General features: G+C 39.8%; 1 protein-coding gene across 2 annotated transcripts; it reads right to left on the minus strand.

The window, feature by feature from the left end:
- Positions 1–8,068: 8,068 nt before the first annotated feature.
- On the minus strand, positions 8,069–42,092 carry LOC149142920 (V-type proton ATPase subunit c''2-like). 2 transcript variants are annotated; one of them, XM_089446810.1, is made up of 5 exons: positions 41,914–42,092; positions 41,661–41,815; positions 41,489–41,566; positions 8,827–8,997; positions 8,069–8,548 (listed from the first exon to the last, which is right to left on the minus strand). In XM_089446810.1, exons 2-5 carry the CDS (start codon positions 41,768–41,770, stop codon positions 8,377–8,379), a joined length of 531 nt encoding a protein of 176 aa, XP_089302936.1. In that variant the 5' UTR covers positions 41,771–41,815; positions 41,914–42,092; the 3' UTR covers positions 8,069–8,376. The 2 variants fall into 2 exon arrangements, with proteins under 2 accessions (XP_089302936.1, XP_089302935.1); XM_089446809.1 differs by having other exon boundaries at positions 41,661–41,824.
- Between the last annotated feature and the right edge of the window lie 29,997 nt (positions 42,093–72,089).

The following is a 72,089-nucleotide window of genomic DNA, read 5'->3' on the forward strand; positions in this document are numbered from 1 at the left end:
GCATAGAAGTCTTGATTTTTAGATCCTTAGGCGTTAGGGGAAATTTTCAGTTGGACCGACCCACTCTCAATCTGTGTTTTCTGAAGAGCCCAAGTAAACTTAATCCCATGCTTTTCATAAGATTTTTATTAGTGATGCATGAAGGGTTTCAACTAAGCATCTCCTTTAAAATTTAAAAATTTGATTTTTATGTGCGAAATTAATAAATCTGGTTGTTGAGAGCCTTAGATTATCAAATCTGGGAGCGGAGTTGGACTCACACTCCTTAGATCTAATAGATCTGTCATTCCTATGAATAGATATGTAAAAAAATGGGTTTTCTGACTTGGGTTTCTGGGGTTTTATTTATTTTTGTATATCTGGGTTTTGGATGTTTTTGTTTTCAGGTACAAGTTGCAGATCTGAAGGCGAAGTTTAATTTGAAGCCAGATTTAGGCCCTAGAGGGTAAGATCTAGACTCAAAATCATTTTTGCAAGAATATTATCTAGCCTTTTGCATTCCAAAGGTTTGAATTTATTTTTTAATCTAGAAGATTTTTTTATCAGGGTTTCACTGATAAATCTGAAGTAGAATATATCAACTTAATCAAAGGTTTCTCGGAAAATCTTTAAGGTTTCGTTGAGCTACCATTTTCCTCTCTGTCTGCTACATTTGAAATTTCTTTCTCTAAAAAAAATTCAAAATTCATTTTTTAGTTCTACTACCTGGGGTTTCTCCTCATTCCTAAGTTTTTTTATTTATTTGTTGCCATCAAAACCCCTTTTTCCCTCCTACTACCCACAGTTTCCATTCCTTTAATTTGCAATTCCTTACCCCACCTCCCTCTTTCGAAACCCTGTGATTTCTTCATCCTCTTGCTGCTCCGTTTAGTCCGCATCTGCTCCCTCTGTTCTCGCTCACTCCTCCGTCGGCCTACTGCAAACCCGTCCTCCCTTTGCGGCTGCCTCATTTGGTCCTCTTGCATGAGTACATCAAGCTCCTTTGAGCTTGGCTCCTTAACTGCAGCCACGAAATCCATCTATCCAACCTGCAGCTCCTCGCCCCCCCCCCCCGTCGAGCTACAAACCCTCCATCGTTACACTGCCAAGTCCTCTGCCCACGCTCCTCGACCTGCAAGTATCCTTGCCATCGCTTGTCCAACCTACACACACACAAACAATGCAAACCCACACTTCGGTTACTTTTGTTTTTTATTTTCATTTGTTTTCTCTTTTAGGGTTAGTTTTTTCTCATATTCGATTTTTTCATTTTCATTTCATTTGTATTATTATGAGTTTAGGTTTGACTTTTATTTTTAAGGTTTGGTTAGCTTTCATTTCATTTTGGTTTTAATTTGATTTTTGTTTTTTATTTTTCATTTCATTTTGATCAATTTTTTATTTCATTTAAAAATATCTAAAACATTTAGAAAATATTTAAAAATCATTAAAAATTTAAAAAATTTAAAAATTTAAATTCTTATTTGGTGACTTTAGGATTGAAAATGAAATAAACTATCAAAGGAATTCGCGCTTTCACAATTAATATTTTAATGTAGCATATGGCCCATTAAAATTTTAATTTTTAACCCTTTGATTCATTTTAATTCCGTCGCATTAAAATATTTTGATTTCTTCATTTATCTCATTCAACTAATTGCCTAAAGAATAATTAAATTGTTAAACTAAAGTTCCTTGGTGTTTTTGGTGTTATGTGCAAAATCTTAAATTTCGTGATTTGTCTATTGTCAATATGCGATAAATGTTTAAAAAACCATATTGACAGTTATTTTGCTAGATTATCCTATATGCTAAAGTTTTGGGCATTTTACCATTAATTGTTCATGAAGGCCGCTTTGCCACATTATAAATTGCTCTGGGTGACTCTTGTGATCATGATCTATCTATCTCAATTGACCGAGACTCGCTTTAAATTCATCAAGTTGTTCATCCTTAAAATCTCCTAGAGCTTGTGTTCCACAGGTAATCTTCATCCATTCACCTTAGGGACTAGCCCCCTTGACTTGTCTAGGAGAGAGTCTAAACGAAGTGAGTAAAGATCAGAGTGACATCCCTTACTCTAAGCATTGTCGTGGTGCCTAGACACTTTGTGCAACAACAGGGTCTTTCCATGACTCCCAACCTCTCTGAAGGAAGATAAATTTTACCAAGAGGCTTTGAACCTATACATTCATTCTGAAGTGATGGAGCTACAATGATGGTAATCAGTATGTGCACAAATGGCTCACTGAAGAGCTTCTTCAATCGAGTGGCTTCATAATAAGCCATGCTTGTTTCTTTGAGCCTTAATGGTTCTCCCAAATTTCAGGTTTTGATTCATCCACGAAGGAGGTGGATTCCACACTGTTGGACCAACAAACTTCAGCAATGTACTTCAAACCATAAAGTCACTGAAATATCTCAAAAAGCAGCGATCCTCTATAGGGCTTATCCATAGATACATTCAAAATCTTTATAGTGAGGTATTTGATAGGTGTTTATCAAGAACACTGGGGATCAACAACTTCATTTCTTCAAATCTTCAAATCTAAGACCTCCATCTTAAACTTCCACTTTCTATTGCATTACTAAAGAAGAGGGCCATCATGTGTAGCCTCTAAGCCATCATAAGAGTCATCATGTTTAGTTGTCATGACTTGTCTTTATCATCAGGCAAGAAAAGTCATCAAGGATTTTATAGCTCCCTCTAAAACCTTGCATCAAGTGAGCATCTAGCCTTGAATCATGAGCTTCCCTTACAAGAGATGAGACTTTTCACATAGTAACGATAACAACAAACTTCTATGAAGCTTTAGCTCAATAAGGATGAATGACTACTACAACACATCAAATTACCCAAGTCATGATTTCGCATTCAGACATCTATAACTATAAGATCAGGACGTCAGGAACAAGGTCCAAGACATCTTTATTTTGCTCAGCAGGGCTGATACAAGGAATGGCACCAAAGTCCCATGCACTTCTTTTTCCAGCTGCCAAACTTCTAAGAGGTACCCAAAGGTGCCAATATGAGCTTCCATTGATTCAACTACTTAGATAAGGATATGAATGACTGCCCTCAGTCTATTCAACAAGATTTATTCACATCTATTCACAAAGTTTAAAGGACAACTTCACTAAAACACACAAGTCCTTTCTTTGTTGAGGCTTGACCTTTCTACAAAAGAGAGCATATTTTTCAAGATAACGGACCAGACCAAGGCACCAACTCCCTCTTGGCCAGTTGATCCTTCTCACTACATAAGAAGTGAAGCTGAACAGAGGATCACTGATCTGCACTTTTTGAAGATGGCAATTAACAAAAATTATATGGTCAGACCAACTCAGCTCTATGTACCATTTGTTGTAGGTTGTGCAAAAGACTTCACAGAAGGAATGCTCTCATTGTATGATTTCATACAAGGATGAATCCTTTATAACTAAGGATCTTTTGATGCAAACTCTCGGCCTTATTACCAATCAGCACATCCAGGACTTTTCCTTCAGATAACAGCAAGAATGTCGGCCCATTTGATCATCCTTGTCGGGTCAGCTTTCTTAGAAGATAGGGATGGAATATATATATATATATGAATGAATCCATATCCTAGCTCGTCGATTGTCAATAATTTGAATGCTTGCAGTGGTTACTTTAGTCATATGGATAAGCTTAGGATCACATGGAGACTCGGCTCCATGGCAAGATTTCCCAATCTACTTGGTTCCTTCCTGAAGAGCTTAATTGCACTGTAATCAGAACTTGGGTTCTTGGGCAAAACTTGACCACATTGATACGTAACCATAATGAGTTCATATCAAATGATTGGCAAATTATGTTGTAGAATGAGCGAGGTCCCTTCTGAAGTACACTATCAGATGAACATTGGTCACTCATACAGACTTGAAACACTCCTCATATCTAAACAACTATCTTTGATAGGATGCTCAAGATTGGTCTTCTAATACTGAGATCATGGGAATTTATTATACTATGATTTAGTCACTGATTTGAGACCTTAAAAAAAAAACCATTCTGACCCTTTTCATCTAACAACAAATGTGCATCCATAGTCTAGTTATTTTCAGACTGGCAAAGGGAGAAGATCATGGGGTCTCGACAATAAACTCTTACTTGTGAGTCGCCTTTACTCCAAAGGATTTCAGATCTCGCATTCTGTCATATAAGTTAATGCTAGATAATATCACAGACAATCACTTTCTTCAAATCAAAACATGTCAATATGTCACCTCAAGAGTTATGATTATCTGAAAAATTCCAGAGTCAGTAAAGCTATGCGAAGTGCCCCATATCAATGTAAGGATCTCGAATGAAAACATCTCTTGCGTTATCCTACAACGAAACTCCAACTACATGCTTGGAGATTCGTTGCTCCAAAATAAATATTGTACTCCTTCAAATGTGGCAACATAGTGGCTCGGTCACATGTTCTTCAAGACAAAATTTCATGAGTGACATGAATTATAAAGCAAATCATACAAGATTATACCAATAACTAACCCATGATAACAAAGCCAAGAAACCGTGTATACGAGTGTAGAGATTCGAGATCATTGTACATATATGATACTAAGGTCGCCCATACATTGTACCAAATTCAATGTATACAACAGTGCTGGAATTATGTTGTCACGATTATGAACAGAGGAGACTTGTATGAAGCAAAACCATATTACGCAAAGACTGTAATATACTGAGGCTATTCGGAGGTGTGATATCATTGTCATTATGATTAGATCATACCAGATAGAGAGTCCATCATGTAGAAGTTCATTATAGGAGATTGAGAGTAGTTCTAAAACATGTGTGAGAAACAGAGCGTGGTCTTGTAGAGTCAAGATAGAACAGACCTGAAGTGACAGTGAAGGTTACATCAATTAGCAGAATCTAGACCGTGCCATCATCCGAGGAGCTGGAGCGAGTTATGCCTCAGGGCCTCTTCAAGTCAATTTTTTTTTTCAATTTAGCTTAGAGAGGGTAACTTCAAAGTATATTTCAAACAGTAATTCACAGAGCTTCAGAATTTCAGACTTCTGAGGAAACTCACAGAATTAATTTCAGACATTATGTGTTGAGCTTAGGACTGCGATTTCCTGAACAACAAACTCGGCTTGGTGTGAGCTATTGAATCAGCCCCTCGGTCTTTCCAGATTAGGGTTTGTATGCCCCTCAAAGTCTTCGCTCTCCTTAGATAAGATTTCGGCCTAGACCCAGTGATTCTGCCCAGAATTTGACAAAGAGCTCGGTCCTAGAACTGTGGTGATCTTCTTTCCTTGTTAGGACCAACAAAGAATTTTACTCTTGCTTGGGCTTGACTCATTCTGAGCTCTGATACCATGTTAATTTTAGGTTAACATGTTCTTTGCTTAGGATAGTTGCTTCAATATTCCATATTAGTCCATTCTTCAGTCCATTAGCAAACATATTGACAATAACTAAAGAAAGAACATATACAACAGACACAGAAGACAAGCCAAGACAAGAGGACACTGTAATATGGCTCAAACCAGGGAAAAACCCCAAGATGGGGAAAACCCTTGATAAATTCTTCTTATTATCAATATCAAATCTTCAGTAGAAGCAAAGTACAATAATTTAAAGTCAAAATTACTTGCTTATTTGGAAATCCAAGGTCACTGCCCTAGACAAGTGGAGGGCCCAATCAAAGATTGTAATTCTGGCATTCTATCTCAGTGATCAGATGGTACCTTACTGAAGCGAGGTCTGGTTAGGGCATCTTGTAAATCACTGTTGTCCCAGACAACTGTTCCAAATACCCTTATTTTAGATGCCACCATCCTTGGCAAACATGATGGTGCCCTTTTGCTAGCTCTAGGGTTAGGACAAAAGCCTTGTTAGGTATTTCGGCCTCCTTACCTACGCTGGTGAATGCTTGTGGCCTTTTTGAGACATAAGATCCATAGTGCGGCTTTATTGAAAGGGAGATATTGCCTTGCATTGTCCATAAGCCAACCCACAACTTTGGCCTACCTTACTGCTCCTGCAATGACAAAATTTACTCATCCAAAGAGACCAGAATTCTCTCAAGACCAGCGATTGTCCTATTTGTTGCATCTCGTCCTTGATGTAGAAGAAGAAATCAAAAACAAAAACAATCATTCATTCTTCTAGAGCTCGACTACCTCAAACATGCATTGAAGCCTTTTGATGTGTCAAATGAGGTTGGAAGACACCTCTTTATATACAAATCGGCGAGGGTCAAGAGACATGGCATTTGGGCTTTATGAGTCTACATGGAGGTGAGGCTGACCTTGACAATTTGCATATGAGTGGACATAAATTCAAAAACACATTTCTCCTTATCCAAATTTGATGATTTTTAGGTCGATTTTGGTCCTCTCAAAAAGAGGAATTTAATGCATCAATTATCTTCACCAAATGAATTGTCCAAAGTGGAATTTGACCCTAGTTGTCAATTTTAACAACCCACTCACAAATGTCATAGAGAGAGATAAGTCTAATGCACTTAAGAAAGAGCGCAAACGCCAAGCACAAGCATTGAAAACAAAGATACACATGCCTAAGAGAAAGATGTCAATCACAAGAGAGAATCCCAAATTAAGTGGCCCTAGGTTTATACTAGTGATAGTACAAGATAAGATGATACAAATGAGATAAAGCCTAAGTTGTGTATTTATACACAACTCAATTGGGGCACCCCTTTGGTTATCCCACAAAACAATGACAGATACACCATAATAGATATTGAGCCTACCTATTAAGTGTAGCATAGAGGGCCTTCACCATATCTAGTAATATAATAAATGAAATAAAAGATGGCCTTATTTATAATTACAAGTGCATAATGATACACATAAATGGGTCATTACCACATATACAGATTATACTGATAATTCCCCTACGGTTTCTTTATTCATTAAGCCATAATTTGCTCCATTCCAAAATCCTGTTTGAGTCTTCTATCAAGCATAGTACATCAAAATGAAGTATCTTTTCTGAGTTGTACACTAATAAGGATATCAATTCTATGTTATTTATGTTCAACGTAGTAAACACTAAATCGAGTTAAAAGGCAGAGAAACTCACTTTTCTATTGAGTTTATTTTTTCCCAGCTAAAAGCACAGTTCCATCATGTTCCACTCATTTTTTGAAAATTCAATGTTCGAGATCTTGTAATGGGATAAAACCCCAAGAGTAAAGTTCCATGGTCAAAGTTCTCATCAATCAAGTAAAAATAAAACTTTTGGGGAAAAAAAATCTTATCCAATTCAAACAAGAATTTTAATGGAAAAATGATTAATTTTGTCCACCTAATAATTTAATACTAAAATACTTATGTGACATGCTCAATAAAACATTGATATGAAGATCTGCTATAACAAAGCTGATGATATGCAATCCAAATATTACATAATCCTACATACTAGCATAAAGTAGAAGCCAAATAAAACACATACCAGAAATGCCAATTGATCCTTCAATTATGGGCAAGAAACAATATTGTAAATAGATAATGTCTCCATATTCAATGAGTCCAATAAGGAATAGCATTTTTGGAATTGTCTGCTATGAATATTAGTTACAATTGGCCATTTTCTCATAATTTTTAATAGTCCACTTAACAATCATTACATTTGGTGATGTTCACAAAGGGTGAATAAATGAAATTGAAACTAGCGAAATGAATTGCATTGCATCAATAATCATCTCCAGGGTTTGCATCTGGTAACCAAGACTTCCCAAGAGGTCACCCCATCCCAAGACGCATCTCAGTTAAGTGGGCTTAATTATGGAATTTCCCCATCATTAAATCCACTTAACTTACTACCCGATTTACAAAACCTTGCTCCCTTCCAAGATGGACTTAAAGAGAATGAATCCATTATTTAGGTAAGTGTTTTGAGAACGAATCCATTATTTAGATAAGTGTTTTGAGAATGATGGACTTAAAGAGAACGAATCCATTATTTAGGTAAGTGTTTTGAGAACCAATCCATTATTTAGATAAGTGTTTTGAGAATGAATGCATTATGTAGGTGTGTGTTTTATGTGCATATCACTGAAATGGTAATGACTACTATCATATCTGACCAAAGAAATAATCGAATATATTGATCCAGCATTCTGACTTGGAATAGACGTTGCTAAATGGTTTACATTTCAGAAGCGAGTACTGAATAAATGAATTTTTTGTGTATGCTGGCCCACGAAATGAGGAATGGAAAACAGATAGAGGATAGCATAAATACAATCGTCACTGTAATGATGAAAGGGGACGAGAGGACAATCAATTCATGTCATCGTAAACCATTCTCTCTACTGTAACCAAAAACTGAAAATTAAAATGTAACCATAAAGAAGATTACACAGCCACACTTAAAATCCATCAGTGTCCTTACTGAGCGTTTGTTGGAAAGGCAGCTTGGGCTGACATTATAATGCCAACAATCACGCCAAACAGCCCTAGTGCACTCCCAAAAATTTCAATAACTAAAATTTTCACAAACAGTGAAGAGTTTTGGGCATCTGCAAGTGCACAGCTACTTCCGATTATGCCAACACAAACCCTGCACAAACATATCACACATTATCAGCTACAAAAAATACGTGTTCAGAATAACCGGGAAAGTAGACTATCTTTTTAGAGTGTTTCCACTACAAAGCAGAATGAATGGAAATATGTGAGCTTAATTCATCACAGTAAACAGGAAATAACCGTTATCACATATCAGTGATATCACATAGTTGCAGATTGTTACACATCTTATCTCAGAAGATCATCCGCACTGCACCTACAAGTTACGATAACCTTTATGGCAGAAATAATAGAAAGAATAGGAAATACCCGCAAACTAGATTGGCAAATCCCACGATGATTCCAGATGCAAATATGGCAAATCCTGCTCTCATTGCCTCTGGTGCAAACATGTTTGTAGATGGAACACTCTCTAGCTTTGTCTGTAGAATGATTGCCACAATAACACCATATATGGCCACAGCTTCACAGAAAATTACACTGCAAAATGTGTTCCAATTAACAGATTATTAAATCATTTCAAATTTCTCATCAGGTAGATGATGGCATCATTGCCTGTGTTCCTATTAACAGATTATTAGATCATTTCGAATTTCTCATCAGTTAGATGATGGCATCATCGCCCGTTGATTAATGGTCAGCGAAATTTAAGATACTTGCAAAAACAAGTGCCTTTTTATTGTTCAGAATAAGGAGAAAAGAACCCATTGACCATATTAACAATTCAATCAACAGAACAATTAAACACCCTTTATTACATCCGCAGAATACTATGATCGGGATACGCTAACTTCAAACGTACTGGGAGTAAAGCACTCCTAATAGTAAAATACAGGTCCAGTGCCTCCTATTCAGAAAGGGTGATAAAACTCCAATTTCTTAGTCGACATTGTGATAAAAATACTAGACAATCAAAACAAAATCTTTACAGCAAATACAGAAAAAATTGTTCTTCCTTCACCATGGATATGTTAGTTTAGGCTAACTTAGTTTTACACTAATTTAATTTGCGGTCTGGAGGCAAGATCAGTTTAGTAGTTGAAAACATTAAAATTTCCATCCCTTTACATACAGTTTAGAAAGCTTTCATTTTGGGACTTATGCTGCTTCGCATCATTTCCTCCTACCGACCCTACCAAAGCCATCTGGTACTCACTCAACCCCATTAGCAACCCTACCAACTAACAGGAAAAACGCGATTTCTCTCTGAGATATGGATGTGATTTCCGATAGAAATGGGCATTTGCATATTATATGTAATAACTTCATTCTATTGATTTCGTGAAAATATAAGTCCAGATTTGACTGTTCATATCAATCAAAGTTGCTTTCCTACACCCAGGGAAGCTTTCCTAAACTTTTGACCATACAAAGGAGCATTTGATTAGTCACATTTAGCGGAAAAAATCAATAATTGGATAAAAACACCACAGAACTGCAGAGAAATGTAGCAAGCACAGAACTAGATAAAGGAACTTGCATAGAAAATCGATCAAAAAGATTTCCAGGAAAAATAATAATGCCAGTTCCAAACGAGTTTTTTGCATTATCTATGCCTCCAGTATGCAGCTTGCTTTTTCAGAAATAAGTGGTTAAAGTCATCGTTTTCTTTTTTCTTGGAACAACAGTCAGGAAATAAATATCTTTTAAACCAGTAATGATGCATTGAGATGCACATTCTCAAAAGGTACTTGCATTAGCACACAATAACTAGTACCTACCATTTGTTTAAATGCCAATGAATACTAATAAGGTGCCATAAGAAATTTTATATTTAAGATAATAAAACAAGAAGGTAAAGCAGCTTGTGGAATGCCAGTGCTTAAATAAAAACATGAGCAGTGACTCCCTTTCAGATTTGTCATACCTGATCCTATTTGTGGACAAGACGAGCATTCAGGAAATATCAGACTGGTACTTGTATTCCACATTCTGCTGTCAAAGTTGTCGTCAACCATGACATGGCAAAAAAGATTCCATTCCTTCATTTAACACTAATGCACCCCTGGTTAACTGGTTAAAGCATTTGGGAAACAGAGAAATTCCTACCATGACTAAGTATTGAATATCTGCTAGCCTGCTGCTTGTCAACCCTCACCTCCACCCAATCTTCCATGCCAGACTGCAACTTTTGAACAAGGAAAAAGAAAAACTGCATCACACCAAGGTTTGGGAATGGGTGGGAAGAGAAGGTCCCAGTACAGCTGGGGGATCCCCAAAATTCTTATACAAAAAGGGGATGGAGAAGGTCAAAAAATTTCAAAGACAAGAAAAAAAGTTAAGATCTAAAAACATACAAACTCGGACCAAAAAATTGAGCTTAGAAGTTCCTGCAGTCACCTTTTGAACTGAAACTGAGAAGAGGAGTGGGACCACAAGAATGCCTTTTTAAAATGTAAACCACCCCCAAATTTGCAGTTTGATATCTCAAAGTGAAAACCCCTCTGCTTTTGTACTTCTCCCAAGCTGAAATTGATTGATAACTCCTCTCACAAGCCCTCCAGAACTGCTTCTTGTAAAAAGTCAGTCTGCTATTGAAATATCAGTCTTCCCAAGCAGCTGTTTCTGTTTACTTTTTAAACAGTTTGTGGATGAGGGTTTCTTTTATTCTGTTAGTGGAAAGGGTTAGAAGGCAGTTCTCTTGTGGATCATGAGGATTAATGAAATTAACATTATTAACTATGCCACTAGAAACAGTTGTTGGTATCAATTCCCCAAGAAACAGAAACAGTATGGAAATGCCATTTCTTGGGTGTTTCATCTGCTTCTGGTGGCATTTGGAAAAAAAAAAAAATCATGTAACACCCCTGATCTCAATCCCATGAATGGCATTATGCATGTGCATGTGACACTTCGGCTAGTCAGCTGGAATGTTGAATAGGTTGGTGAGCAGAATCCCATTGAGGCCTGCATGCTGCTGTATGCATGATGTATTAGGCCGGTGGGATAGCATACTTATGAGTGATGATCAAACCAGTGAGCCCAGCTGACTTGGCATTTAGGAGGACATATTATTTGCTGCGGACTGGAGGACGAAAAGAGTATGGGGGGCTGAGACTCCACTACAGGAAAATGCATCCTGATGAGAAAGTATATCGTAATATTATAATATATTATTATAATAAAAAAAAAGAGATAAAGGGGAAACTTGTCTATAAAAAGGTGTTTTGCCCCATTCAATGGATCATCAACAAGTGACAGGTGGACCTGAGTAAGAACCTGGAAGGTTACCTAGAAGACCCATGAGGGCAATGGAAGTCTTGGAGTCATAGGACTTTGGAACATCCCTGGCTGGCCAAGACAGGGGCTGATGGGGGATGTGAGCATGCTGGTGGAGGTTGCCGGGTTTCGTACCTTGGCTGTGTGAGGGCCTGGAAGGGTACCTGGAAGACCCATTAGGGCAGTCGAACTCCTAGAGCCACAAGACTATGAAACATCCCTAGCTGGCCGAGATAGCAGCTGATGGGGGATGTGAGCCTACTAGTTGGAGGCTATCAGGGTTGGTACGTTTGCCTTGTCATGTGTGGTACAAGGCATGTAGTTGGCTTGAGAAGCCAATGCCGAGTGGAGTCATGACTCTAGCTCAAGGGTGACCAACTGCTAAGAGAATTGGAGCAACGCTCTATGACTAGGAGGAACATCTAAGGCCCGCAGCCAGCCAACGAATTCATCAGATAAGTACTTGAAATTTGTTATGTACATTTTCATAGATTTTTATGGCATGTATTTCATAGTGTTGTTATATGTTTTTTGTTGATGTGACTTTACTGCACACATGGTTATATGTTTTGGCTAAATTGTGTATATGTTTTTGGTTGTGTCAGTATTTATGAGAGTGACACCACCTCAACAGGAAGGCTGGGGGTGTTCAGGTGGTATCAGAGCCCAGTTCGTACACTGAGTCTACATGGGCTACACACCGAGCACGAAAGTGAAATTCACAGATTATGCTTACAAATAGTTGACGAAATGTTGGATCGAAATGTATTCCTTGATAGAGGTGGATAGCTGGGTACACCCAGGTACCTATGATTTAATATTATAGTTGTGCACTGAACCAATAACTTTGGTAGAGCACAAGATGAGTTAGGAATGTAGTATGGGAGACAGGGCTGAGGAACTCGTTAATAAAGGGTATGACAGCAATGAACTTTGTGTGGAAGTTGTTCAACTCTATCACCAAATGTCAGAAAAAGGCATGCAGCTAGATAAATCCACCTTCCCCATTGTACTCAAAGTTTGTGCTGGACTTTCAGCTCTGTGAGAGGGCACTGGACCTGCATGGACCACGTCCAAAGAATATAGGTGAAATCATTAATAGGGTAACATACTATTTGACAGAATGTTTGAGAGAAACACTGTTACAGGGCTATTGTGATTGCAATATATGTTTGGATTTGGTGCTGTCAAAAGTACGTTACTAATCGATATACATAACCAATGTTCTGAACTTGTGTCAAAAGGTTGTAACATTTCCAGAGTATAGGCACAAGTGCTAGGCTAGTTTTGTTCAACTCTTCCACCATTGCCGTAGCTCCTGTTTTTTCTCTGAAAGAACAAAATGCGAGGACATTATGTAAAGGACAGAAATTACAAGGGGAAATTACATGTAGAAATTTAATGATCTGTACCCTTAACCCAGTTTACAATTTTGTATGTGTTTATAATTTATTTAGGCCCAACCCACATGTTTTGTCATGCTGATAAATTTCAAAATGCATTTATTTCAAACATAAAGAGTGCTTCTACTCTTTTTCACTTTCCTAACAGCTGATAATTAACACAAAATTTAATGCAAGCATTCACACATATGAGACACTTATTTTTGGTCACGCTGACCCCAGAAACAAAACCCCACAAGGAAAACCGGTCTTCAAAGGAAGATTTTATTGCTTGAGAAAATTAGTAATAAGTACTTAAAAACACTACTTATCTCTTTTTCTGCTGTAGCATTAAATGTACATAAACTGGAAATTTGTGCCCACTGAACAAATCAGATTTTCATAGATTTTTGTGCCCAAAATTTCTGTATTTTTCCTCTGCTCAGCTCCTTGATTTCAGTGCCCAGAATCTGCCTCGATTTTTGTGCTGAAATGCTGACTGTGTTGCCTCGAAATTCATGCCAGAATGCAGCAGAACAGCTCCACGAAAATTGTGTCTCCTGTAGCTGCTGTCCAGAAATTCATGCCTCGAATTTCGGGCCTGAACAGCACTGTTTCCTCCCTTGAATTTCATGCCTCCTGCCTCAAAATTTGTCTGAGTATTTGTTGTTGTTCCCTCAATTTTTGTGCTGTTGTTCCTTGAAATTTTGTGCCTCAGCTCCTCAATTTTCGTGCTGCCTCTTTCCCTAGAAAACCATGTCGCTATTTGTACAATCTCCTTGGAATTCGAGCCCCTTTCTCTCAGCTGCAAATTCTCCTCCTCCTTGAAGTTTTCTCCTTAGCCTCTCTTCTCCTCGTGATCTCTCTTCTCCTCATGGAATTTTTTTCAGTGTTCTTTAGTCAGCCTCGGATGTTAGGAGAGATGGGTCTGAGGACAGACCCATTAGCCCCTGGATCTTCTCCATCAGGGCATTCCATACATTGTACCTTTTATGTTCCTGTACTATACCTTTTATACTCATGCATTGTATTTTTTATAGGAGACCATTTGGTTCTCCCACATTTTATGGACATCATTGTACTCAACAGTCCCTTTGACCTACTTTGTGGTTATTAGTTGGACATAAATATAATTATCTTATCTTATCTCTCAAGTGTGAAGTGATGAATTGATTTTCCTTTTTCCTCTTTTGTCTCCTTGGAAAAGATTGAATAATTAAACCTAGGATCCAATGGTTGATATTTCATCCTCAAATCTCAAGATGTGTGGTTGAGATCATTTCTTCCAAATGACCCCCCTCATACATTGGCCCCATCACTTAAAATTCTCCTCGTACCTTTTTCAAGTTGTGTACCTTTCCTAATTTTTCTCATTAGGTGATTTTTCACCTCACATTAATATTAGAAAAAGTACATGGTACAACACTTCTAGGTACCTTTTCCCACCATGACATTAATATAACTCATAAATGTCAACAAGACAAAAGCCATTAATGTGTTCACTAGGCTAAAAGGGATAAAAGCCTAGTAACACCTCTCATTGGTACTATTTTCAACGCTCCCTCTTATTGAGGAAGCTGTTGCTCACCACTCCCATCCTGTCTCTAAAAAATACATGCTTGCCCCTTGGCAATGATTTGATGAGAATGTCTACTACATGTTCATCAGTGGATATATACTCAAGCTTCACTGCCCCTCGCTAAACCCAGTGTCTGATGAAGTGGTATTTGATCTCTATATGCTTTGATCGGTCATGAAATACTGGATTCTCAGAGAATTTAATACAACTCTGATTATCACAGTATATCGTAGTTGGTCTCAACATTTGACCAAATAAACCATAAAGTATCTTGCTAAGCCACAATGCCTCGCACCCTGCCTAACTAGTTGCCGTATACTCTGCCTCTGCAATGTTCAATGCCATTGATCTATGTTTCCTATTGAACCATGACAAAACTGCGAAGCCAAACGAGAAACAACATTCAAAAGTACTATTCTGGTCACTGACACTGCCATCCCAATCTGAGTTTGTGCAACCAATCGATCTGACTACACCACATCTGACATAGTCAAGACCGTCATCCATTGTACCCTGTAAGTACCTCAACACATGTTTTGCAACCACCCAGTGTACTCTCCTGGGCTCCATCATAAATTGACTCAATGTGTTGACTGCAAAACAAATATCTAGTCTAGTGTTGACCAGATACATCAACAAACCGATAAGTTGTCGATACAACGTGGGGTTCACCAACTCGAAATCTGAAGCATGCAGCATCTTCCAGTTGGTGATCATAGGAGTAGCCATAGGCTTGCAACCATCCATACGAAATCTCCTCAAGATATCAGTAGCATACCTCCTCAAGCTATCACCTACATACCTGCCTTGGCCCACGAAGATATGCCCATCCTCCTGCCAAGCCTCCAACCCCAAAATGTAATGCATCAACCCTATATCAGTGATATCAAATTCTGAAGCATGATTTCTCTTGTAATGTTGGTTGAGTTTGTCCTCCCTTGTAATAAACAAGTTGTCCGCATATAGAACCAGAATGAGTGGATCATCACTTACCAAGATAAAATATAGGTTCAAATCTGCATCACACTTCTGAAAACACATCTGTTGCAAGTAGGCATCTATCCTCTCGTACCATGCACTCGGTGCCTCCTTTAATCCATACAAGGCTTTCTTCAACCTACACACATGAGACTCCCTCCCATGCAACTCAAAGCCCTCAGTCTGCTCAATGTACACCTCCTCCTGTATAACACCATTGAGAAAGGCGGTCTTCACATCCATCTGGTGAATCCTCCATCCCATGTCAATTGTTATAGATATCACTATTCTAATGGAAGTATAACGTGCAACTGGTGCAATGGTTTCCTCATAGTCAACTCCCTCTACTTGTGAGAACCCCCATGCCACAAACCAAGCTTTGAACTTCTCCACATTGTCATCCATAGCATGTTTACCTTATAGAGCCACCTGGAAGTCACCACTAACTTCCCATCAAGACATGGCACTACCTCCCAAACACCATTCTTCATGATAGAGGCATACTCCTGCACCATGGCATCCCTCCAAATCTGCTGACTGGCGGCCTCCTCAAAACTATTTGGCTTTGTCTCCACAACATCTGCCACAAAGCCACCCAACCTCTTTGGTGGTTTGTTCTCCCTCACTAACCACTTGGATCTCCCCACTGCCTCCTGAGCCTCCTTCGAGGTCTCCCTGTCACCTCCAGAAATCCTCCTGACTCTAGCTAGAATCTGACACATCCAACCCCCTTCGTTGCATGCATGGCATTAGTCCCACTAAACACATTGCAATCTGAGCTTGTCTCTGAAATATTACGAAACATTGACCTCATCCTCATCATGTGACTGGATACTCTAATGTCCACTAGCCATCACCCACTATCCTCATACATAACAGTACTATTGTCAGAAACACAAGAAACTAGAGAAAATTCCTTCTCAAATTTCTCTATAAAGTCATCTATCTCAGTTGATGTTGATGCAGCCACCTAATCCTCCTCCTTGTACAAACACTAGCTCGCATGGTGACCAATCTTGTGCCACACAAAGCACTTCACTTCGCTCATGTCCTTCACGAAAGCAAATCCCTCGCTTCCCTTTACTTTACTTTTTCCCTTTACAGAAAGAGCAAAATTCTCCTCATTATCCTTACCATCATGTTGGCATGTAGTTTTGGAACGCCTCCTTATCTCTTCTTGTACGAAATCATCCCACAATCTATCCCAACTAGGCAGATTTCCTCATGCAATGATCCCATCAACAAAGACATCCCATTTTGGCGGAAAGTCACTCAAGGCTGGTCTAACCAACTCTTCACTATCAATAGTTTCCCCCATTGATACCAAGTCATCTCTAATCTGAGTGATCCTGGTTAGGTATGATGCAACTGTGTTAGTTTCAAACATCTTGGCGTTTCTCAATTCTCCCTTAATACAATCATTCTATTTTGGTTTGTACTTTGGTATAACTTGCTTAAAGATGCCCACATCTCAAGGGCATATTTCTTCCCTGTCCCATGAGGTATAATATGGTCCTTAATGGAGTCCAGGATTATTCTCTTGGCTTTCAATTTTTTCTTATTAAACTGAGCCAACTAGGTAGGATATGTGGGAATATGGACGGCCTTCTCCATGATGTCCTACAATTCCTGCTCCTCAAATAACAGAACGATCTGCTCCTTCCATGGGCTGAAATTTCCCTCGTAACGTAACCCAGTAGTCATCTCAAACCCCACTGACCAACAATAATTTTCATCATTTTTTTTTTGCTGGTAAAAAAAATCCACCTGTAAAAAGATTCTTCTTGGCCAGCCTTGAAAAAAAAAATTCGTTTGTATGATCCCAGCCAACCTGGCTCCAACGATCCGACACAAACCCGACACTTGTACTTTCGAGTTCGATTCAGAATTAGGGCTTTGATGCCATGTTAGAATTTCCTGAACCCAACACCCGATATTCGGTTCCCAACAATTATTAACTGAAGAAATACATGGCTAAGTTCCTAACCAAAATATTTAGTAGAGGCAAAATTACTTGATCTTAATCACATACACATAAACAGATTTTTGTTCAATTAACAGTTTTTCAATAATAAATTAATCACGTGAACCTGCTTGGGCTCTCGTTCTGGGATAATGGTCCAACTAAGAAAATACAAATTACAAAACTGATCACCAACCTCTCTACACTCTCTCAAACCCAGCACATACTCAGTGTTGAAATATGTAACTAGGTTCGGTCTTCATAATGAGATATGTAATCGCGATTTCATGTATTTAATGAAAAAAAGAAAAATAAATTTATTATTTTTGTTCTTGACGAATGTGTTTCATGCTCAAGGGAAATTTATTTTTAGGTCAAGCACCCATTGAGTGCGTCTAGGTTTGTGGTAAAGTCAATTGAGTCATTATCATGTATTACCCATTGGGGCATGTTACATATTGTAAAGAAAAAAATTATTGAGTCAAAAGACCCTCCAAGACGTCGTCATGGCACAAAGATCAAGTCGGCCTACATGAAGGCACAAGTCAGCCTCAAGATAGCAATTCGTACCCTCACAAACCTATAAATAAGAAGGAATTCGACCTCATTTATACACTCACTCAAGCAAGTTCGATCTCCTCAAGATAGAAGCTAGAAAAGGACGAAGAAGAAGAAGATCAAGATCAAAGCTTTTGGGCCTCTCTCTCTCTCGTTAGGGTTTCTAGAGTTTTTGGGCTAGATGAAATTCTAAAGCTACATCGAAGCTGTGAAGCTGCAAGGTCAAAGTTGTGAAGCTGCAAGGTCGAAACTGTGAAGCTCCAAGGTCAAAACTGTGAAGCAGCAAGATCGAAGTTGGGAAGTTGCCTCTAGATCAAAGTTGTGAAGTTGCTAAGTCAAAACTGCTAAAGTTGCATCAAAGACAACGTTGTGAAGCTGCTAGATCGAAGTTGCTGAAGTTGCTAGGCCGAAGTTGCAGAAATTGTTGTTGGGGTCAAAGTTGTTGGAGACGTTGCTGGAAGGTCGAAGTTTGTTGCTGGAAGTTGTGTAAGGAAAGCTCATCAACAAGGAAGAATGACTTGGTCTTGGAGGGTCTTGGTCAAGGGTCATAGGTTTTGGAATTTGTCAATTGAAGTTTTATAAGAAGAGAAGGATTCTGGTGGGTTTTCCTCTCAGTTGGAGAGGTTTTGGCCCTAGCTGATCACTTATATCTTGTGTCCTATTGTCTCATTGTTCTTTATGATTTGGTAGTTGTTTGATGATAGAGAATACTAATAATAAGAAAGGAAAGAAGAATTTAATCAAGTAAAGTAAAAATACATCACTAGTTATCAAGTTAAGAGAAATCACCTACACTTGTTGCCCCCTAGATTTCTCAACATGGTAACAGAGATAAGGTGACTACATCAAGAAAGGGCAACACGAAGAAGGATACTCTAGGGCCGAAGTATAAAGAGACAATCTTGGAAACATCAAAAGCATCAATCATCAAGAAGGACTACCCCTCTCATTATATTGAAAGGGAATAATTAAGAGCATCAAAGAATACCTCAAAACCCTATCTCATCCAAAGAAGGGTTCCACACTTGAAGCGCTCTTGGGAAACTCACACATTCTACAATCATTATCTTGAGGAAGGAAGAGCGAAGCACTTTTGAGTCTATTTTTTGGGCTATATTCTCCACACGTGCGAAGTATTAAGACATCCTTCTGTAGCAACAAGTATCGAATTGTAGCCACCATCAAGGATCAAGTTTTGTGCCAAGAAATGTCTCCTTTGCAAGACGAAATACCAAGAAGTAAAATTCAAGTCAAGCGAAGTAGAAAGGAGGCAAATTTGTCCATCTTCTAGCCACACATGTGAACTAGGGTTATTGCAAAAAAAGCTAAAATTGCAGAACTGCTACATCAAGCCAAAATTCTGAAGAAGGGCCGAAATTTGAGGTTGTGAAACAAGTTTAACTAGCGTTGTCTTGAAGGAAGAAAAGTAGGAAAAAGCGTTGTCATCATCATCAAGGAATCAATGTGATCTCCCTTTGAGCCAAGGATCACTTTTGAAGAAAGACATCTTCACCAAGAAGATATCTTCTATTATCTACATCATCATCAAAATCAAGAAGGCATCAAGTTGAAGATTTCATCATCTAGGAGTATCTTCACTTGACAAGTAAGTATTTTTATATCTATATTTGAATATGTCAAAATGACTTCATATGGCAAGGAGAGCAACAAATTGCTTGGTTCATCAAACATTCTTGCATGGAAAAAGAGGATAGATTTAATCCTCATAGAAAATGAAGTCGTTAAGTGTTTAACTGTCGAACCGCTGAAAGAAGAAGCTCAAGCTCTACAAGATGAAGATATCAAAAGAAGAAGGAATAACCTCATACTTTATGAGGCTATCAAAAATAAGAGACCAAGTTGGGAGAAATAATATCGGACAAGGAAATGACTACCATAGTGCTCAATGCACTACTAGAGGAATGGGGCAACTTCACATCAAGCATCTATGGAAAGAAACAAGCTACTCCATTCAATGAACTATGGTCATTGAGCAAAATCGAAGAAACCAGGCTGAAGGCAAAAATCGATGTCGGATCAAGAAAGCAAGCTCAAGCATTTGCTACCATAGCTAGAAGAAAAGGGGAGTTTGGAAAGCTTGGTCCTCCGAAAAAGAAGAAGAACATGTCGAAGGTTCAATGCTATGGTTGTCATGAATATGGGCACTACAAGAGAGATTGTCCAAAGCTCAAGAAGGACAACAACAAAAGAGGAAGGGAAGAAGCCCATATCATTGAAGAAGTGGAAGAAGCTGAAAAAGAAGAAATCCAAGAAGGAAGAAGTAAAAGATATCTCCTATGATAGTCTTCCTCACCTAGTTCTTTTCAAGTTTTTGTTTCAAGTTTTATGTTGTAAAGTATAACTATCATGGTAGGAATCATTAGAAGCATGATAGGATGCATCATGTTAGGAGATGGCATCATAGAAGCATATGATTGAAAGCAAGAGCTCGTGACATCATCATAAAGAAGCATGAAAGATAGCTGAAATAGAAGTCTATGGCTGTGACTTGTAGAAGGATGTAGCTCTTGGTAACCTCATTAGAAGCATAAGTAGTACTTATGGGAAAAAGAAAGTCATCTAATATAGAGCTCATCATACATCATTCAAAAAGGAGCATTTACAGGATGAGGATGGTCAAGAACGTTCGTTGGAATCTTCATTAGTAGGTGAAGCATCTCACCGAGAATTCCACCTTGTATGGGATTCACGAAATGATGGTATGATGTCAAAAGAAGTGAAGCAGGTCAAGGTGATTGAAGTTCTTTCAATCAAGGAAGCTGTTGAAAGAGTCTAGATGACCAAAAGGAAGAGATGAGGTATGTATGCTTGTATTTGAAGAAAATTGAGTCATGCCATATAGTTGCATATAGCATGGATAAATGCTCCACCTCATAAGCATGATCAAGAGAAAGGGATTTCCTCCTTTGGAAGGATGCATAAAGGCATGGTTCACATATTAACTAGATGAAATCAACATAATAAGTCCTCATATGGAATATGAGGTGGTTGATAAAAATGAAGGAACTATGAATGAAAGTTCCTGAGAAGCAATATGTGAAGAAAGTAAGGAGAGATTGTGAAAATTGCAACTACTGTCACATAAAAAAGTAAATCAACATTTGATAACTAGAAGAATTGACTGTGACATCTCCATGGAAAAGGTATGAAGACTCCGAAGAAGCCTGGAAAGGAAGATGACACTTAACATTTAATATCTTTTTGGAGATGTGTCAATATGAATGCAAAATGTTGATACAACAAGCGGACGTCATGATGTAAGACCATCACAAAGGTAATTTGATGTTTATTTTTTATTTTTGAACAATATCTAGATGGGCTAATGCAGGGATACCAAAGGAAGAGTTGTAGATGTCATCTACAACTAATACTCATGTGGTGGGATGATAAGATCCTAAAGAAAACATGATGTGGAGAAGGTAGCTATACGAAGGAAAGCTAGATATGGATTAGTGAATCACTTTCCGATGAAAGAAAGGATGACATGATTGATATGATTCATGAATGAAAGTGATGGATGGTCGATGCCCTACAAAGAAGTCCCAAAAGATGTAGGCTCCATAACAAAGAAGAAATTCATGACATCGAAAGAGAGAGTCCTACAAGCAGCTGGTTGTCCCGTGATCTCCACCTAGAGAGCTACTGGAAGCAATTCCCAAGTTGAGGGGAGGCTTGGTCAAGTCCATGGTTAAAAGGGAGCTTGAGTACATTCCTTTTATAGGAATGGGTGCATTCCTTCATTGGAATAGGTATATCCTCCTTAGTTGAGAAGGAGAGGTAGACACATCATTCTTGTCTTCACTTGGGAAGAAAGAATGGAGGATTGGGTAAGCATCTGTCATTTGATACTCTTTGAGGATGTGGTAGGGCATCCAAGATAAGAGTAGTCGTAGAGGACCAATATTCTTTGAGGACTGGGAATCTAAGATAAGAATAGTCCTAGTGGAACATACTCTGAGAGAATTCGGGTGGGGTATGTTCCGAAAGAGACAATAATGAGGGTTTCTATAAATCATTGGTCTCGCCAGCATTGTGCTCTAATCTTGTGGAGAGATAGAGTTGTTAGTCAAGGCCTTGCTATGTGACAATGCTGGATGATATGATGCTATACAGATGGGTTACCAATCCAACTATCCTTATGAGAATTATTCAGATTGAGAATGTCCAAGTACCTTGTATGGATTATGAATACCTCCCTAGTTAAGAGGTAGTGTTGGAATATGTAACTAGGTTCAGTCTTCATAATGACATATGTAATCGTGATTTTATGTATTTAATGAAACAAAGAAAAATAAATTTATTATTTGTGTTCTTGACGAATGTGTTTCATGCTCAAGGGAAATTTATTTTTAGGTCAAGCACCCATTGAGTGCGTCTAGGTTTGTTATGTATCATGTATTGAAGACCCATTTGGGCATGTTACATATTGTAAAGAAAAAAATTAGTGAGTCAAAATAGAGTCAAAAGACCCTTCAAGACTTCGTCATGGCACAAAGATCAAGTCGGCCTACATGAAGGGACAAGTCGGCCTCAAGATAGCAATTTGTACCCCTCACAAGCCTATAAATAAGAAGGAATTCGTCCTCATTTATACACTCACTCAAGCAAGTTCGATTGCCTCAAGATAGAAGTTGGAAAAGGACGAAGAAGAAGAAGAAGATCAAGATCAAAGTTTTTGGGCCTCTCTCTCTCCCCCTCTCGTTAGGGTTTCTACAGTTTCTGGGCGAGAAAAATTTTGAAGTTGCATCGAAGCTGTGAAGCTACAAGATCGGAGTTGTGAAGCGGCGAGGTAAAAACTGTGAAACTGCAAGATCGAAGCTGTGAAGTTGCCTCTTGATTGAAGTTGTGAAGTTGCCTCTTGATCGAAGTTGCTAAGTTAAAATTGTTGAAGTTGCATCAAATTCGAAGTTGTGAAGCTACTAGGTCGAAGTTGTGAAGCTGCTAAGTCGAAGTTGATGATGTGGCGAGGTCGAAGTTGATGAAGTTGCAAGGTCGAAGTTGCAGAAATTGTTGTTGGGGTCGAAGTTGCTGGAAGGTCAAAGTTTGTTGTTGGAAGTTGTGTAAGGAAAGCTCATCAAGGAAGGATGACTTGGTCTTGGAGGGTCTTGGTCAAGGATCATAGGTCTTGGAATTCGTCAATTGAGTTTCTATAAGAAGAGAAGGATTCTGGTGGGTTTTCCTCCCAGTGGGAGAGGTTTTGGCCCTGGCTGATCGCCTATATCTTGTGTCCTATTGTCTCATTGTTCTTTATGATTTGGTAGTTGTTTGATGATAGAGAACACTAATAATAATAAAGGAAAAAAGTTAATCAAGTAAAGTAAAAATACATCACAAGTAGTTATCAAAGTAGGAGAAATAAACTACACTTGTTGCCCCCATATTTCTCAACACTCGTTGAAAAGCCTCTCTCAATCTTGTGTTGTTGTTGTGTCTTAGCCTCAAAACATAGGCTCAATTTATAATTTTCCTAAGCTTAGATTGACAGCAAAAATTAGCTCGTCAAATTAACTGAAGATACGTGACTTTACTTTAGTTAACTATCCTATCTTTAGCTCTCTTTACTTTAACTCACGTACAAATCATAAATTTAGCTTGCTTTACATGCACATCCCATGCATGTCACATGCAACACATTTGCATGTGTGTAACTCACTTGCACACTTTGCATGTCGCATGCAAGCTCCTAAAGAGGCAAATCAAGGTCCTTCTCGTCAGGACACAAGACAAGAAGTACCTCCTGAGCTACAAAAGTCAACACAATCTTTGGCTTTTGGAGCCCTGCTATGTCCAAATGCCAAATCAACAAATGATGGAGCATCATACCCATACAGTGCCTTGAATGGGGTCATCCCAATGGATAGATGATAAGTGGTATCGTAGCAATGCTACTCAAAATGTAACCATTTGATCCATGCCTTTTGTTGTCCTGATACAATTACGGAGGTACCACTCAGTCCATTTATTCACAATCTTTGTTTAGCCATTTGTTTGAAGATGATAGCTGGTACTAGGGGTCAATTTTGTGCCCACCAATCTAAACTGCTCCTGCCAGAAAGCATTGCTAAGCCTGCCATCTCGATCACTAACTATATTTTTAGGCAGGGCATGGAGTCTAAACACCTCCTTGAAGAACAATTTCACCACTTGTGTTTCCTTAAAATTTGCTAAAATCGCAAAAAAATGTACAAACTTGGTTAACCTATCAACTATCATGGAGATGAAATCCTTGCCCTGTGCCTTGTGTAGACCTGTGATGGAGTCCATTGAGACGCTCTCCCACTTCTGCTTTGGAATTAGCAAGGACTATAGCAATCCATCTCAATGCTTTCATAGTGGAAAAAGTCGAGGAATCAACTCACAAGACCATTTTTACCAGTAAGACCTAGTTTGGCAAATTGGGGTCTGAAACCTTCCAAGAGCATTTTGAGCCATCAAATAGTGTTTTTTGGGGGTAAAACTTTACCGCTTTACACCACACCTATTTTTGTTGTTCTACACACAAAGGCCTTTCCAATAGCACAAGAATCGCCTCAATCAAAATCTATATGTAAAAGTTATTGCACTCAAAAGTTGAGCTTGTTTTGACAACCATAATTCTAGAGGATGGCATGTCAGCCCCCATTATTTATGGAAAAATGGTTAGCCAAATGATTATGATGAAGAAGACTCTAGAAGAGTCTGTATTGTAACTTTGGTTAAAAGTTGAGGGAGTCAAACCTAACCACTAGTAGGCTATCGAGTTGAGTATAACTGGGCCAATAGGAGGAAAAGGGGTTCCATTCCTTTTGAGTGCATTTTGTTCCATAGACAAGCAAAGTAGATGAGAGGGACAAGGAGAAAGCACACAAAGAGGATTTGTGCATTGTAGTAACCCATGGGCCACTTGCCTTATTTGTACTCGCAATCAATTTCTATTTTGAAAAAAAGCACATTGCAACATCACCTTCTAGCTGGGTTTTCTCTCGAAAGGGTTTCCCAAGATATATTATGTCAAATGTGGTTTGTAAGTTTTTATTTTGTTGTTCTCTATTTTCTATATAAATTTTAATTTGCATGCATATGCAATAAACAATAATTTACAGATCCGAAAATCTAAAAACAAATAAACCCTAATAATGTACATTTCAGATTTTTAGGTACAGTTTTATCAAATCTATTGTGACGAACTGTCTAGTTAAATATCCACAATAGTTTACAGACCATATTGGTATCAGAGTAGGTTTCTTTGGTTATATTGTGGAGATTTGTAGGGGATATAGATTGGCGAAGCGAAAAGTCATAAAACCCTAGTCATGGTTGACAAATCATCTTGATTCTATAGAGGAGAGGTTTTCAAGGCTAGAATAACAAGTTGTAGATATAAGTCATACTGTAAATCTCCTAATAGCAGCCCTAACCAATAAGCTCAAGTTATTTGGAGAAGATGGGGGTTCTAAAGCAGAGGTCCAATAAGAGGAGAGATCAGGGGATCGAAAAGAAATAGAGAACAAGCCAAAAAATGACCCGAAATGGATCAAACGGTTCAAGCGTCATGAACCATTCACCATTCGTATTAAAAATAGAAGTGAAGGTTGATATCAAGCCATACCAAGCTGAGATCGATGCTCTGAAGCTAAATCATTGGTTGCATCAATTAGAAGTGTATTTCAGTGTTTGCCACGTAGAGGAAAACAAAATATTTCATTTGAACAGCTGAAATTATAGGGCCATGCCTTGACCTGGTGGGAAAGCCACACAGAGACTTTAAGGTTGGAGGGACCTCCAGTGATTAAGTAGGACTTTAAAAACCTCATAAATTCACAATTTTATCCTATCGGGTATGTAAAGGACCAATGGATCTAGTGGCACTACATCAAGTAGAAGTAAGGGCAGAGTGTATAGGAGTACACCACAGAATTTAGAAAGATGGCCATAATGCTAGGTATCTATCCAAAGACTTTTGCTATTGAGGCAAAAGTCTCATCATAGTCTATGCCCCCAATTTGTCTGAAGCCCTTGGCCACAAACTTGGACTTGTACTTCTCCACACACCCATCTGCACCATGCTTCACCTTGTATACCCATCTCGATCCAACTACTGATTTTCCAATCACACAATAGCAAAACACAAATTTTTCTAGGGAACCCAACTGGGAAACCCCTTGCTTGCTTGAGAATTTTATTGAAAAAGAATGAGCAATAGATCTCTTACAAAAACACTTTGTTTCAATAGAGAATACAATGATCTCTCAGCCTTGAACTAGGCTTGAAACAACCTACAAGAATGTTGATCCTTTCCTCCTAAATCTGTGTGCACTAAGAGCCCGAATTCCTAGCACAAATTCTCCTCATATTAAATAGGGAGCCTGCTATTTCTATGTGCACTTCCTTAAGGAATTGCCTTCCTCTCCAACAATTCGTATAAGATCTCTTGGCACCTTTCTCTCACAAGCAACACACAAACTCATGCTCAATTATGATACAAATTATGCCTTCGTTCCTCCTTTTAATGAAATTTGAATGGCTAAAGTTAGTAAGTTTATAATTGAAGAAAATTGCTTTTGTGATTGACTAAGTTAACTGAGTTAACTACTCATGCAACTCGTTCTATCTCAAATCTAGGACTTGAGACTCAACCACCCGTCCTTTTCCTCAATCAGCTTGCACTAGAAGATAGATAACTCGGCCTTCCACTTCAATACATTAGTTAACTGCATCATAGCTCGTCCTAATTTTTAGGAATTCTCCTGTTCTTTAGGAAATCGAGTATGCCAAAGAAGAAACTCGATTTTCCTCCTTGAATTAAGGCACAAATCAAGGAATCCGTTTCTCGTTGTTATTTTCAACATGGAGGCAGTGAAGGCAATGATTCATGATCAAGATCTACCCATGTTCTTATGGGTAGAGGCATCCAACACAATTGTTTATGTTCAGAACAGGAGTCCTCACCAGATATTGGAGGACAAGACTCCTGAGGAGGCATTCACAGGAGTGAAGCCAGAGGTCATTCATTTGAGGATCTTCGGTTGTCCAATATACATTCACATACCCAAAGAGGAGGAAAAAGATAGAACCTCCTGAAAAGAAGGGCACTTTTGTTGGATACAACGACACTTTGAAGGCCTACAAGATCTACATTCCAGGACAACGTCAAATTGAGGTTAGTCAAGATGTTACTTTTGATGAGGAGGTAGCCTTCAAGAGGTCCAGAGAGTCCCACATGGAGATTGATAGTGAGAAGCAGGAGGCTCTGAAAGATGCAAGTACAAGTCCCTCTCTTCTAGTTGATCATCCTGCAAAGTATCATGAGGAATCAATAGAGCCAATAGAGTCAGTGGATCTACCTAGAGATGTTGTCGTGGCTAGGAAGAGGCCAACATGGCTTCATGACACCTTGCACGATACACAAGGACATGCAACTCCCAGACGTACTTTCAGGGAGGGGAAACGACCATAGAGATACTCGAGTTATATGGCATTGATGAGACACATCATTGGTTTTGAGCCTTCCAGTTATGAGGAGGTAGCAGCCAACACATTTGGGAGGATGCCATGATGGAGGAATATCAGTCCATCATGAAGAATGATGTGTGGGAGATAGTGTCAAGACCTAAGGGGAAGTTAGTAGTAACTTCCAAGTGGATCTATAAGATCAAGCACGCAGTAGATGGCAACATTGAGAAGTACAAAACAAGGTTCGTGGCGAGAGGATTCTCCCAAAAAGAGGGAGTGGACTATGATGAGACATTTGCTCCAATTGCCAGGAACACTTCTATCAGGACTATTGTTTTTCTTACTTTTGTTATGGGTTGGAGATTACATCAAATGGATGTGAAGATTGTGTTCCTCAATGGTGTGATTGATGTGAAAGTGTACATAGAGCAACCTCAGGGTTTTGAGGTACATGGGAAGGAATCCCATGCCTGTATATTAAAAAAGGCTTTATACAGACTCAAGCAGGCAACCAAGGCATGGTATTCTAGAATTAATGGATACTTTATGAGTTTGGGCTTCACTAAGAGTGATGTGGATCCAAACCATGACTTCATGGTTGTTGATGGTGTTCCTTTGATCTTGGTGTTATATGTTGATGATATGTTCCTTACTGGGGCAGAGAAGCTCATCATCAAGTGCAAGAGGGAGTTGGCCTCGAAGTTCGAGATGAAGGAACTTGGCTTGAAGCATTATTTCTTGGGATTCAAGGTGTGGCAGAGATCAGATGAGATCTACCTCAAACAGGATAAGTACATTGTTCAGATTTTGAGGAGATTCGACATGATGGGCTGCACGTCCATGGCTACACCTATGACGACAAATTTGAAGAAGTTGGGTGATTCTGATTCAAATTTAGATTTGGTGGATCCCATGATGTACAAGTAATTGATTGGATCCTTAATGTACCTGGTTAACACCAACCTAGATATTTTCTTTGTAGTGAACATCTTGAGCCAATATATGGTTGAGTCGAGGAATGTATATTGGGTTGTAGCGAAGCATGTGTTGAGGTACTTGCATAGCATAGTTGGATATGGTTTGAGATGTCTTAGGTGGTGAAGTGAGGTTGCAAGGATATAATGATTCAGATTGGGATCAAAGTGCAGAGGATAGAAAGAGCACCTTGGGGTGCTGCTTTAGGTTAGGATCAACTATGATATCTTGGTTTGGTAGGAGATAGACTTTTGTGGCACTTAGTGTAGCAAAGGCAGATTATATCACAGCCAGTGTCGCAAGTCAGGAAGCAGTGTGGCTTCAAAAGTTGCTTTCAGGGCTATTTGATCAGGTGTTAGAGATGACCTTGATACATTATGATAATCAAAGTTGTGTTAAGCTTCAGGAGAGTCAAGTATTTCATGACAGGTCGAAGCACATTGAGATCGAATATCACTTCATCCCAGACATGGTGCGAAAGAGAGCAGTGAAGCTCCAGTATATATCCACAAACGAGTAAATTGCAGACATTCTCACCAAGCCTTTGTCTAGAACAAAGTTTGTATACCTCAGAGACAAGCTTGGAGTGATGCAGAATGTCTCCCTTGCTAAGAAGGAGTGTTGACATTTTTGCAGAATCAAGCAGACATTCTCCCACAAGGTCATGTTGATTTGACTAGTGGGGGAATGATCCATTCCCCCAAAAGAAGCCATGCTGATTTGGCCACGAGTGAATGGCCCAAGGGCAGAGATCTCCCATGGGATCATGCTAATTTGACTAGGGGAGATTGATAAATTTACCCATGGGGCCATGTTAAATTGTCTAGGGGTAAATGGCCCACAGTACTCACATTGCTAGCTCCAGGGTGGAGTGATATATTTTATAGAGCGGGTTTGAATTGTTTATCTAATAGGGCTTTTACCCATTAGTGTGGTTAACAATTCTAGTCTAATGTTGAGTTGTCATGTAGGTTGCATAAGTGAAGGGGTGAAGAGCCACCTCTATGGGTGTCCACTCACATTAAAGCTCTATATAAATAGACAGGCATGTGAGAGGCAAATCAATCAATATAGCAAGTTCATTGATCTTTTCTAAGTGAAGGAGAAATTCAACTAAGAAGAAATCTATTGGAGATCATCACTTCTATCTCTCTTGTTCTGGACACGTGTGAGAAGAAAGGATAGTTTGACCAGTCGTACAACCGAGTTAACCAACAATGTGACCAACTGCACATGTGAGAGAAGTTGACTGAGTTGACCGCAAATTTGATTGATCCATACAACGTCAACCACAAGACTATTTGATCACATGTGCGAGGGTTTTGACTGTAGATTTGACCACGAGACCACATGTGTGGACTGTTGACTAGATCGCAAGACCAAACTTTGATTGTAGGATAGTTTGACTAGGTTGTTGACCAGCATTGACTTTTGATATGTTTGACTAGTTTGACCAACAACTATTTTAATTAGTTTTGACTAGAATTTTGACTTGGATATTGGCACAAATTTCTAGACAAAATTTTGATTTGTAAACCCAGTTGAAAGACACTTTCCCCTTAAGAAAAGATTGTTGGGTTTTCTACCAAGGTTGGGTTTCCCAAGGTAAAATTATTGTCTCTATTGTGCATGTTTGTCTTTCTTTGATCTTTGCTATTTCTGTTGCATTTACTATTGAGATTTTCTAAGTATAATTATTCAATGATTGCAATGGCATAAAATACTATTTGAAAATCATTAGAAAGTAATTATCTAGCAGAAAATTGTATTCTACTGCACTTGCCATAGAATTTCAACATGTTGTACCCATAAACCACCACAACGCTAAAGCCCTCAAACTCTTTTGGGGGAATACCTTTCTTTACCACGAAAGTTGCATCGATGAAATTGTGAGTTGCTCTGCCATCAACCAAGGTTGTGATTCGTTGTCCCTATATGACCCCCTTGATCTTAAAGGTGTAATATTTAGGGACTCCAGAAGAGTGGTGATAGTACTGCCCTTAATTCTTGTATAAAGTCTCTCATCCCCTTTAGCTTCCTCATGGGAATACTCCCCCTCTAAACTGCTAGGTGTTGATATTGTATCCTCTTCATCGTCATTGCCTGACACTACCTCAATACAGTCGACCTTTCCCTTGCCCAAGCATCTAGGACCTGATTCCCATAGTCCCTTGCAAGTGAAACAAAGTTTCTTCATTCTTAGCTTTCTCCATGTTTCATCATCCAGCCTGTTCTTCCCAGACCAATCCCTCTATAATGGCTTTTTATCCCTGTTATTCTCAGTGATGAGTGGTCTGGATGGAAATTTAGTTTTAGGTGTTGCATCTTCCATGTCTCATGTCCTAGTGATGGCATCTTCTAAGGTGGTGGGTTTGAAGGCCTTGACCCACCCACGTAGTGGCTCGGCTAAACCCTTTGTGAAGAGCATGATCAACCTCTGTTTAAATATGTCTATCACCATTACAACCACTTGTTGAAATTCTAAAATGTAGGCATCTAGTGTGTTGGTCTACTTGAGTTGTGATAGCTCCCTGAAGTGCATCTCTGGATCCTTCTTGTGAAAACGGTCTATCATTTTTTGTGTGAAGTCCACGTAAGAAGTAATGTTGGAATGTCCCAGAGTGACCAATTCATGGTACCACCATTCATGAGCTTCTCCTTCCAAATGAAAGGTGGCGAATTTAATAGCCTTTGCTTCCAACATTGGGTTAAGTTGGAGGTAGGTGTCTAACTTTTGTACCCAAGGCCTTGCCGAGTACTTGGATAACTGTAATGTCCCCAATTTTTGCATTACCTTGTGATGAGATTAGGAGGAGTTTCGAGAGCTTATGTCAACCAAGTCACAGGAGTTGGATTACATTACAGGTGGGTTCGGAGGGTTTTGAGGAAATTTACAGGGTCCGATTGAGATCACTTGTCATTTTTCATCATTAGGATTAGTTCTACACAGTTCAATCTTGGTTCCGTTGCGTTCCAACGATTTCCATAAAACAGAGTTATTAACATGGATATTTTAATTAATTATGCTTAAGGTGGTGTTTCAGGCTGATTACTTGGACAAACACCTTCGTGTAATAGCTCGTTGGAATTAGGGCAAAAATATCTAAGAGGCAGAATGATAAAAGGGGGCTTTGGGTGGCCAGTGTGACCATGGAGGCAGATTAAGCATTTTTTGGGGTTAAAAGTGGCTTTAATTAATTAATAAAAGTCACTTTATTAAATAAAGAGATGAAAAGTGCTCTTATTAATTAATTGGAGGAAAAAGGTGAAAAGGGAGGCAAAAGAGTTAAGTGAGTTATAAGCAAGGGAAATGAGGGGGTCTCTCCTCATTCTAGTCTTTTGCCATTTGAGAAAAAGAAACTTTGGAGAGCTCTTGGAGAAGAATGGAGGGTTTAGGAAACCCTACTTGTTGGTTGTTAGATTCGGTGTTGAGACAGTACACCCTAGCTAGTTTCGAGAGCGAGATCACTCAAATTTCACCATTGGGCTTCAAAAGAGAAGAAGATATTGAGGTAAAGGTGCTATCAGTCGATTTTATCTGCTGATATGAAGTTTCTATCTCATTATTACAGGCGGAGAAATACCCATGAACATACCAAGCTTCCAAGCCATTCCTGTGGGTCAAGTTGCTGAACTTATGAGAAGATTGTAAGTTTGAGTTTCCTACTAAGTGGGACGAGTTTCACTGTGAGGGAAACAGACCAAATCTCCTCACAAATAGAGGTTGAGTTGCTGGGTTTTACCTCTACTAAAGGGAGGTGGAGTTCCATACTTTATAGTGACCAAGTTACCTGAGATAAGCGAGGTCGAGTTGTGCTGGAGCAAGATCTGTTACAGGCTGGCCATTATCAGTAAAGAAGGACCGAATATATTCTCCTTTCCTGGCAAAGCCTATCTCTGTCAAAACGTTGAGTTCCATCCTCTTGCTGGGTCGAGTTTATATACATAACTGGGACTGAATTTATAGTCACTGCCTGAGATTGCTGGTGTCTTCTTTAAGGCTGAGTTTATACTGTACAAGGAGGCCGAGATTCCCTTCCCTTGTGTCAAAATGAGCTGTTATACTCCTGCGTTGAATTTATCAGATTTAAGGGACATGTTTCAACCATGGTCAAGAGGAAAGTGTGGCTGGATCAATGACTTATTTGTGGACTGAAGTCTCTGTAAAAAGGGGATTGATATCTTACAAAGTTCACTGCTGAAGCATAAGCCCAGGTTCTCTTAACACCAAGCTCTGTACTCTCTGTTATTACGCTGAATATTTGACTGTGTCACTGTGATATTGGCTGTCATTAATGTGAATGAAGTGGCTGTTTACTTCCAAGTGTAATACAAATTTTATGGGGCTGATCTAGAGGTTATCATTGTACTTTTACCATAATGTACTGCTGATATAAATCTGAAATGTGAAAATCACCTACAGCCATACATTCTACAATTGTTCATTGCTATTCCATGTCTCATTCTCCTCATTGTTCGTTGGAGCATGTATTAACAGTCGTATGTATGCCCTTAAATTTCTAACGCAAATGAATATGAGCTTAATTGAAGTATTATTATCTTGTGAGTTTGGCACTGTACATGTTCATTTGGAAACAAACTTCAAAAAGACACCTACAGCAGTTTATATGCAAACTGTTTGTTGAAACGCCACGTTGAACCAGACTATATAAACTCAGAAATTTTGTGGTTTTTCCCAAGATATTCCGCGTGGGTATCTTACAATGACCCATCGAAAGAGGGGATGCACAGCTTCCCAACCTTGCGCAGTAGGTCATAATTCTGCTGCGTGCCTCTGTTATGATCCCTGGGCTTATTTCTATACTTAATGTTACTAAACTCCGTAAAGGTCATGTCTGCTTGAACATCCACTCCTAGTGACACATACTCCCATAAATATTCTGAAAAATCTCCATTTTGTTCTGTAGGTCCTTGGTTTACTGCTTCCTACCCATCTAGAAACTGGGGTAGTAGAGGCCTAGGGTTCCTTCTACTAGTTGCCCTTGTGTTAGTTTGTGTAAAGATGCTAAAGGGGCCAGGATTATAGTTGTCGCTTCCTTCTGCCAAACTCCTGCTACCTCCATTAGATCCATTAATAGCATTGTTACCTGCATTATTCAGATTTGCCACAATCTGGGTAAAAAATTGAGTCATTTGCTGCTGCCATTGTGCCAATAGTTGAGCCATCCACTGCTACCCTTGTGCCATCAGTTGAACCATCCACTGCTGCCCTTTGTGCCATCAGTTGAGCTATCCATTGCTGCCCACTTGCTAGCTCCTCCAAGATGTCGAAGGGGTTAATTTGTGGCTACTCTTCCATGTCCGCCATGACTGAACTGTTGGTACTGTTCTTTTTCCTGAATGTAACATTTTCCCTAAACTTCGAGAGCATTCAGAAATCATATGCTCATAGGCTAGCAAGATGCACAACTCTAATACCTGTAATATCCTTCTTAAGAAATTACTCTTGGGATGAGATTGTGGGCTACGGTTTCCAATAAGGACATGCATGTTATAACAACCAGCCTAGATCCATCTTAGCTTCGGATCTACCAAGCGCCGAGAGGAATCGAATCTCCTTTCGCTCTAAAATAGATTTGCATCTCAAGATATTCGATCCCTCTCGGCACTTGGTTGATTCAGAGTTAAGATGGATCTAGACTGGTTTTATTATTAAATATAATTATTTTTTTTCGAGGAAATATCTGGCCAGATACACCCAGAGGGATCGCATCCTATCAGCTTATTAGCAAAGCCTAAGCCCGAGGGCGTCGAGGAAAATTGACCTCGTGACCTCCCTTTAGTGAGGTGCTTTAGCGACGGGAGCTCGGCCAATTGAGCTAACCCTTATGGCTTTTACAATGAAATATCTAGGCAGATCCACTCGCAGGGGATCACCTCCCACTGGCTTATTAATAGAGCCTAATTGACCATTTGACCTTCCATTAGCGAGGTGCTTTAGCAATGGGAATCTGACCAATTGAGCTAACACTCGGGACTATTAATTATAATTATTAATTTTATATTTTATTTTATTTTTAGTTTTAGTTTTATGTAATTTGACAAAGTCAAAATGTTTTATTGATAATTATCATTAATAATTGTTTTATTTTATTTTAATTTTTATTTAGATTAATTTTTTATTTTATTTTGACTAAGCCAAAGTGTTTACAAGACACTACGACATCTCTACATACTAGGTTGTAGAGTGTCTCTCTAAGCAATTACATTTAACCTTTTATTAGTTTTTAATTGAGCCCACATGTAAATGTTTACAAACATTTACGCCACTACAACATCTCCCCATAGCTTTTTGCTTTTAGATTTAATTTAAAAGTTGTTAAGTGGTATTGATAAGTCATGGTATTGGCCCATTGTATTATGACAAAACCTATTTACAAGTTAATAATATACATGGTAAAATGGAGGTGAATATCCATGGTTAAGAATCTTGTTATATTGTATGTTTATCGTAAGTATTAAGTTTTTATTTAAAATATGTTATAAATTTAAATTAAAAAAAAAAAAAAATGTCCCAGGGGGCAGCTCAATTGGTGATCGAAGTAATGTGAAATATGTGAAAACTGAGATATCCAAGGTTCAAATCCCCCTATTTGTTACCCAGTTTACGAAGAGGAGGACAAGCCGTAGACACCCAAAGGTTTACTAGTAGTTACGTGTCAGGCGGGCTGCTGGGTTCCTCTAAGATATATATATATATATGTATTTTGAAACGAGTTATGGTTTTTGGGTATGTGGTATTGATGAGCCATCTTATTAGCCCATGGTATTGTAAGAAATCCTATTTAGAAGTCAATAATATCCATGTAAAATGGTGGTGAATATTCAAGGTTAAGAATCGTGTTATATTGTAAATATTAATTTTTTATGTATTTATTAATTAAATTTAAATATGGTTACGCATCATTATTTTGATTTATATGGTAAAATGGATGTTAATTTATAACTATTATTTATATGTTATATTTTAATGTGATATGTATATTATGATTTTTTTATCGAGTTCGTAATTTTATTAAGAAAAACAAAAATACAATATATATATATATATATATATATATAAAACAAAGAAAAAAAAATGAATTTAAATAATATTTAGACCTAACATCTAACATCTAACGCCTACACATCTACACTATACTAGATTGCAGAGTACCTCTCAATGCAATAATGTAGTACTTTTTCAATCTATAAAATATTAAAACAATGAAGATCATTGAATGCACAAACAATTGATTTCACACCAGCAACACTATAAGTAGGGCCAATTCAACAAACAATTATCAAATTTACAAATTCCATAGTTTTACCAATACCAAAGATGTAGTTTCTAAACTTACAAGTTGTAGCTATCACACCAGTAGGCTTTGTTGTTATCCTACACTATATTCATCCCTTGGTTCCTCGCTATCAGCGAATTGCAGCCACAAAGCTCTTGAGCGGACCCCCCTGGGCTACTTGCTGCCTTAAATAAGCTCATTGTAGGTTCGTACCCAGCTACAGGTTGCTTGCTAATCCTGTGTCGCAGACAACTAGCAATTGTTCTTCCTCTAGTCCTTGTTGCCTAGACTCCAACCCTCGCTTGACCTAAAAAGTTGATCCACTGCTTCAATAGATTATTCTTAGTCCTCATTGGCCTCAGAAGGATGGCCACTTCCTCAACAAGACTATTCCCAGCCCTCGTTGACCTTAGAAAATAGATTTGTTGCCTCAGAAGGGTTACTCCAACCCTCACTGCTTCAACCACTAAGTTCCCAGCCTTCGCTTGCCTAAGAAAATGACCTGTTACCTCATAATGATCAATCCAACCCTCGTTGCCTCAGAAAATGACCCATTACCTCATAATGATCAATCCAACCCTCGTTGCCTCATAAATGAAAATTCCAGCCTTGGCTTTGCCTCAAAAAGATAATCCTTCAAGTCCGCATGGGGTAGCTCAAGTGGCAATGGCCATGGAAATGAAGTCTCACCGAACCGGAGATCTTGGGTTCGATTCTTGTGCTACCCTCCCCGGAAATGGGGTGAATAACGGACATGTAAAAACTCGAAAATGAGAGGGTCCTACCTAAGCTTACAAAAAAAAAAAAAAGATAATCCTTCAAGCACAATTTGGCCTTGTACCCAGAAAGGTAGAAGGATTGACTAGAGTGGAATCTTTCACCACCAAAACCAATCAGAAAAAAGGAGTCTTAAAACCAATGCGGAAAAAGTCAACCTTGAGAATAAATCGACAAGGGTCCGAAAATTAAAAAAGTTGTTAAAGTAGGGAGGTTTTTGAAAAAATTGGCAAAAACTCGACAAAATTTAAAAGGGTACTAAAATATTCATTTTTTTTTAATTTAGCATCTAAAGTATCCACAACATTAGATAAATGCATTGCCACATAAATATTAAAAGAAAGCTAACATATAAGATGTATAAGAAGTCTAGTGCTACATCACATATCAACAATGAATCAAGTCTTGAATCCTGAGTTCTGACTCAATCTCAAGAGTGAAAATATCAACAAAAAATATAATAAATGTATATCATCATCATGAGTCATCTACATGTCATAAACTAATCAATCACTAAGTTCCTTCATCCCTTTTACGAGAATATGGAATGGCTTTGCCTTTTCCTATAGAGGAAGAAGGCTTTGCTCCTAGGGCTAAAAATGGACGCTGTCATCCTATAGAAGCAAATGTAGGAGGTCACCTCTATCGTCTACTACTGCCCATCCTAGATGATGTCACCTCCTCCTCCTCCTCCTCCTCCTCCTCTACCCCTCTCTCCCCTGCAGCTGCTACCTCCTCCGAATCCACCTCACAAAACCAATAAATCTCCTCCTCTTTGGCAATGGCAAACACCTCCTCTCTCCACAAGCAAGAATCGTAAAGGCTAGAGTGCAAAATGAGTGGAAAAATCAGCCTTTTCCTAACTTATACGTGGCCCGGCACATCACTCATGAGTTTTTGGATCAATTCCTAATTTTATCCTGAGTTTTACGATTAAATCCCGTGTTTTTCATTTTTGAAAAAAATAGTGAAAAACTCAACCGATAACATCAACGAGTTGAAACCCGGATGCGGGTGCCACAAACGAGAAAGAGGGTACGCCACATGGTGACCATGGGCGGCCTCAAGCATGGAAGAGGTATTAACTGCCCTCCGCCGCCCTGGATGGCAAGCGTGAGAGCAAAGGCGCGAGGGGACGGCAATTCATTGCCAGGACGGAGCCCCATTAACTGTTGCAGAGGGGAGTTATGGCATCCCAGGACCGAGGCAAACCAGCGCAGGATAAATATGTTAAGAGTATGGAATGTAACGCATGGAATCAAGGTCGCATTGTGGAACCGGGTCTCTGGACTTCTGCTCTCCAAGCTCAGGCTCAAGAACTTCCGTTGGCAATTGGAGGTAGATACAGAGCGGCAAGGGTGGGTGAAGGTGGTCTCACACCCTCCATATCCTTCGCCCCTGCTCTGTTACGCTCAACGAAAAGCATGGTGCGCCCAAGACAGAGACTCATCAGCCGTCGAGGCTCCGGAAGAGGGGGAACTTCACGGCCTCCGATTGCCAATCCATCCTCAAGCTGTTGCCGTTGTTTGTGCCACCAAGTGGCTGAAGCACACCCCATTCAGTCGACCCAGTTCATGGACGCCAGGACTCCAGATTCGAGCTCTGCCCCGCTACCTGCTTTCGGAACAGCGGTATTCTCTTTTAGCAGTGCTCAGGGAAATTCAAATATTAATGCTCATGTCTCGGTCCTTTTCCTGGAGGTACCGAAAGAGGAAGCTGGGGAGCAACCCCGTGCCCAAGCTCATCATGCTGAAAGTTCCAGAGCTGCTGAGGGAAGAACAGAGGAACAACCTGAACCGGCGGTCGCTCCACCACCGACTCAACCGGCGTCTGCTTCAGGCAAGGCCAAGGTTGATTGGGGACCTCCCCCGGAAGGCGAATACTGGATTTATGAAGAAGAATCGGACGAATAGGCGTCCGCACAATCAAGCTCCTGCCCTCAGACAATGCTCAGGTTTTTTTGTGAATTATTACTCTTATCCTAGGTGCTCAATGTATGTTGGGAATGTCTTTGTTCGGCTTGACAGTTACGTAGTTCTGTGTTTGTCTACGCCCTCGCGAGGGACAACGATGAAGAATTTCCACTTCTCTCTTTCGCCCCTGCGTGGGATAGCTAATTTTGCTTTTTCTGTTCCCCAAAGGTCCAAGGCCCCTGCGTGGGTAACCCGTCTCAGTCATGATGCCCTTGCATGGGTATTTAGTCTCAATGGTATTGCTCCTGCGTGGGCGTTCAGTGTCGAAGAGGTTGCCCCTGCGAGGGTAGTTTTTGTGAGCACTATCAATCCAGAGTGCCATCCTTGGCCTCTGGCGACATGATCTCTTGGTTGTAACTGTTATATCAGGTTTATGTAAATAATAGAAATAGCATAGTTTTAACGATAAAAAAAAAAACATCAACGAGTTGAAAAAATCGTGAGTTCTCAATGTTATCGCAATTTTATCAGGACTTTAGTCTTTTCCACTGTGCTTAAAACCCACCAAGTCTCAAGAGCCTCGGCCTAAAATAAAAAAGAATAACAATTCATGATGATTATAATGAATCTCCTCTCTCCTTTTTATAGATTCTCTTTGGATTTTTCCTCCTAATTTCAATTTTGAGTGACCAACAAGTTTCCCTCCATTTGCCCCAAATTTGACTTTTACTGAAAGTTTCTCTCCATTTGACCCAAATTAACTATTATTACCTAATGTTACCTACATAACATTAAATAATGGCTTCCCCCCTTTTAAATGACTAAAGCCTACAGGGTTAAATAGGCTACTATGTCCTTTCTTGGGCAATTTAATTTGAAGAGGACATTACAACATCTATGTCCTTTCTTGGGCAATTTAATTTGAAGAGGACATTACAACATATGAGCAATGAGCCTGCATATGCCAACTGCAAGCATGAGGGCATTGAGGACAGTTCATATGTGCCAGTAGTTCTTACAGTTCTGTGTATGTGTATATATATGCACTGAAGACAATGCATAAATAAGGGAGAGGAGAATGTACCAGCCCCAACCTGGATCCCCCGAATGATATTATGCATGCACATGTGACACTTCTGTTCATATGCAGACTACAATACAATGCCATTAGACTCAAGGGTGATAAAAATGAAATCATTCAGTCAAAGAACAAAGTTTTTGGAAACTATACAATGAAGCTAAAGTATAAGGCTGGAATGGAGGAAGAAAGAGAAGGAATATGGTAGTGGAAACCTATTTGGAAGTTGAATATCCCTTTGAAAACAAGGATTTTCCTTTGGCTGGCCTTATTTAACAAAGTATTTACCTTGGGAATTTACCATATGAGGACATGGTAGGGTCCATGTACGTGTATTCTAAGTGAAATTAATAATGAGTCTAGAGATCATTTTCCAATACCCTGCCTCCACACAAGAATAGTTTGGAGTGAGGCATTGAAGCTAGCAGAAGGCAAAGGAAAATGGAAGGGAGAATCTATGACTATGACATTGAAGGATGGTATAAGGATAAATCTGTTCAGACCACAACTCATTGCCATGCACAGTTGCTTGGGCAATATGACTAGCAAGAAATGAAATGACCTTCCAAGATAAGGAAATACTTTCAATTCAAGTTTTTCATCAAGTTAGTCTTGCATATGGAGGAATATGGAAACTAGGATTAGTGAAGTCACCTAGAACTCTGAAATTCCCAGAAACAGATAAATCTGTGGCACCGGGTTTTTTGATGGTGCATGCATGTCAAGGAAGTCCAAGGGTATGTGGAGGTGAGGGCATTCTTTTCATAAAGAAAAATCACTATATTTTTTTTAATCTGCTACTGGGGAAGGGAAGGAAAATCATTATATTTTTTTAATCTGCTATTGGGCACGGGATTAACAACAGAGTTGAATTATTTGCATTAACGTTGCTGCTCAAAATTGCTTCGGAAAGAGGAATCTTAAATCTTCAGGGGAGTTCCAAGCTAATCATTGACTGCGCAAAAGAGAAGAAAAGGTTGAAGAACTTTATGCAAACTCCAACTATGGACAGAATGGAAAAACCTATTGCTAACTCTAATTATGGACGGAGTGAAGAAGCAAGGAACAAATTTTTAAAATGTCACCTTCAATAATGTTTTCATAGAGTTAAATGAAAAGGCGGATAAACTTTCAAAAGAGGCTTTACTTCCGCAGAAAGGTCTGGTATATGAAACTGAAACTAGTGAAGAATCCTTCCCAGAAAAGGTTTAGTCCTTATATTGATTTCCATCTGCTCTTCTGAAGAAATTCAGTTTAGTTGCTGAAGTTATGACCGCTGAAGCTAGCCTATAGGCTGTTCTGTTCTTTTGTCCAGTGTCCATTTTTGGTCTGCCATTTGAAAGACTGTGATCTCAGACATAGGATAAGTTTATGATAGTTTGTGTTGATGTTGATGAAAACAGAGAAACAGTTCTCGGGCAGAGTTGCGCAGATAGGTGTTATGTATATTCTGGTTTCTTCTTGAAATATCAACTATAAAGCCTTTTTCTTGGAAACAAATGTAAACCTTACATTTCCAAGAGTTGCTATCAATGTAGTGTGAACCAGAAATCAAAAGAAAAGACCCCTAGATTATTAAAACAGAAAGATACTACCTATCAGGGGTTGATTTCGAGTATAAATCAAATCAAAATGTTACATTACTTATTCATTGGAAGTTAGCAAAATACAGTCAAATTTCACAATGTGCGGAAATTTAACATAAATACTGCTTGTGAACTGTTGCAGGGGAACATTTCCAAAAAAAGGAATCAAATATTAATTTTCCTCTTAGTGGTAGAGATCGTATACACACCTGATAAGATTTTTGGAAGTAATACGCGGAGCCTTAATTGCCGCACCGATAAGACTGCTTCCTGTTGTATATATTCCCCTGATCCCAATGACAGATTCGACCTCTTAATCCGCTAAAAAACGGGGCATAGACTGAAAAACGAAAACCGAAATAGAAAATATTTGATACATACCAGGCAGCGCCCAATACAGAAACCCCGATCGCTATGCCAATACCCACGGCAGAATATGCATAGGGAGATATTTGGACCAGCGCATGTGCCCATGAACTTGATTTCGCCATTATGAGTTCCAATTACTTGCGCGTCAAAACCCGATAATCCTCGACCTATTCAATCTGTTTAATATCAATATTAACTAAATTTGTATACAGTGAAGCCAGATCGGCCTAAATCTGAATCAAATTGAAGCCAGCAGACCACTGACCAGCCTTTCAAAGGGGAATAAGATGGCCGTCCAGCTATAGATCCATAATCAACAGATCATATTCGGTCCCTCCGTCGGTAAATTATGTTTACTTCTCAACGGAACCGTTAGTTGCCGTCAACTTCTTTCCTTTCGTGGGTAGAAAGCGCTCGGGCCTCCGGTTCTGGGTGGACACGCTGCTACAAGATAGGGGTGTTCGATATTAATATGTTTTATTTGTAAATATTACCAGTCTAGATTCATTATTAAGATAGATTTAAATAAGTTTTTATTTTTATTTTATTTTCATTAAAATGTTATATTATTTTACATTATATAGAAATATTTCTAGCATATTATAAATATTAGATATCGGTTTAATGCATATTATAAGTAGTAGATATTAATTTAATTAAGGAATTACATATATATTTATGCTAAAATTATTTTTTTTTTATTTAATTACTTTATTTTACTATATAAAGTTTAATATAAAATAAAAAAGAAAATTAAAATATTTTATTTATAGCCAAAATTGATTTTTAAAATAATGTTATCAATTTTTTTTAAATAATTTTATTCGCAATATCTTTAATATATACATGTATTAGTAAAATATATGTATATTAAGAATATATATTTCTTATTTTTTTATTTTCATTATAATAAATTTTTATTAGTTTATTTCTTTTTATGTGACTTAATTATCGTAGTTATTAATTTTATTTTAAATAACTTTATTCACAATATCTTTAATATATATATATTAGTAGAATATATATTTCTTACTTTTTTATTTGCATTATAATAAATTTTTATTGGTTTATTTTTTTTATGTGACTTAATTATCCTAGTGTGTATAAACTTAATTTTATAAAGATAAATATAAGAATTTGTAAGAAAGAGGTGGAATATTAATCTTTCTTTGCATGGTGTAAGTAGGGGAGTGTTCTTCATGGAGAAAGAAACAAGGTAGATTTATATGTTTGGGATTGGGAAATGTCTTTTATGGTTAAGATTATGTGTTTTCGCTTAAGAGGTCACAGGTTCAAAACTAGAGGGGGTAGAGTATGTATGCCTTCGTAGACTTTAGCAATCAAAATCGTTGCACGAAGGTGGATCCCTTGTCCCACAAACAAGGGGGTCTCATACACCAATTTGGTGTCTCGCTTGGCTGTGACCTTAAAATTGGATAATATTAATAATAATAATAATTTCATCTGAGATTTATTTGTTGTGGCAAGGTCTTTCTATTGTAAAGAAATATGGTATCAAAACATTAATAGTTTTGGAGAATGTTTTGAGGAATTTATAGTGAGAATTAAAGTAAACGATTAATAGAGCCATCCCCTGAGGGAAATGAATTGAACTCCCTCATTCGTTGAATCAAGCATTCTCTCTTACAATTCGACCAGGTCATGTTCTATCACATGAAAAAGTAATTGAATAGTGAAATGGATCATTGGGTTATGATGGCTTCCACCTTAGGCCCTTACATATTAATTAAATATGGGATTCATAATTATACTCTAATCCCTTGATCAAATGCCTCTTAATCCAAGACGCACACACTTCTATCCAATAATGGGAGGTGAAACAAAACAAGGTGTGGTCTTCTTAATTCATATGGCAATGCTCCTTTGTGGTTAATCAATGCAAAGAATTGAACCCTCACATGAAATACAAGATAATTATAAATCTTTAGGTCACATGTGTTGAATAAGTATGGATCCTACAGAGGTTGGTATATGGGTTTGAGTTTTGCAGAGTTACAAGGGTGACTCCAACATTTGAGAGTGGGAATTATGAGTACCTTGGTTTGTGTAAAGGCTTTTGTGTAAGGGAACTCTAGTCAAGCTAGGTTCTCCATGCGGATAATCTTCAGTGTTTTTGCTTGTCAAGCATTGGTTCCCTAGTCTTTCCTTTTGGTTTTCTTTTTATCCTATGTTTATGGTGTATTATCTAGAAATATTCTAAATCATTCCCTTGTGGTTTTTTATTTTCATGTTAAGAACAATTTTCTTTGTTTGGGGTTTGTGTAGCTTTAGTCCCTCAAGGTGAAGGGTTATGAATAACTTTGATTTGAAGGAAGTATGCAAGGTTCTTTGTTGGCATGAGGAAACAAACCAAACCAATAGTGATGCATTAATGATAATTTCCTTTAAACTCAAGAGCTCGAGCCAATCAGTGTCACTCACAACACAAATGTCATGAATCTTCTTATGCAGAAATAATTGATAGATTCTCTATAGGGATAGAAAGAAGTGACGAACACTTGGTCCAACTTCTACATGAGGGGTTAATTCCCCACAAGTCTCGCGGTCCATTCCTAAGGGCTCTATATACACCTATGAGACTACTCCAAGTGCAATTTCTTGAGTTGGGTGTTTCCTACTTTGAAAAAGAAAAGTAGAAAGAACAAAAAAAGAGAATGAAAAATTCTCTACACGTTAAGTGCAACAAACTTCTATCCTAGGTTCTCTCTCAACTAATGGATGCCCATTCTCTTACTTCTAATAACATCTGTACAAGAACTCTCTATAACTAGGGTTTGTGGAAAATCAATACATCCATCATAATCAAAACCCAATGGATATTGAAAATCAAAGTTCCTTTCACACAAAGAGGCAAGAACTTAAGACAATGTGATTGTGAAATATGGGGGAGTAATATGTCAAGCCACAAATGGCGACAAATAGAAAGAATTCAAAAGCACCTAATCACAAGTAGCCTCAAAGTTAAATCACCGGTCTCATGTGATATCCTTTTAGCTCAGGCTAGTATGTTTCCAATTGAGGCGTCAGAGATCATTCAATTGCTAAGTTACTTGAAGAAGGTTGAAAATATGGATAAGCACCGATGGCCCAAATTGGTTGTTGAAGAAGAGCTAAATGGTCGGAAAAAGACATGGATGAAACAAAACAGAGAGTGTTTAGGCAAATGGGACATAAATATGCATGATTGCCCTCACGCTAAGGAAGAGATAAAAAAGTGGGTGTTAGAAAAATTTAGCACTGCCATGTGGACAAAATAGGTAGGAAAACAAAAAGCATATTATGTCAAAGAATTTAACCCAATGTGGAAACATGATGATAAAGAGTATTTGAGTTCCTCAATCGAGTGAACAACTAAAATTTTAATTGCTCCGTTGAGGACTAGCTCCCATCATCTAAGTTGTGAAACTGGGAGATGAGTAGTCCCTAAAGAAGACTAGGATGAATGAACTTGCATTTTTTGCAACCAAGGCGCAGTGGAAACAAAATGGCATTTTATCAAAAAATTTACAACATATGAAGTTATGAGTCATCAATTTAATAGCAACCTAAAAGTAAATAGTCTTAATGAACTTTTTAAAGAGACAAAACTTCACAAAACCGTAAATTTCTTGTTCAAAATCTATAACAGCAAAATCAATCTACAAAAAAGGCTGTAGTAAGTGACCGCGAGTCCTAGTGTATGTCATTAAAACCCATTTCATTTCCTTTCGTTCATTCATATCCACATCATGTTATGCATTGTTGTTCATTTCCCTTTATTATCGGTTAATCCGTTGTTCTCCTCTGTGCAATTGTGTTGTGAGATTATGTGAGAATATCAGGTCTTCGCTGGCTGTTGCGAGAGTAATGGATTGCTTAACCATAGCTAGATAACCCTAACCAAATCTAACGAAAGATAGAGATAACTGCAACACCGAGAGCTGGTGCACACAGCCTCGCATCAGTATGGAAAACTAAGCAAAAGCTGACAAATACACTATCTACTCAAGCAGCGAATTCACGAGGAAGAATACCTGCTCAAGCTATAAGCATGGCACATGTTTTACTCTGGGGAACACCTCCTACGATAGCGCGATATCCAAGATGTAAGTTCTAATACTTGATGTTCAGTCTTCATGTAAATTGCATAATGACATATCTTTGAATAAAGTATTCTCTGTTGATTTGGACATTTTCTATGTCCATGATTTTCGCACTCTACTAAATGGAGAACTGCTTTTAAAATACGGTCGCTGCCGGCTTCTTTATTGTACTTCCCACGGCTTTCACTACTCCTTCGACTGGATAACTTCCAGTAGGGTTTTACTGGCTTCGTTGACCTAGAAACTGCCTAACCGATTGCGCGGAATCGACCCATGGTCTGCCTTTGCCGCTCAGTGATTCCCTCACCTTCTGGCCTAGAAACTATCTAACTGATTGTGCAGAGTCGATCCATGGTCTGCCTTTGCCGCTCAGTGATTCCGTAGCCTTCATCATGTTTTTTCTTCAAATCTCGTAGACAGTAAATTCAATGCAAATTTTTATTTCCCAGTCTCATCCTATTAGGTTCTTCCATTCCGCCTGAAAACAAGAACAAATAATCATATCCTTGCATAAATCTAAAATTAATCAACAGTGAAAAATTCGGACCAAGGCTGCTATCTAAATTTTTTTGACCAGGCAGACAGACTTTTTTTTTTCCGTATAATCTCATATGGGTAAAATACAAGATAATACAACACGTTTAGGAAGAAAAAGCGTAAGAGCTGGATAGCTGCAGCAGGGAGGGAAACCTCAAACTTTGCCACCTCAAAACTTTGACAAAAACTTGAAACTAACTTCGACCTTGAGGCGCTATTGCTATAACACCTAGAACAGTTGCAACACCCTATAGAAGTGGCCAGGCCGTCTTTGGCGCCCCCCAAAGTGGGTTGCTAACTTTGCGGTTGACACTGGCAGCACTTTACACATTATAACACAGGGGCTTATGAGTGCTTATATCGTTCCCTGTGCTGTTCTTGCAATGTGAAATGTCTCAGCTTGTCGAACAGCAAATCGGGGAAAGGAATACAACAAAAGAGCAAAGCAAAATAAAAGGACTAAGTACCAATAATTTAACAAGAAAGAAATGGAACATGTGGATAAAACCAAGCGAAACAACAATAGCTTAAGCAAGAACTGCTGCAACATGGACTACTAGCAAAGAAACTAGGTAAGCATAAACCTCTGCTCTGGGTCAGAATCAGAGCTTTGTTTCTTAACTACATTTTGACTTTTAAGTTTTGAGTCTTGACTAAGCTCTTTTTGTTTCTTTTCTAGCAGTGGACTTTCTATTCAGATCTGTAAGCTCCCCTGTGAGCAGGCAGGATGGACTCTGCTCAACTAATTTGGTTAAAGCAATTCATTTGGCTGTAATCTATGCATTATTTTTCTAGTATTTAGGATGGAAAACTTCCCATGTGAGTTGTCCTGTTGTCATTCCAATGCTATGTTCTTTTAAATGAAAATGGTTTGCATTTGCCTCCAAAGCTCTTCATTGATATGTTTTAGATGGAACTTTACACACATCATTTACAGGGTTAAGCCTATGAATAGAAGCATACCAGTAAAATTCAGTAATTTTGATTCAATTCGATAAATGTGACATGTGACTATGACCGTAGGATAAAAAATTCCATTGCCAGCCGTTGTTGGAAGTTTGAAGCCGAACTATGTTCCAATAATGAAATTTTAATAATTAGCAATTTAGCAATGATGTAGGGCTTGGACAATGTGATTGCAAAGATGTGGATGTGTCCTTTAGCACAAAGATTGATATATTGGAATTTATACATTATTATGGATTGTTTCTTATAGGCAATGTGAATATTATGGAAATAGTTTTTATAGTTGTAGAAGTTATATTAATACACTATAAGATAGATATATTAAATAGTGAATAATTCTCATTATTATTCTTACTTATGCCATATAAAGGAAGGAGAGGAAGGTCGATTAACAAGCATAGTCACCCCACAACCATTCAACCAGTATGTTAGTATGGAATTATTGGCATTTTAATGTGGAGTAAAATCCCAATAAATGAAGGTGCCAATGTAATAGTCAATATTGTAAATAATCATATAAATAACTAAGACTCATTGTAATTAATCACATAAAAAGAATCTCTTATGACAATCACTAATATTTTTAAATATTGTTGATATAAATATTTGAATGTAAATTTTAATAATGTCATAGTTGAGGGTATAGTGGGCTTGAATTTTTTATATCATGTGTTTTATAGACTAATCATATCAGTGTGTAACAATACAATTGGAACAAATGTTTGATTTTTAGAGTTAAATACTTGACATGTACATAGATAGATTATATAACTTGATTCATAGTCATAGAGGAATATGTCTACACATTCTCATTAATAGGATTTAGTAATACATGTATAAATTGACACTTTTCTCAAACTGGTTGTGCAAACTCTCTATGACTTTGTTCTCTATATCTAAAGACTAATCATGGACCTGCTAATGTTACTTAAATCACAACAACCCCTTTTATTGTCCAACTTCTCATGACTCTTTATCTCCCTCTTGCGTCTCATTCTATCCAATAAAGCTTTTGATTTTCTTTTAAAACCCTTTGAATCAATTCCCATAGCTTTTTCTTCCATGACAATCATAAGATTTGTCCTCGTCACTTTAGTCTCCACTATGACATTTTGTCTTGCTTAGCACGCTTCTTATTTCATGTACTTCACATGTGCACTTCCTATCATGCTCTTGTTCTAGTCACATTCTTTATAACTCCAATGACATCAATGCCTTGCGTGTTTTTTTCCTCGAATTGTCATGTGCTCCTTTTGATTGTACTTAGACTATACTACACATTCCCCTTTTGTTTCCATTCTTCAGCTTATGTCACATGCATAGGTGTCATGCTCATTTGTGTAACATTCACATGTGCGATGCTCATATGTGTTGCACTCATGTGTGTTGTGCTTTCCTAGTACATGCGTGGATGGTTGTTTCAAGGATGCTCTTACATTAATTTACCTTTATGAATAAAACAAAATGTGTCCTCATATTGATCCTTCATCCTCATCTTCTACTACAATAGAGTTCCCCTTACAAAGATTCTAATCTCTACGTTAAAAAATATAGTATTTTCTGCATCTTCCCTATTTCCCCTTTTCACTAAATACTTTTTGTGTTTGTGTGCTCTATGTCTTTGTCACATTCTCATCTGTCACTTGTTCAATCACACCCTACTTCCTTGGCATTTTTCTATGTTAGTCTACTTATAGGCTTTCTTCTGTCATTGCTCCATCCTCTTTCACAATGATTGTTAGGGTCCTACCCTAATCTCCCTACTTTAGGCCACCTAAGAGTTAGTTAATTGTTCTATGTGCTCATCCTCTTTGAATAAAGCCTATTCAATAGTAGTGGATAGTTTTTTAATGTAGAATGGTATACTTTATAAGGCCCACTAGTTAGTTGGTACTCATTGGTAACTGGACCACAAGTAGTTAAGGTTTTTCTTATGAAAAAACTATTTAAAAGAGAAGAGACTATGAAATGTTTTTTCTTGTGTTGTTAGTTTGGGGCTTTGGTAGATGGAAGGTCACCCTACCTTAAGGGGCAATTGAACATTTCTTTCTCCCTTCATATTATCAATATACAGGGGGGTCTTTTAGATTTCATCTTATTGTCTCTTGTTTCTTGTTATTTTGTAATAATATATTCACTATATATTTGGTTGTGTTTCAATTTTCATGGTGAAAGGAACACTACAAGTGGTATTATAGATTTTTCCTAAGCTAGCACGCTTCCTAAGTTTAGTAGATTTTTAGGCTAGAGATATGTTTTTGTGTCTCTAAATAACACATTTGATTCCTAAGTTTAATAGATTTTTCGGGTTAGAGACATGTTTCCTCGTCTCTAATAACACAATGATCTATCATTTAATAGGTAAACATGTGGTTGGGAAAGAATACACATAAGAAATATAAATCGAATCACTTTGTTGGAAACCCTTATAACCCCTATTAATACCCTTTCGAGTAGTTTTGCACCAAACAACACTTGTATACAAAATCTCACTTCCATGTACCTTTGAGTATATGAAAGTCCATTAGGTATGCTTGAAACCATCTCTAAATCAATCAATCGACCATCTTGTTTCTATAACGCATCAAGAAAAATACTTGGGAAAATCACTCTCTAGTACTTGGGTGGTCATGTTGTACTACTAAGGGCATGGTCGAGCCTCCTTAGTGCCCTAAGATATTGGGTTTAATACTACTATTAGATCTTGCAAGTAGATTAGAGCTATAACACATGACACTCCTCTCTCTCCGAGACCTTGCAAACCCTAGCCTTTACAATCAACCACAAAATTCCTACATATTTGCATCCAAAAGGAATTTAGAGATTTAATGACCATGGTAATAATTAGCAGTAATACTCCCACAAGAGTGGTATTCGGAAAAGAAAAGTATGGATTTCTCAACACCATTACAGGAGTCCTATCTCAAAAGATTCCCTGCATTTGATAATTGCTTGGATCTTCCTCTCAAGTGACCCTTTTTGTGTGTGGATCCAAGAGTACATTGGTTCATGCTATATTTGAACATAATCATTTTCAAGCCATTCATCACACCAAGATAAGTGGAAAATAACACATCCAAAATATATTTGTTGTCAAAGAATTCATAATCTAAACACGAGCAACAAATCCAACCCACTTAACACCAAGATATGGATAGCATGGTTGTTGGCATTAAGGCTACATTTAGCATTATGAATGAAATAATTCAATAACATAGTACCATCTTGAAAATGTCCAACGATTGCTTTTATATTAAGGTAACATATCCACACATTGATCCAACCAAGGGGGAATTCACTACCGTCAAAGTGCAGGCTACACATGTTTAAGTATAATCATTGCCTACACTTTTAGGATCACAATTCATAGCACCATTTTCCAAAGGTTGACATATACAAATGTGATGGGTATTATTTACTGAGAAACCAAAAGCACATAGATAATGATGATTTCTCTTAACTTGATAAGTACTTCTGAATATTTGTTGGCTTCTTATTAATATTATGTTCTCTTCATCAAGCAATTACCAAAAACATAAAGATAACAAAGAGACAAAAAACACCAGAAATTCGGCTCGAAGTGAGCGCAAAACCCCACAAGGGGGAAAACCCAAAAATCCTCTTCTTATGGAATCAGATCAATGTGAGATATCCAAAACCTAAGACCAAGACCAAGACTGCCACAAAGACCCAAGGTAGCCCTCCCTCCAACCAAGTCAAAGTGAATGAAATTCAATGCTGGCCAAACCTTGTCAAATCTGGTCAAACTCAAAATTTCGGACCTATAATTTTGCAAAGTTGCCCTAGTACCTTCGCACGTGTGAACAAAAACAAGCCAAAAACACCCAAATTCTCTCTCCTTTGACTTCATTATCATTCTTCTTCTATTTGGCACATAAATCGAAGTGTGTGATGAGTGAGTGAATGAGGTTGAAGTGTCTTCTATTTATAGTTGTCCAAGAGGTCAAATAGGTGCCTCGTCAAGGCTGACTTGGTCTTGTGGTTGACAATTTGACTTTTTTACTCAAAATAAAATAATTTCCTTTTTATTACAAGGAGTCCAAATAAGACTTTAACTCAAATACACTTCTTTGACTCATAGTAAATTTTCTTTTGACTCAATAAATCCTAGAATCATGAAGAACATGCTTTGACTAGAAATAAAAATAATAATAATTATTATAATCATTTATTATAATAATTACATCAATAGTACATTTGAATTTTCATTATGAAGACCGACACTAGTTAAATTTTCAGCACTCCCTCTTAACTAGGGAGGTATTCATAATGGCACAACAATATACTCTCAATTTGAAATATTCTCATAAGAAGGGATTTAAATTAATAAACATCATCATAACCAACATTTTCAAACATAGCAAGGGCTTCACTAATAAGCTCTCTCTCCACTAGATCAGAGCACAATGTTGGGAGGCACAAATTTGGACGCCACCACTGCCTCTCAAGGCACAACCCCATCTGAATGTTCACCAGGTATGTCCTTACAAGACTATTCTTATCTTGGATATCACCCATTCTCAAAGAATATCGGTCCTCGAGACTATTCTTATCTAAATCCTTATAGAATATTGATCCCAAATTTTGATCTAATCCACCATTCTCTCTACCAGCATGTTCACTAGGCTTACAACTCTTAGTCCTAGCCATAGTGCATGACAGATGGAGAATACGGTGTCCGCCCTCACTCCCTCTCAACTAGGGAGGAAATATCCATAAGCCTAACTTTGTCTCTCAAATACTCAAGCTGCCTATTAGGAAGAGACTTCGTCAATATATTAGCTACTTGCTCGTCAGTGGAGATGTATTATAGCTTCACGAACCCATCCTGAACCAAGCTTCGAATGTAGTGGTACTTGTTATTGATGTGCTTCAGCCTAGCATGGAAAATTGGGTCCTCTGTTAATCTTATGCAACTCTAGTTGTCACAACATATGATGGTAGAGTCCAAAGGTCCTTCAAACAAATTTGCAAGGAACTTTTGGAGCCAAAATGCATCGGTTCTTATATTCTCAGCTTCAGCAGTAGTCAATGCAACTGAGTCTTGTTTCATGCTCATCCACGAAATCTTAGAGGATCTCAAACAAAAACATCCACCTAAAGTACTTTTCCATCTACATCATTTCCTTCCCTATCTGAATCTGTGTAGCTCAATAACTGAATCTCATTACCTGCAACATATCTCAGATAATGATGTATAGTCCCACAAAGATATCTCAAAATATGTTTGGCTGTTATCCAATGATCATGCCTTGGCTCCATTTGAAATTGACTAAGAGTGTTTACTGCAAAGCATATATCTGGTTGGGTGTTTACAAGGTACATCAAGGAGCCAATCAACTATTTATTGGATGTAGGATCAACAAAGATTGAGTTTGAATTCATTAACTTCTTCAAATTAGAGATCATAGGAGTTGTCATCAGTTTATTATCCATCATACCAAATTTCTGCAAAATCTTGATCACATATTTTCCTTGACCAAGACAAATCTCACCAGGTTTTTGCCATACTTCGAGTCCCAAGTAGTAGTCCATTAGTCCAAGATCTTTCATATCGAATTCAATTTTAACTGCTTCTTACATTCACGAATATGATGCTCCACACCTGTTATTAGTAATTCATCTACATAGAGTAAAATGATCACTGGTTCATTCTTTACCACCTTGACGTAGAGGTAAGGATCTACAAAAGTCTTGACGAAAACAAGTCTTGGTTGATAAGCATCCATTTTGGCATACCATGCTCTAGGGGCTTGTTTCAAACCATATAGAGCCTTCTTCAACCTGCAAATATGTGTTTCCTTGCCATGCACTTCAAATCCTTGGGGTTGCTCAATGTAGACTTCTTCATCAGTTGTTCCATTTTAGAAAAAATTGTCTTTATGTCCATTTGATGAATGTTCCACCCCATAGTAGCTGCAATAGAAATGAGAAATATAATGTTTGTGTATCTGGTTGTTGGAGCAAAAGTTTCTTTGTAATCAATTCCTTCCTTTTGAGATAATCGTCTTGCAACAGATCTTGCCTTATACTTGTTAATACTTCCATCAACTGCATGTTTGATTTTGTAACCCACTTGGAAGTCACAACTGATTTGTCTTTAGGTCTAGGAACAATTTCTCAAACATCATTCTTCATTATAGATTGGTATTCTTCCAACATTGCATTCTTCCATTCTTGATGTTTGGTTGCCTTTTCATAAGTGGTAGGTTCTGCTTCAATAAGTTTAGTCATGTAAGCTGCATATCCTGAGTATCTTTTGGCCTTCTTGCTTTCTCTGTATGTTCCTTTTGCTATTGGATGTCCTTCGGTTTCTTGTAGAGTTGATCTTAACCAAGTTGGTATTTTGCGAGTTCTTCCTTTTAGCCACACCATTATGGTGAGGATTTTAGGGAACTATTAGCTCCCTTTTAATTCTTGCTTCTTTGTAAAAGGCCACAAGTTATCTAGAAGTATATTATCCACTTGTTGTAGTTGTTGCAACACCCTCCAAAATTTTGGCTTGCACCCAAATTTCGGAGCCTTCCTTGGTTTTTTCCTTGTTGTTGCAAACACTAGGGCTCATTTCATGAACTTTCTCATAGTTCTTTGGCCCCTTTTGCATGTTGGGTTACAATGTTTGCGAGTCTTTTATGATGGTTTCGAAGGTCGGTCTTTGTGTATATGACTTGTACCAATCATGTAAACATTTGTCGCATTCATACACAAAGATTTGGGTACTGTCGCACAAGTATCTTCACGGTCGTCCTAAAGTATATCTTAAGTGTCGCACTCATCGTATTTTGTCATGATGCAGTCACACGGAGGGAAATGCTTTGTTTGTGTGTTTCGATGATCTATGTAGTCATGCCGTCAAAGTATGCTAAGTGTATGATCACAGTGAAGGTTCATCACAAGTCCATCACTCGCCCCACGCTTAGCCATTTTCGGAAAATCTTCCTGACCGAGCAACTTAACTTCACTGGGCCCCGACTTAACTGCACACTGTGCAGTCTTAGCCCTCTAAGGTGTGACCCTGTTGCTTGGAACTGCGTAGTGTGTAGTCCCTGTCCTCCAGGGCTGCTGCTCTATGCAATTCCTGACTCCAGCACCCGATCTTGACTGTCATGCCCCTACACCTGCGGTAGTCTTTCAACCGCTTATAGCGAGGTGCGGCACTACCAATCATTTTCTTTTCACCAATACTTACGATTGTAGACTACGCCTAACATTCCATACTTAGTTTTATTTTCGTTACCAAGTATTATTGATGTGTTCCTTTATACAAGTGAAAGCCCATAAAAACAGCATTATACAATAGAAATGCACAACAGTATAAAGGGAGGGGCAACTACCTGCAATATGAGTCTGCCTGAATATCAATACATATAAATTTTCCACTTTTACAAAGTACAGACTAAGTCCTTGGGAAACCCCAAATTTATACTTAGCCAAATTTTCACAACTTCGGCAAACTCGGTTGCCCAGCTCGTCGGCACCTCCGCACGGTCGCCGCACGACTCTCCAACCCTTCGTTCACCTCGTCGCACGATCGTGTTGTTTGCCCAACTCGGGCGCGCCTCCAAGTCGCCACACACGGGTGCCTCTGCCCGAGACACACCTCCGTTCACAATCTCAACACTTCACCAAGTCACCATGCACACTTGCATGACGGGCGGGCGCTCACCCGAGTCACCCAAGAACCCGTGCCAAGTCGTCGCACAAACCGAGCGCTCCTCCGTTCACCGTCGGGCACCTTCGCACAAACCGGGCGCACCTTCGTTTCACCGTCGGGCACCTTCGCACAAACTGGGCGCACTACCCGTGCACGCCTCAACCGTCCGTCGGGTGCCACACACCCATGCACGCCCTCACCCAACCGCCGGGCGTTCCTGCCCGCACCTTCACCCGCAACCACGCCTTACCGTCCAGCCTTGCCCAAGAATGGGTGCATGTGAAATCTGTGCCTCCTCCTCTTAGACTTGTGCATTAGAAACCTGCGCCTCCTTGCCTTAGTGAAGATGTCTGAGCGAGTTGGTTGATCGAATGATGATCTCCAAGTGTTCAACGCCTTTGCAATATATACACAAGTGTGGGGCTAAGTCTGCTTGCCCAGCCGACTTGCCCAACACCCCAACGCCATTGCAAAACACCCCAACAACATGTCGGCTTTGCCTTCCATCGTAGGTCGACCTCCATAGCATATCATTCCACGCTCCATGCGTATAAACCAACGCTCTCCCCTCATATCGTCACATTATTGTTGCACAACACTCCAAGAGAACGTCGCATAACACTCCAACCGCACTTCGCACATCCAACTGGCGCACTCATCCACGGTTGCACTTTGGGCGGTCGTGCCAAGGACCACAGGGCCTTACATCCTCCTTGTCACGCCCCTACACCTGCGGTAGTCTTTTAACCGCTTATAGCGAGGTGTGGCACTACCAATCGTTTTCTTTTCACCAATACTTACGATTGTAGACTACGTCTAATATTCCACTTTTCCTACTTAGCTTGTGTTTCGCAACCAAGTATTATTAATGTGTTCCTTTATACCAATGAATACCCATACACATTCATTATCAATAAAATTATATAAGAGAAATGCACAACAGTATAAAGGGAGGGGCAACTCCCTGCAATATGAGTCTGCCCGATATCAATATATATAATTTTTCCACTTTTACAAAGTATAGACTAAGTCCTTAGGAAACCCCAAATTTATACTTAACCAAATTTTCACAACTTCGGCAAACTCGGTTGCCCAGCTCGTCGGTGCCTCCGCACGGTCGTCGCACGACTCTCCAACCCTTCGTTCACCTCATCGCACGATCGTGTTGATTGCCCAACTCGGGCACGCCTCCAAGTCGCCACACACGGGCGCCTCTACCCGAAACACACCTTCGTTCACAATCTCAACACTTCACCAAGTCACCGTGCACACTTGCACGCCGGGCGGGCGCTCACTCGAGTCGCCAAGACACCAGCGCCAAGTCGTCGCACAAACCGGGCGCCACACACCTGTGTACGCCTCAACCGTCCGTCGAGCGCCACACACCCGTGCACGCCCTCACCCAACCGCCGGGCGCTCTTGCCCGCACCTTCACCTGCAACCGCGCCTTACCATGCAGCCTTGCCCAAGAATGGGCGCATGTGAAATCTGCGCCTCCTCCTCTTAGACTTGCACACTAGAAACCTGCGCCTCCTTGCCTTAGCGAAGATGTATGAGCGAGTTGGTTGATGTCAAATGAGGGCCAACGCAACACAATATATATGCGTTGAAGGGGAGGTCATGGCTTGCCCAACCGACCTCACCCACGCCCTTGCTCCATCGCAAAAGCCCCTAAACCATCAAGTCGGCCTTCATATGTGTTGATACACATCCCACGCCATATAAACAAGCTCTCCTCCTCATATGTGCGCATAAGTGTCATTGCACACTTGGAAGAGCTCGCACTTCCACCGTCGCACTTCAAGCCGGAGCTGCAGGTCGTTACACTCCTCCACCTGAAGTCGTTGTCATCCTCGACAACATATCATCCTGGTAGCCATCCACCAAGATCATCAATATACATGATGTCAACTCCTCCACATACTGCAAACATCACTGCAACAAATGTAGAACCACCGTCTCCACCATGTCTCGTCCCGGCAACCATCTGTCACCAAGATCACCATACCAAGGTATACACCTCATCGGTATGTCATACATTGGAAATCATCTCAATCCATGACCATCCCGTCACAATCTCCACATGTTGCTCCCCATCGTGGAAGGCTGGCCCCTCCATCTCAAGCTACATGCTTCCTGCAACATATCGTGTCGACCTCATCATGTGTCATCCTCGTGTGAACTGCTGCCATGATACTCCAACACAATGCTAACACATCTTTGTACACTACGCGTCCCCATGCTTGAACTAGTTGGGTAGCTAATCCAACTGTCACGCTCAAACCATGAGAGTGAACATCCTCATGCCATCATCAGTTGTTTTTCAGAACATCCTGTCACATCATCAACTCGATCAAGAATCCATCTCCATATAAGTGCAAGCCATGCCCAGATCCATGAAGTAGTCCTCATCTCATCTGCAACATGCTGTCCATGATGTCTGGTACTAATGTGTTACATGAAATCAGCCACATCTACCCCAACATCATCATCCATATGTGTGCCTCCTCAACATGAAGAGACCATCTCATCAAACTTCAACTCTCGATGTGCCACATCCAGGTCCATGAAGCAACCTCCATCATATCTGTAATGTGCCATCCCTCAAGTCATAGAAACAAGTATACACCTGTCTCATCTATCCATGTGCTGCCCATGATCATAGATCAATAAGCTCCCATGTGTCAAAAGTAGTTGAGTCTCGGCTCAACCCATGCCCAAGTGTTGCCACCAAGGCATCATCATCGTTGTAACTCCATCACTTCAAAGTGTCTCATATCGATCCTCCACATCAAGTCACTCTTCCAAGCCACACCCATACATGTACTTGGAAGTATGCACCCCATCCTACATCAAAGTCTCTGACCTCAGCTCTTCAATGCATCAGATCCTCCAAGTCCACCATATATGAAGTCCCTAAAAGTCACAACCTCATGTCATCATGAGCTCCATGAGTCATCTCCAACCAACACTCTAGCAAGCATACAAGTCTCGGCCCAAAGGTCTCTGAAAGATGCCTCAGCGCTCCATGTAGTAGGAATGCTCCATAGCTTGCTCACAACTCCATCCAAGTCCATGGCCTTGTTGCACAAGAGTGTACAACCCCTCCACCGACTCATAAGTAATAAGTCTCCATGTCACACTAGCAAATCCACCTGCACAACATCCCTGCCTTGGCACTCCTCATTGGATGCCCATAAGTGACACCTCTACAAGTGCTCCTGCATAATGTCCATGCATAAGACTGCCATGCTCCATGTTTCCAACCTGATGTTCATGACTAAGTTGCCCATGTAGTCCAACCAAGTAGACCCATCACAACAATCGGTCATCCTCATCCAAGTCTGCAATCTTCGGTCTAGTGAACTCGGTCACCCAACCATATCATCATCATCACGAGTCCCTTCCATCATAGCTCCCCCACTGAAGGTTCCACCAAGACTATCTCTTGGTCTCGGCCATGAGAAGTCCACCCAAGCATCATCATACCTCAAGTGTGTGCCCTCCAATCTGTCCATGAGTCATGCCGGGCACTTAGCCAATTCTCCATGTGGCTAAAGCATGACCCAATCCTTCGCAACGATCATCATGTTCCTCCCTTGTCACGGGCCGTTGCACCTTCTACCATAAGGTCACAAACAACCCCAACAAGTCCTGCAACAATCAACAATCCTTGCTTCTCCATACAAGGTCTCATCATAGTCATCCATGGTAAGATGCTCCCTTGCATTGGCAAACTGACTTTGCCCTTCCCTGCATACGGTCCATCTACCAAATGCTCAAGTGAAACACAAGTATCAACGATACTTAAATCATCGTCATGAGGCTCCTCCATGTGAGTATCCTCATCCATCCATGTCTGCAAACTGCACGATCCTGGTCCAACTTGATCATCCTAAAGTTCATCCTCCATCGTTGTCACATCTGCAACATTCTCAATCATCACGGCTTCCTCTTCCTTGTTAGCACAATCTGCAACTTCATCTTGCTCCATTGTCCAACCAAGTTGAAGAAGTTCATCTTCAACATTCTTTTCCAAGACTTCAAGTTCCTTTCGAATCCGAGGATTCTCTTCTTTCATCCGCTTCAACCTGTATAAGGTCAGCAAGAGCTTCCCTTCGCATTCTTCCAAACCTGCCATGCCTTATCGTTCAGCTTGGTCCAAGCATTAAGCTTCACCTCTGCTAAACCTGTTTCACCATTCACCTGAATCACCCTGATATTCCACCTGTCACCTGCAAAACTTGAGCTCCCTGCCAAGTCTTTGGTCTTCGTAGAATCAGCTCCTTGATTCAGCATACCATCTCTGATACCAACTGTCACGCCCCTACACCTGCGGTAGTCTTTCAACCGCTTATAGCGAGGTGCGACACTACCAATCTTTTTCTTTTCACCAATACTTACAATTATAGACTACGCCTAATATTCCACTTTTCCTACTTAGCTTGTGTTTCGCAACCAAGTATTATTAATGTGTTCCTTTATACCAATGAATACCCATACACATTCATTATCAATAGCATTATATAAGAGAAATGCACAACAGTATAAAGGGAGGGGCAACTCCCTGCAATATGAGTCTGCCCGATATCAATATATATAATTTTTCCACTTTTACAAAGTACAGACTAAGTCCTTGGGAAACCCCAAATTTATACTTAGCCAAATTTTCACAACTTCGGCAAACTCGGTTGCCCAGCTCGTCGGTGCCTCCGCACGGTCGCCGCACGACTCTCCAACCCTTCGTTCACCTTGTCGCACGATCGTGTTGATTGCTCAACTCGGGCGCGCCTCCAAGTCGCCACACACGGGCGCCTCTACCCGAGACACACCTCCGTGCACACTTGCACGCCGGGCGGGCGCTCACCCGAGTCGCCAAGACACCCACGCCAAGTCGTCGCACAAACCGGGCGCCACACACCCGTGCACGTATCAACCGTCCGTCGGGCGCCACACACCCGTGCACGCCCTCACCCAACCGCCGGGCGCTCCTGCCCGTACCTTCACCTGCAACCGTGCCTTACCGTGCAGCCTTGCCCAAGAATGGGCACATGTGAAATCTGCGCCTCCTCCTCTTAGACTGTCGCACTAGAAACCTGCGCCTCCTTGCCTTAGCGAAGATGTATGAGCGAGTTGGTTGATGTCAAATGAGGGCCAATGCAACACAATATATATGCGTTGAAGGGGAGGTCATGGCTTGCCCAGTGGACTTCACCCACGCCCTTGCTCCATCGCAAAAGCCCCTAAACCATCAAGTCGGCCTTCATATGTGTTGATACACATCCCACGCCATATAAACAAGCTCTCCTCCTCATATGTGCGCATAAGTGTCATTGCACACTTGGAAGAGCTCGCACTTCCACCGTCGCACTTCAAGCCGGAGCTGCAGGTCGTTACACTCCTCCACCTGAAGTCGTTGTCGTCCTCAACAACATATCATCTTGGTAGCCATCCACCAAGATCATCAATATACATGATGTCAACTCCTCCACATACTGCAAACATCACTGCAACATATGTAGAACCACCGTCTCCACCATGTCTCGTCCCGGCAACCATCTGTCACCAAGATCACCATACCAAGGTATACACCTCATCAGTATGTCATACATCGGAAATCATCTCAATCCATGACCATCCCGTCACAATCTCCACATGTTGCTCCCCATCGTGGAAGGCTGGCCCCTCCTTCTCAAGCTACATGCTTCCTGCAACATATCATGTCGACCTCATCATGTGTCATCCTCGTGTGAACTGCTGCCATGATACTCCAACACAATGCTAACACATCTATGTACACTACGCGTCCCCATGCTTGAACTAGTTGGGTAGCTAATCCAACTGTCACGCTCAAACCATGAGAGTGAACATCCTCATGCCATCATCAGTCGTTTCTCAGAACATCCTGTCACATCATCAACTCGATCAAGAATCCATCTCCATATAAGTGCAAGCCATGCCCAGGTCCATGAAGTAGTCCTCATCTCATCTGCAACATGTTGTCCATGATGTTTGGTACCAATGTGCTGCATGAAATCAACCACATCTATCCCAACATCATCCATATGTGTATCTCCTCAATATGAAGAGACCATCTCATCAAGCTCCGACTCTCGATGTGCCACATCCAGGTCCATGAAGCAACCTCCATCATATCTGCAATGTGCCATCCCTCAAGTCTGTCATAGAAACAAGTATACACCTGTCTCATCTATCCATGTGCTGCCCATGATCATAGATCAATCAGCCCCCATGTGTCAAAAGTGGTTGAGTCTCGGCTCAACCCATGCCCAAGTGTTGCCACCAAGGCATCATCATCGTTGTAACTCCATTGCTCCAAAGTGTCCCCAAGTCCACCATATATGAAGTCCCCAAAAGTCACAACAATCTCATGTCATCATGAGCTCCATAAGTCATCCCCAACCAACATCCTAGCAAGCATACAAGTCTCAGCCCAAAGGTCTCTGCAAGATGCCTCAGCTCTCCATGTAGTAGGAATGCTCCATAGTCTGCTCACAATTCCATCCAAGTCCATGGCCTTGTTGTACATAAGTGCACAACCTCTCCATTGGTTTATAAGTAATAAGTCTCCATGTCACATCAGCAAATCCACCTGCACAACATCCCTGCCTTGGCACTCCTCATTGGATGCCCATAAGTGACACCTCTTCAAGTGCCCCTGCCTCATGTCCCTGCATAAGATTGCCATGCTCCATATTTCCAACCTGATGTCCATGACTAAGTTGCCCATGTAGTCCAACCAAGTAGACCCATCACAACAATCGGTCATCCTCATCCAAATCTGCAATCTTCGGTCTAGTGAACTCGATCACTCAACCATATCATCATCACATGAGTCTCTCCATCATAGCTCCCCACTAAAGGTTCCACCAAGACTATCTCTTGGTCTCGGCCATGAGAAGTCCACCCAAGCATCATCATACCTCAAGTGTTTGCCCTCCAATATGTCCATGAGTCATGCCGAGCACTTAGCCAATTCTCCATGTGGCTAAAGCATGACCTAATCCTCCGCAACGATCATCATGTTCCTCCCTTGTCACGGGCCGTTGCACCTTGTACCATAAGGTCACAAACAACCCCAACAAGTCCTGCAACAATCAACAATCCTTGCTTCTCCATACAAGGTCTCATCATAGTCATCCATGGTAAGATGCTCCCTTGCATTGGCAAACTGACTTTGCCCTTCCCTGCATACAGTCCATCTACCAAATGCTCGAGTGAAACACAAGTATCAACGATACTTACATCATCGTCATGAGGCTCCTCCATGTGAGTATCCTCATCCATCCATGTCTGCAAACTGCGCGATCCTGGTCCAACTTGATCATCCTCAAGTTCATCCTCCATCGTTGTCACATCTGCAACATTCTCAATCATCACGGCTTCCTCTTCCTTGTTAGCACAATCTGCAACTTCATCTTGCTCCATTGTCCAACCAAGTTGAAGAAGTTCGTCTTCAACATTCTTTTCCAAGACTTCAAGTTCCTTTCGAATCCGGGGATTCTCTTCTTTCATCCGCTTCAACCTGTATAAGGTAAGCAAGAGCTTCCCTTCGCATTCTTCCAAACCTGCCATGCCTTGTCGTTCAGCTTGGTCCAAGCACTAAGCTTCACCTCTGCTAAACCTGTTTCACCATTCACCAGCTTCACCAAGTTCCCTGCAACCATGAACCGGCCCTTGTTCCACTTGTATGTGAAACTAGCTTCCTTCACCTGCAAGTACCTGCTTCCACTGTCATCAACTGTCAAGTGCATCCACACCTACACTTCGTCACGTACCAGCTTTGATACCAACTGTCACGCCCCTACACCTGCGGTAGTCTTTCAACCGCTTATAGCGAGGTGCGGCACTACCAATCATTTTCTTTTCACCAATACTTACGATTGTAGACTACACCTAACATTCCATACTTAGTTTTATTTTCGTTACCAAGTATTATTAATGTGTTCCTTTATACAAGTGAAAGCCCATAACAATCACATAAATAGCATTATACAATAGAAATGCACAACAGTATAAAGGGAGGGGCAACTCCCTGCAATATGAGTCTGCCCGAATATCAATATATATAAATTTTCCACTTTTACAAAGTACAGACTAAGTCCTTGGGAAACCCCAAATTTATACTTAGCCAAATTTTCACAACTTCGGCAAACTCGGTTGCCTAGCTCGTCGGCACCTCCGCACGGTCGCCGCACGACTCTCCAACCCTTCGTTCACCTCATCGCACGATCGTGTTGTTTTCCCAACTCGGGCGTGCCTCCAAGTCGCCACACACGGGCGCCTCTGCCCGAGACACACCTCCGTTCACAATCTCAACACTTCACCAAGTCACCGTGCACACTTGCACAATGGGCGGGCGCTCACCCGAGTCACCCAAGAACCCGTGCCAAGTCGTCGCACAAACCGGGTCGCACAAACCGGGCGCTCCTCCGTTCACCGTCGGGCACCTTCGCACAAATCGGGCGCACCTTCATTTCACCGTCGGGCACCTTCGCACAAACTGGGCGCACTACCTGTGCACGCCTCAACCATCCGTCGGGCGCCACACACCCGTACATGCCCTCACCCAACCGCCGAGTGTTCCTGCCCTCACCTTCACCTACAACCTCGCCTTACCGTGGAGCCTTGCCCAAGAATGGGCGCATGTGAAATCTGTGCCTCCTCCTCTTAGACTTGCGCACTAGAAACCTGCGCCTCCTTGCCTTAGCGAAGATGTATGAGTGATCGAATGATGATCTCCAAGTGTTCAACGCCTTTGCAATATATACACAAGTGTGGGGCTAAGTCTGGCTGCCCAGCCGACTTGCCCAACACCCCAACGCCATTGCAAAACGCCCCAACAACATGTCGGCTTTGCCTTCCATCGTAGGTCAGCCTCCATAGCATATCGTTCCACGCTCCATGCGTATAAACCAACGCTCTCCCCTCATATCGTCGCATTATCGTCGCATAACACTCCAAGAGAACGTCGCATAACACTCCAACCACACTTCGCACATCCAACCGGCGCGCTCATCCACGGTCGCACTTCGGGCGGTCGTGCCAAGGACCGCAGGTCCTTACATTGACCTCCAAAATTGCGTAGTTGTGTCTCCTAGTTAGCCTTGAACTACGCATTTTGCATCCTCAACCGTCAAGCCTTTTCCTTGCCTATTGGAACTGCACAATGCGCAGAAGCCCAGCCTCCCTTGGCTTCCAAAACTGTGTAGATGCTTCCTCTGTTGTACTTTCCCTCAGTCGGACCCCACTGCCTCCAAAAGTTGTGCAGTTTTGTCTTTCAAGCCTCTCGGAGCTACGCATTGTGCAGTCTCAAAGCCCAAGCTCTCCCCCTCACTGTCGAAACTGCGCAATGTGCAGTCACTGGGTCCCTTTCCCCAGTCTGTGACTTGTCCCGAGCTTAGTTCATGGATAAGAATGTATCATCTTAGACTAGGGGGTTTCAGATTGATGTCCTCTCGTCATGAGTGAATTGCAGGAACATGTACACTATCAAGTCATGGCGAGATGATGAAGAAGGAGAAGGAGGGAAGCATGCCTAAAGACTTTCTTGTAGCTGAACTCACAAGTGGATCAATCAAGAGGAAGCAAAGGGACACAAGTTTGCAACTACCATCCAAGACTAAAGATCATTGAAGACTCTGCATCACCAAGCCATGCAGAGGAGAAGAGAAAGCATATCCAAGAAGACATCCAACACTCAGTAACAATAGTGACTTGACATTTCCACATCACCAAGCAATCCATGTCAGCAGTGTCATGTCATGAGTGGTCATATGCCACATCACTATTGTGGACCATGTATATTGTATTCAAATGTATTGTAAAGTGGAAGTCCAAAGGACACACATGAATATGAAGAGTCATGTAAGTTGAAAAGTCATAGGAAGTTGAACAATCATGAGGGTAGTCAAAGAGTCACAAGGGGGAAGCATCACCCCTTGGTTATATATACCCCCTCATTGTATGAGCAAAGGAATTTTCACCTTGGCTCCTCCCGCAAGGCATTAGAGAGATCAACTAGTTCTTTGAGGAGCAAGGAGTGGCTCCAATGTCCTACTACTGGGGCCAGTGATGTGCATTGTAAACATGTGTCCTGGGACTTTTTCTTAATAACATAAGCCTTTAAAGGCTAGCACGTTCTTCATGCACGGACTATGAATGTTTGTAAGACTATTATGTGGACGTTTGTATTTCATGTTTGCTTTCACATGTACTAAGATAGTTGAACTATTTCGGTTATTGTAATGCTTATCTTATTGAGAATGTGTTGTAATGGTTGTTATTGTTGTCCCGTCCATGTGGACTATTCCACAAGATACTAGACATGTCTTCCCTTGTTTGTTGGTTGTAACGACCGTCGCATCCATTGTGGACTATTCCACTGCATGTTAGACAAATCCTTCTAGTTCATGTGTGTCTCTTCCTAGGTGGTACTATTACCTTTCACTTAGAAGCTCACTTTTCTCCCCCCTTTGCAGTAGAAGAACTTCGACACAGTTGCAAATACACACTCATCAGAAACACCTCCCTTGCTTTTCAAAGACACCATTGCATCACTCTCTTGTGTTGACAGCTAGAGCGAAGGCAAATCTTGAAGGATTTGGCAACCGAGCCTTTATACCGGATGAGACTTCTGCACCAAACATTGTGAGGTCTGATTAGTACTTCATATCGGGGAGATCCCCTGAATGTTGGCGAGTCCAACACCATCAACATTTCTGGCGCTAGGAGGGAAACTGATATTTTATGGTTGATAGACCCATCGACCCCATCATTCCATCTTCTGGTCAAGGCAACAACGTTCATTCCACCTCCCCTACTCGTGCTTCTAAAGTTGGTGACTCTTCTCAGCCCAGGCCTGAACGTGAAATTTCGTACACTTAGATTCGGGCCATCCGCCCCATCACCCTCAATTTGTAAAAGTTGTTGGATTGATTTCGGGAGTAATCAGTCTTCCTTATTCTCTAAAGAAGAACAAGACCACCTCCATAGGGATAGTAGTTTCGACTGTTGAAGATGTGGTTCTTGCCACTCTTGAAGAATTAGCAGACTCTGTGGAAAGGGAAGAAGAACCCCCACTCTTTCACGGTGGTGATGAAGGAAACACTCTACTCTTGGGCGCAACTTTCAGCAGGACAAATGAAGAAGAAGAAGAAGAAGATCCATCAGACTTTGATAAAGAGGAGGACAAAGAAGAAGAAGACATGGCAGACCAAAATTTGGACTGGATGACTCAGGGCCCACTCGCACTTCCAGGTGTCCTGCACAAGATGCCAAGGCATTTAGAGAAGTTTTTAACGAAGTATGACCCTGACAAGACAGTGAAGTCTGAAGACTATTTGGACAACTTTTACTTACATCTGCAAACACTTGAGGTACGTTATGATGATGTTGCATGTAGATTTTTCTCATGTACATTGGATGGTAGAGCAGCTCTATGGTATCACAACCTTCCTCCAAACTACATCCAAAATTGTGTTAGAAAATTATATATTACAGAGCAATGGAACACATAAAATATTGTAGAAACACAAACACAGAAAAATTCATAAAACAAGAGAGAGACACAAATATACGGGGTTCACCCAATTTGGGCCAAGTCCATGGAGAAACAGTCAGTCTTTCCTTTTATATTATTCAACAAAATGAAGAGATACAACCTATAGTCAATATGTTGTAATTTCCTCTTCGCTCTCACTCAGTCTCCACTCTCTTTCTCGCTCAGAATACACACATATACATAGCCGTAATACAATTCCCTCATATATAGCGAGGGGTTGCTTTCTAGGGCAAAAAACCCTAAATTAAACATAACTTCTACTGTCAGATCATCCGCCTAATGAACGACTTAGACTGACTACGAAATTACAACATTTTACAAGGCAATTTTACATCTATTTTTAGTTTCAGGGGGGGCTCATAAAATCATCGTCGCCCCCCCTGACGACGATTAAATGACGGGGCGACAACAAACTAGGGTCCAACGTGGCGATACCTCTGAATAAAGAAGATAACTAGGCTCCACACCCAACAAATTGGAGGGGGTTCAAGAAGATCTTCCTTGAAAAATATGTTGATGATAAGACCCCTGCCATATTATTGAAAGAGCTAAGTGATCTTAAGATGGAGCAAAAGGAAAAAGTGAAAGATTTCAACCAAAGGTTCAATCACATCTTGAACAAATTTCCGAAAAACAAATAACCTCATGACTCCATCACCATAGATTACTACATTTTTGCCTTGACAACAAGTATTCTGCAGTTTGTGAAGCGAACTGTGAAACAAACATTAACATAAAATTACAAAGATGCTATCACTATCAAGCAGGACTTGCACGCTATTATAGTCATCTCAGATGATGAACCAGTAAAAGACTCCAAGGACACGGGTAAGAGGCCGCGAGCCTCTATGAGCAGGGCTAAAGAGAAAGAACCAACTGATCTTGAAAGCCTGAATCGTCTCATTAAGTCTTTGTCCACTGAAATGGCAGAACTCAAACAAAGGACAAGTGAGACCACTGTGAGTAACAAGCATCCAAAGTTTAACCCATTCAGAAGGATTGCAACTTTTAGCAGTGGTAATAACCAACCAAAAAAATTCGCGTAGAGTTCTAATGTTATCCTGAACATTGAGAAGATGGGCACGGATCGATATTGCATGTTTCATCAAGAGCGTCATTCAGAAAAGACGTGCCCACAATGAAATCAAGCCATGAGCATGATGGCTATAGAGCTTGTTGATTCGGTCATGGATGAAAAGAAGATTGAGCCTAATAAAGAAAAGGAAGAAGCTACTGCAGCTGATGAGATCCAAGTTTAGGGCTTGTAGTGAACATGTTTAACTGTATTCTCACAATCCAAAAGAGTAATGTCGATAAGTAGCCTCTAAGTGATGGTCCAAACTAGAAGCAGAATAATCGGTACAACCAAAGAAGCCAAGGGGCGGCCACCACAATTTAGTTGTCGAAGCAGAAATTCAAAGAAAATATGTTAAGAAAAATCAACCCATCGGCTAACTCAGTGTAGAACACTCAGAGCAAGTCCGAGAAAGAAGTCTCAATGAAAAGTGTTTCCGACAACAGTAAGGACAGAACCATCCCTCCAGAAACCATAAACCAAGTTCCATCTCTGGACACCTCGATTAGTTTTCCCGCTGTGGATTATAACATTGTTGATGATATGAAGTAGTTCATGCGAACATCTCCATGTTTGAACTAACAAAGATCACGAGCCAACGAACATCCTTCTACGGGCACTTGGGCAAACCTCTATAAGTAACACTTCAGACAAGGGATCTAGTAAGTCTCCTAATACTCTCACATATGTACTTAATGCACTTACAATGAATGTGAACACACTCTGCCCATCGTTTTTGTTAACTTTCGAAGTCTTCTATTTCAATGTACACAATTACTTGGTTGATTCTGGTGCATCGATGAACATCATGCCATTTGTTATGAAACCGGCTCACAAAAGGATAAAAAAGATAGATAAATGCCTTAGAAATAAGCCTCTTCGAAGGGGCAACCTCCTTTACATTACACAAATGAACAATTCTTCAATGATACAAATGACAAGACCTCATTTCTATATATAGGAGTCTAAGGGGTCATAATATAATCAGAACTAATATAAAAATAATAATGTAAGGGCACAATAATAACAATAGTGGGCTTCTATAATAACAATATGGGGACTACATGGGCACAACAATATAATAAGGGGGTTGTACTAATAACAATAAGGGGTTACACTAGTAGTATAGGGACCTAACATGCCCCTCTCCTTCAAAAAATGTTGTCCTCAACGCTTGAGTAGTTCTTGATACTTATGTATAAAATTATTGTCCTTCCATGTGGAATCTTCAGCAGGTAAGTTCTTCCACTTGATGAGATACTCTGAAATTGATCGATTTCGTAGCTGTTGGGTTCTTGTTTCTTTGACTGCTCTAGGCTCCAATATGATTTTTCCTTCCTCGTCAAGTTCTGGCAATATTGTTTGAACTGAGATCTTCTGCAACTTTTGAGTGAGTGGCCACACTTATTCATCCTTCTTCCATTCATCCCTTGCTTCGTTTATCCAATTTGGTTGAATAATAGAAATAGCACAAAATAATGCTTCCACATCCTCATCCTTTCTTGGGAGTGCATCTGCAATAACATTTTGCTTCCCTTTTTTGTAGATGATTTCAAAGTCATAACCCAATGTATTTGTGACCAATTTTTTCTGTTCTTCTAAAGATAATCTTTGTTCTAAAAAGTATTTAAGACTATCATGATCCATTTTTACCTTGAAGTGTCTTCCCATTAGGTAAGGTCGTCACTTCTTAAGTGCATGTAGTATTGCCAACATTTCATTATCATAAATAGCTTGCTTGGGATGTAGCCGTAAAAATAACCAATCGCCTACATCAAAACTTCTTTCATTGCGATGTTGACTTGCCCGTTGTTTCATTCGATTCTGCACCAAAGTGGTGTTATCCTTTAAAATTTGGAGAACTTGTTGTTGATGCTCGATGTGATCTTTCATTTCTTGAATCTTTTTCTTCTTGATATATCCTTCTATCTTGAGAGTTTGAGGAGTCGTAATTTCTTCCAATGCATTACAAGATATGGTTGGATTCATTTCTTGATGCTCGATGTGATCTTTCACTTCTTGAACATTTTTCTTCTTGATATGTCATTCTATCTTGATAGTTTGAGGAGTGGTAATTTCGGCCAATGCATTACAAGATATGATCGAATTCATTTCCTCTTTTCTCGATGTGATCTTTCACTTCTTGAACCTTTTTCTTCTTGATATGTCTTTTTATCTTGCGAGTTTGAGGAGTGGTAATTCTTGCAATGTTTTACAAGATATGGTCGGATTCATTTCTTCTTTCTCTGGGGTTGGGTCCTAGCGTATATCCTCTTCTTTTGATGTTTTTTGATCATTTTCTTCCTCCTCTTCATACTCTATGTAAAATAATTTCTTCTCAGCACACTTATGACCTTTAGTGCATTTGCTATCACAATTGTAACAAAGCCCTTTTTCTCTTTTTTCTTCCAATTGTTGTCGTGTACACCTTGAAGGTTGTGGAAGGCTAGTAGAAAAAACACTTCCATAATTATAGTCGTGAGTGGTGGGATTCCTTGTTTCCATAATTTCGCTTTCAATTTTTCTTGCCAACCTGAATGCCTTTTCCAATGAATCAGGTTCCCAAAGACGAACCTCATGTTGAATGTTATCCTTTAAAGTCCCTATGAAGACATCAATCCTTTGCTTCTCTGAAATATCATTTACCCTTATATTCAATTTTTGAAAGTCCTCAATGTGCTCTGCTATTGAACCCTTTTGTTCGAGGTTTATCAATTGGCTAAAGAAGGTGTTACTCTTTGTATCCTCATAATGTGCTATCATTTCTTCCGTGAAAATTGACCAAGTGACAAGTGCTTTACGCAAACAAAGCCTTTTATACCATAAAAATTGATTTGGTTTTAAATATAAAGATGCAATATGTACCTTTTGTAACAGCTGAACCTCATGTAGATCAAAATATTGCTCCATCTGTAGTATCCAATTTATCGGATCCTTTCCATCAAACTTCCTCATATCGTCTTTTCTTGATTTTAGGAGCTTGATCTTGAAATGAATGTAACTCAGTAATTGTAGATCTCCAAGTTCTGAAATTAAGTCCTACAGTAGCCCTCTGCATCTTATTTCTAATCTCGCAAGTCTGATCAGAATTTGATTATCCAAGAAAGAGTTATGTCCAATCTCCTAAGATGACCTGATTATATAATGTTTCAGTGGAGTGAACTTGTATGACGTGCCACACGTCATTGTTTCAACCTTTGGATCTGAAAAATATACACAAAAAGCTACGGTCTATCCTCTTTCTGTAACTTCTTAAGAAATTTCAATTTGTTGCTCAGAGAGAAAGTTATGATGATTTTCCCAAGGTCACATGTTTAGAATGTAATATGGGACTCTGCAAAAACCCTAACATCCTTAGATTATATCTTTGAAAATATAGTGAGAAAAGATCTGCGATTTGGACCTAAGCTTCATCAAGATTTCGACTCAAATGGGTTTTAATTTCAGAGTCTGAACCTTTGTAGAAAAAATATTATAGCGAAAATTCCACGATGACATGTTTGAGATGAAATTCTAGATTTTGCAAAAACCCTAATTTCCTCAGATCATATCTCCGAAAATATAGCGAGACAAGATCTGAAATTCGGACCCAAGGTTTAGACCGATCTCTTCTCAAATGGGTTTTTTTTAAGCTTTTGAAACTTCGTAGCCAAAAAGTTATAGCAAAAATACCACGATGACCTGTTTGGAGCAGCAAAACCCTAGAATCTAAACCTCTTATACCAAATGTTATGAAACCAGCTCACAAAAGGATAGAAAAGATAGATAAATGCCTTAGAAATAAGCCTCTTCGATGGGGCAACTTCCTTTACGTTACACAAATGAACAATTCTTCGATGATACAAATGACAAGACCTCCTTTCTATATATAGGGGTCTAAGGGGTCATAATATAATCAAAGCCGACATAACAATAATAATGTAAGGGCACAATAATAACAATAGTGGGCTTCTATGGGGCACAATAACAGCAATATGGGGACTACATGGGCACAAAAATATAATAAGGGGGTTGTATTAATAACAATAAGGGGTTACACTAGTAGTATAGGGACTTAACACCATTATCTGTTGCCAAGAAAATCGATGCTAAATGGGAAAAGGCAGATGCACAGATTATTCAGTTGGACAAGACTCATGTCCAAGAAATTGGTGAACTCAAAGATGTCATCATCTGCTTATCATCTGACGGATGAATCCACCAATGTATCAACATAGTGATTGTGGACATTCCAGAAGCATACCGAGTGTTGCTGAGTAGAGATTGGTCTAGCAAGCTACAAGGGTACTTTGCCACAGACTAGTCACACCTATGGCTTCCGTACAGGGGCAAAAATAATTAGATCCAAGTAGAATCGGAGAGATATATGAAGCACATTGTTACTCCCTTGAATGGGCATATTGAACCAATGGCTTTCGTAGAATTACTTTTTGGCAATTACTTTCTTGAAACTCAACTAGGGTGTTATCTTGCACAACCATCCCCAATTCCACTAGACACA

This window comes from Pinus tabuliformis, chromosome X (genome assembly GCF_031772625.1).
Source record: "Pinus tabuliformis cultivar Carrire ecotype Pingquan chromosome X, CPIR1, whole genome shotgun sequence".
NCBI lineage: Eukaryota > Viridiplantae > Streptophyta > Pinopsida > Pinales > Pinaceae > Pinus > Pinus tabuliformis.

Coding starts and splice junctions, on each gene's coding strand:
- LOC149142920 (XM_089446810.1), bottom strand. CDS start 41,770: ATGGCGAAATCAAGTTCATGGGCACATGCGCTGGTCCAAATATCTCCC. Junction 8,998..41,488: donor ACTTCCAAAAATCTTATCAG/GTGTGTATACGA, acceptor CACATTTTGCAG/TGTAATTTTCTGTGAAGCTG. Junction 8,549..8,826: donor TTTGCCAATCTAGTTTGCGG/GTATTTCCTATT, acceptor ATGTTTGTGCAG/GGTTTGTGTTGGCATAATCG.